The sequence below is a fragment of the Rhizophagus irregularis genome, chromosome 1, assembly GCF_026210795.1.
Source record: "Rhizophagus irregularis chromosome 1, complete sequence".
NCBI lineage: Eukaryota > Fungi > Glomeromycota > Glomeromycetes > Glomerales > Glomeraceae > Rhizophagus > Rhizophagus irregularis.
This window is the reverse complement of record NC_089429.1, coordinates 7,315,290-7,385,109: the sequence shown is the minus strand read 5'-3', so window position 1 is coordinate 7,385,109 and position 69,820 is coordinate 7,315,290. Positions and strand designations below refer to the sequence as shown.

Sequence of the window (69,820 nt, the reverse complement as noted above, 5' to 3'; positions counted from 1 at the left end):
ACATAGTATAGTATCATATAAAGGGTTTATTAGTATTGAAAAATCAGATAAAAAAGGAATAGTAATAATATTAATTTAGCCTTCTGTAAGTATTTTTATAAATAGTAATAATTAGTTTTTTTTTAAAAATATTTTATTGTTTAATTGATTAATTTTTTCACCTTATTTTAGAGATATTATAACAGGAGAAGTAATAGAACGTAAAAATGATAAATTTCATACATTAAATCTATTATCATATATCTTAGTTAATAGTTTAAATTTTTTATTAATAAATAAAAGACTTAGTTTTATGTATATTTTAAAATATGATGAAATAAAAAAATCTGATCCAAATCTTCAATACTGAAAAGTATATGTATCTTTTTTAAGAGAAGATGCAGATTCCCTTACAATATCTTATCTGGTTTACCAAATCACTAAAAGATTAAATAATATAACAACTAATTTATGTACTATAACTTATAATATTAATATATATATATATTATGATATTAAATAATACAGTTATGAATAAGAAGAATAATAAATTTTAAACTGAAATAAATTACCATCAGTTCAAGATTTTTATCAACTGGAGTCTTAGAATAATTAAATAAAATTTCTAATTCAACAAATAATACAGATATTAATTTGAAAAATTTTATATTATAAGAAATTTTTATAGAATATTCGCAGTATAATGAATTCTTTATACATGCCACCCAAATTATTTTGGGCTACCATAATTATAAGTAAAATTCCAAACTCAATTATAACATCCCAAATTATAATTATGATATCCCAAAATAATTTGGGCAGCATGTATAGAATTCTTATCTTTTAAATGATAATGATAATTATATGCAATCACAGAAATCTTTTAGACTAAAGTTCTTTCATTTTAATATATTTTATCTAAATAATACTATTGTTAAAATAAAGAATCAGAATAATAATAAATTAAAGTTTTTATTAAAATTTATACTAAAATTAAATAATCAAAGTAAACTTTTAATTTCTTTTCTTTTTTTACATTTTTATAAAAATTTCTGTAGTAAATGATTATTTTTCTAGTTTTTATTCTAAAGAAATTCAGATACAAGATCATTTTTCTGGAATTTTTTATAGAATATATATATACAGTATATTTGTTTAATATTTTCTTTTTAATAACTGTAGGTACTGAATATGGTTATTCTATAATTAAAATAACAAAGCTAGCTATTAATGAAATTATTGATCTTTCGATTAAAGAAATAATGATCAAATATACCATTTCAGTAAAATTATCTACTGTGAATATTTCAATATTTCAACTAAGTGATAATCTAAATAAACCAGATCTATTATGACAAATATTTTTAAGGAATCATAAAGAGTATACATATAAACTGTACTGTATAGTTAGCTAAACTGTACTGTACAAAGTAAGAACTCACCAATCAGATTTTATTGTATGATAAATAAAAAAAATTTGAAAAGTATACAATGAGTTATGATTAGCTAAAATATTTTTATACAGTACAGTTTATCTATTTACCTATCATAAACTATGTATTATTAGACATATATATGTGATAACTATACAGTGTATTTCTCAATTTTTAAAAGCATATTTAGCCAATTCAATTTCTCTTATTATGTGTTGGTTGATAATAAGTTTGTCATCTCTCAAGAAAAAGATAAACCTTTAATGAAAATTATTAAAAAAATATTTAGACATTTTTAATAAATAATATATATATATTTTTTAAAATTTTTTAATGATTGAATAGAAAAATTTATATTCTATTACTATATTTATTAAAACCATTTAATATACTAATACAACATTTAAATTCAGTTGCAAAATTACTTTGATTAAATAAAGAAAGAAGTTTAAAATTTTTTAAATAAAATTATTTAATATTTTTTAAAAATATGATTTAAAATAATTCTAGTAACTAAATAAAAAATATTGACAAGTAATATATAAACATATGATTCTACTTCTCTAAAAAAAATATTATTAATATTTAAAATAAATGAAGCTAAAGATAATCATATAATTGAACCAAACTTTTAAATGATATTTAAAATTTTAAGAATCTTAATCAAATAAAAAAGGTTTACTGCATTTTTATCTAATGAATATACATCTTTAATTGATAAAAGTATACCTTATATAATGACCTATAAGCAGTGTTATCACAAAATAATGTCTGAAATATGTTACACAAAAAAATGATAACCTCTCAAATTTTTTTATGATAACCTTATTTGATACTTAGCAAAAATGTTTAACATCCAATTATACATAAATATATATAATTTTTGTAAAGAATTTTAAGTTATATAAGAGTATGGACAGAGCACAGATATGTTCAGAATAACCAAAAAAAGTTGCAAACATTAAAAATGTACAACACTGCTGAGATCCCCCTATTCCCTCTGTCATCAATTTACAAAGTTGCCACATCAAACGGACATTCTCATGGTCGAACGAACGAATAATCGAATGAACGAACAAATAAACGAACAAGCAAATAATCAACAGCATAATTAACAACAACATAATCAACGAACAACATGCAATAACATATAACAACAATATACAACAACATTCTTGGTTCACAACATAAATAGCGTTAGTAATATAAAACATCAAGTGATATAAAATAAAATTTAACTTCTCTAAATTTTCATCAATTTTTATCCACTTTACCTTTAATTTCAAACTTCAATAGCTCTCGCTACGAATTATTACTTTTCAAAGTGTATATTTAATTCATCTTAAAATTTAATTAAAATTAATTAAGCAAATATTAATTAAAGTTTAGGGCGAACCTATTACCTTTAATTAATATTAAACTTTACTAACAAATAATTAAATGAAACTTATATTTTTATTGAGTTATTCCGAAACTAACTAACTGAACAACTGTGGAATTCGCTTTGAATTCCGCTCTCTATTTAAACAAATTTTATGATACTTTCTATTCTAATATGTGCTATCTATATACTATCTTTTATGTTCTTTTTACATATTATCTTTGAACTATCTTTCTAATATGCTATCTATATTTTAAATACGCTATCTTTTAATATGCTATCTTTTAATATACTATTTTAATACACTATCTTTAATATGTTATCTTTCAATATATTTCTATATTATCTTTCATGTTCCGTCTTTTTAATACACTATCTTTCAATATATTTCTATTTTTAATATATTATATTCCATCTTTTGTGGCTTATATCTTTTCGTATTATCTTTTATATTATCTTTTATATTATCTTTTATATTATCTTTTCATATTATCTTTCCATATTATCTTTTATATTATTGTTTTTATGTATTTTCATTATGTGTGTTCCTTTAATCCGCTATCCCTCCATTTTATATGATTTACCTTTTGTGGCTTATAATTATTCTTTCCAATTATTCTTATTGTTGAACTCAATAAACTGGTTGCTAAGCTGCAATTGATCGACTCCTTACTCAATCTATTGGTTCCTTGTTAATCATTCGATAAATATTACATCATGTAGATCATTACTCTTCCTAAATGTTTATCCTTTTCGGCTAATCATTTATCCATCTACGTCAATTCATAATTAATTTGTTCGTTCTTAATATTTGGCAATTATATTTGGTGATTGAATTTTATCATCTTTTCATGCTTGATATTCGACCGTTTACACTGCCCATAAGTGTTATACATATTGCCAAAATTTTTTTTAATTTCGGTCATATTTCAGCTTCAGAATATAGTTATTTGTAGATATATCAATAAATTTTTTTAAACCTCAAATAATTTGAGCCAGATTTGCAGAAACTTTAGCAAACTTCAGAAAATTTTAATATAATTTGCAATAATTTTAAATCAGACTTTAAAGTTTTAGCCATATATTAAATATAGGTTATTCGAAATTCTAGAGCTTTACTAAAATTATGTAAGTTGATCAAAATTCCTCAAAAGTTCTTTTGTAGATTCTTTAGATCCAGATTAACCTATTTAAAGTCTAATTTTAGCCAAATCTATAAAATCAGATGATTTTGCTTTAAAAAGTTTATCATATGAACAAAATAGCTGGAATATTTTGGCAATATATATAATAAGTGTATTTATTAAATATTTTTGATATTTGTCAAATAGTTCAGATTCTTCATCTAAAGTCTATATATAAATCAAAGAATATAAAAAATTAATGATTTGGCTTGTTAATTACTTTTTGATATTTAATGCAAATAGTAATTTACAACTAAAGATGTTAGCCGTAATTAATTAGCCGATGCCGTAATATTACAGCATACAGCATTACAGTTATGACACTTTTCGTAATACTGTAATTAGGCCGTAATGCTGTAATTGGGTCGTAATGCTGTAATTAGGTTGCAATGCTATAATTAGGCTGTAATGTCGTAATTTTTAATGGCATAAAAATTTAAAATAAAAGTAATGAATTATAAAAGTAAATTACAATAGTTTATATGTCGTGTAATTTTAATTTTTAGGGGGTACATAAGACGCGTCACATTTTTTTTTGTATTTTATATACGCGTTCGTGTAAAGAAAAAAATTATATAATGAACTAAAATCCCTAGGGGTGGGTGGTCGGAGGTGAAAGGTGGGAAATATTAAGTTTTTTTCAAAAAATTTATGATTTTATGCATAATTTACATATAAACTTTTTTACAAAAAAAAAAATTATTATTATTATTATTTTTGATATTATTTACCCCTTAAAATTGAAATTACACGGTCACATATTTCCTAAAATCCGAAATCCGAAATCCGAAATATAATTCCGGCCGAAATTAACGTAATTTCACTTAAACATGTAATTTCAGCCGAAAATCATAATTCAGCCAAAACGGGAATGCAGATCTTTCCTTTTTTGGCGATAGCCGTTCCACAAAAATTGATTTTAGTGGGAACGACACTGGAATTTTGTGTAACAACACTTTCCTTTTTAGGATATTTGTTAATTTCTGCTAAAATTAAGTGCATAATTCTGGCCGAAATTACATACGTAATTTCGGAATTACGGCATTACGGATTAGTTACGGCATTAAGACCTAATTACAGTATTACGACCTAATTATGGCATTACAACCTAATTACAGCATTACAACTTTTGCTTTTTAATGTAGATAGGTTGCAACCTATTACATACGACACTGTGTCTTAATATTACAGTTATAGCTAACATCTTTATTTACAACATACTATTATCATTTTTTTGGTTAAATTTTCAGTTGACTTTTTATTACATAAATGATCAATAATAAAAGAAACTAATTCATCTTCTTGTACATTAAGATATTCAACAATTTTTTTACTTACAAATAGCTGTAACTTTTTGTTAAGAATATTCTGTTATAAAATGAAAATTATGAATTACATATGAAACTTATCTCATTTAATTCCTTTCATTTAACATTCCAATTCAAACTGAAGTCTTTTTTTATTCATTGATATAATAATTGCTACTAATTCTTTAACTAATTTTCTTTTTCCTTTCTTTGACTCTGTTTTCATTGTTTTTATTATTACTATATTTTAAAGAAACTAAAATTCAATATTTACATTTTGACTTTAATATCTTCTTCATCATTTTTTAGTTAGGACTATTAATGCTATATAATATTTTAATATAAGATCAAGAGTTAATTTTAATTTAACACTATTTTTTGTAAAGTACCAACTGTGGCAAACGTTAAAATTTCTTTTCATTGTTTAATTCTGCTTTCATAGCTTTTTTTACACTACTTTCTTTTTTTTTAAGTATCTATAATTGATGTTACTTAAGCTCAATTTCTTGCTGTTCTTGACTTCTTGCAACCTATTTGCCTTATTTATAGCTAATTTATATGCTCTGAACTAGAGGTTGGAACCAACCAAAAAACCTTAATCGATTAATAATTGATTAATTAAGGGTCCTAATCGATTAATAATCGATTAATATTAAAATATTAAAAATTTTTTTTTTTTGACCGCAGATTGCATCAAATTGTTATTGATCATACATTTAGTTATAAGAAAGTCTTATTTATTATAATTATCATTAAAAAATTAATACAAATTCTTCTAAGTTCAGAGAATATATGACCAAAAATTCACAGCTCTGGGCTGCATTAGGACCTCACTTACTTATAAGATAGGTCACCTCCAGGTCTAAGATAAAAATCATATATAAAATTCTTTATAAATCCTATTATAAAAGGAAATTTTAGGTTACATTGTTATGATTTTTTTCCTTTTTAGCTAATTAACCAATAGAATTTAAAAAAAAAGTAAGGTAAAAACTATTAGTAAAAGGCCAATTTTTTATAGTGACCTTTATTATAAGTAAGCAGGGCCTGCTGCATTAGATAATTTGACCAGAATTATGAGTTGATAATTTTAATCAATTAACTGATTTTTGAGATACTTTAATCGATTAACCAATTTTTAAAATACTTTAATCAATTAACCATCTTAGTTGATTAATTAATTGATTAACCTTAATCAATTCCAAACTCTACTCTCAATAGAACCACTAATAAGATTTATATAAATTATAAAAAAAGTTAAAATTCATAATTTATTCTTAAAGTAATTATAATATATATCTATCTGTTTTTGTAATATTTTTTTTAATCACTATCAGCTTCAATGTTATTGCTCCATTTTACTAACTTTTTTACCATTATTTCTCAATCTCAAATTTGTTTTTCTTTAATATCTAAATCTCATTTACTTCACATTCATGATTTATTACTTGCTCTTATTTTTTCTCTATGTTACTATCTTTTTTCTCTCTAATATAAGATAATAATTATTCATATAAGCGCATTTTTGAAATTTGACACATCCTTCTATTTAGAACATTTGATTAGAATTAATAATTTAATATATTATTGATATACCTTTTACCTGAATCAATTAGTTAAATTTATTATAACTAAAACAATATATATTTCAAATTAGTATGATTAATTATATAAGAAAAGTATCATTTATATAATTTTAAAATATTATTAAAATAAACTGATAATTTAGATCATATATTAATTTTAAAATATATGTCAATTTAATCTATATCAGATTAATAAGGCTATTCTAAAAATATGCTTATATGTATTAAAATTAGTATATATAATCCAAAAATAAAATTTAATAATTTATATTTCTTTAAAAGTCATTTCTATTTCAGTTTTCTTTTAGCTTATCTGTATTGTTCTTCTTCTTTATTATCTAAAATATAAGATTTGCATCTTGATTCTCTTACAGGAACAAAATTTACTAGTTGATAATAATGTTCATATTGCTGATCTTGATTTTTATTAGTTTTTTTACTCTTTCACATTTTCTCTTTTTATTTTCTTTTTCATATGAATGTTCTTTTTTTTCAGCTTTAGCTTTACAATTTACTTATTTTTTCTTTTTTCTCTAACACTTGCTGCAGCATATTTTTAAAAGAATGCCATTTCTTAGTAAATAATAAAAATTCTTTTGATCTGAAGAAAAATCAGCTAGTAAATCTGTATTATTATTTTTTTCTCCATATTCTGTTTTTATTTCTATAACTGGTAATATTTGATGAACTAGTTTATTTTTACATTACAAATTTATTGATCTCTTCTATCCTATGATTTAGTTATATTTTCAATAATGCATTTTATTTAACTTTATATTATACTGAAAGACAAATCTATATTGAAATATTATATTAACATAATTCATGAATTAAAGACTTTTAATAATGTCAAATATTCATTAAATGAGAGAATTTCATAAAGAATAAAGCTTATGATAGTTTATGAATCACTTATTTAAAGGAAGTAATAAAGTTGAACAAAACTTTTCAATATTTTTTTAAACTTAATTCTTAGGTTTTTTTAATTATAAGAATTTTATATATCCAATATTGTTGGAAAAAATTATTTATTTTATACTGATAGTGATGATAAATTAATTTTATTTGTAAGAATTACTATTGTCATATATATTATTAATAATCTGTATTTGAGTGTGTGAAATTTGTGCAAATTTTGTATATGAAAACTTTGTATGTACAGTCAGACCTCCATAATTGCACACCTCTTGGGACCATATGCATAATTTTCAAAATAGTGCATTTAAAGAGGATGTGCATTTATAGAGGTAAAATAATTAGAGATCATATAAGCTTAGGACCGAACCAGAGGGTGCATTTAGAGAGGGTATACATAGTGGATGCAATTATGGAGAGTACAATTATAGAGGTCTGACTGTACTTCTACTTAGCATAGCAGATATCTCTATTTTATCACAATTTTGATGACTATTTATCAATCATTTGCTGATTATTTATTCAGTTATATCATCACATAATATAAATGTAATTAATGTGATTGTTAAAAAATTTTACATAATATTATATACTTAAATTTTACAAATAATATAAATTTAGTTTCAATTTATTGTATATTAAATTTTATCAAAGTTAAATTATTATTAAGTAACTTTTATTAATAGCAACTTTTTAATTTTTATTATTATTCTGAATTTTTATTAAACTAGATAAATATTTATATAAATTGATATAATCTTTTACATAAAATTAATTATTTATACTTTGTAGATTCTTTTAAAAAACTAATAAAACAATAAAATTTATTTAATTATATTTAAGGTTGCTGAAGAAACTAAGGGGTTTTGGCAAGTTGGCAAAATGCTGAAATAGCAAAACTTTGCCGAAACTATATGAAAGTCTTATTAAAGTTAGTGAAACTCTGGAGAAAAGCAAAACCTGATGAAACTTATTATAAATGCCAAAACTGCTAAAATTTTGCCGAAACTATAATAAAACTATAGTAAAATCTTGGAGAAACTAATCGTAGAATTTTGGAGAGGTTTAGGCAGGCAACCTTAATTATATTATGGTATTTACTTAATTTTGTGGTATTAATTTATTTGACATTTATTTATTCATCATTTTGTGAAATTATATATTAAATATCTTATTAGTAAAAAACTTGCATTATGGATCAGATCATTACATTATTTTTACTATATATTATATATAATATAAAGAATATTTATACAAAGTTTCAAGTTTCACAGATATATATTCATCTTTGCAAATCAATTTTTGACTGATAATTGAGAAAAATAAATAAATCATTATATTATTTATATACAAATAATGTAATAACAATATTAAAAATTTTACTAATAATAATATAATTAAATTTACTACTATATATAATAATTTAATACTTTTTCATTATTTTTTGCCACATTATTTTAAAAATATTTGTGATTTTTCAATAAGTTTTTAAAATCTGAAATTAAGTGATTGGTAAATGATCAGTAAAGTAATATAAGTATATTCGCTATACTCTTTTACTTATTATGTATATAGATATTTATTTGATAAAGTATTTAATTAGTGCAAAATATAATAATAATACTTTATTTACAATTTTCAAACTCTTTTTTTTAAAAAAAAAAAAGCTAAATTAACCAGAACTAATTAATTTTAGATATGATCTACCAACCTCGATGTTTTAAAGAACTGCTAAAAAAGAAACCATTGATGTTTAGAATCTGGTATTATATCAATAGTTTTATTTTAATTAATTTTTCTAAAAGATCAATAAGAATAGTCTAAAATTATTTGGTTTTGATTAATTTGTTTAATTAATTCAAAATTTCAAATATTGATTAAATTTTAATTTAAGAACTAATGTATCATAAAATTTACTCTAGAGCTTTGATATGATAGTAAAATTTATATTTCAAAAGAATAAATTTTCTGCTTCAAAAGGTAAATATAAAATGTTGAATAATTTACTTATAAACAAGAATGAGTTTATGCAAACATAACAAATGCTATTACCCTTATCAAATATACCAAAGAATACAAACTAATATGAAACAAATATTATTTAAATTTTACCTGCAAAAATCTTAATCCAAATATTCAATAATATAATTTTAATTAATTTAATGAAGTAATAGAATAAGAAATACTTATAATTCTCTATTGTAAGAATTTACTATTGATGATTTTCCAGTTAAACAAGTAATTTAAGAAGTTGGATCACAGTCTGTAGTATTACAAAACTATTTGGCAAACTTTAACAACAAAATATTGTAAATGGATCAGGTAATAAGCAACAGATATAATATCATCATTATAAGTAATGATACATTAACATAATTAAATTTAAAATGAAAATATAATATGTATTTTATTTAAATTTAATTCTCAATTATATATAGTATAATATAAAATCCTGAGAAGTTCTTAATTTTACCAAAAAGAATGATTTACAAATAAAAGAAATTGAAGTATAGGAAATGGAATCTTATACAAAATTTAATTCTTATTCCAGATTCTAAAACTTGATCTGATAATAATTTCAAAACAATAAAAATACTTTACAATATTATTTACCTTTAATTAAATTTTTTAGAAAAAGTTCAACCATATCAAAAACTCTTAGATTGACAACTTTATAAAGGCTTAATATATCCTTATATGAATTCTAATGGTATATCAACTAATAATATTTTACTTTCTAGAAATATTATAATAAACAAAATTGATTTGAATATATTTAATTTAAATATTGTTTCATTTATTTCAAGATAGATTGATAAAGTAAAAATTAGAAAATTTTTTAAACTACTATTGAAAGGAAGTTGAAATGGATTTACTTCTAAAGATGTTTTAAAACCTCAATTTTTAATAATTTAGTTAGAAATGTTTATTAACATTTTTATATATTATTTTTGTAGAGTTTCAGTCTTTTAGTTGATTAGGGCTATCTCTACTAGTTTAATAAAGAAATCTTAAATAACAATAACTAGAAGAGTCTACTACTTAGAGATCTCCATAGAAAAATGATCTTTAGAATTTCATCTTTTTTTTATTATATCCTTAATCTGTGAATTTATCTTTAGAATTCTATATAACAATATCATCACCAAAGTATGGACCATGTTGAGAATGATAATATAGTGAATAATCTATATTTACTTATTACTGTATCTTTAATATTGTTACTATTAAAGAAAAAATAAAACTATCTTTAGTTTTGACAAACTGAGAGCTAATTTTCATTTCAAAGGATTATATCCGTCTAGAATTTCTTCATTTCCTTCTACTTAAATAAATGTAACAGTATTAGATATATCATGATATTATTCATAAAATTTTTTGTTGCGAAACTTACTATTTCAGCGTTCTGAACTCCAGTATCTCGAACCAAAATCTATAAAAATAAGAACATTAATAAACGTTTCCATTTTTTTTAAAAAAATAAATAAATAAATAAATAAATAAAGACAAAAGTTTCCTCAATTTTTTAGTTACAAAACTTACCATTTCTGGTACCCATGCGTCAAATGCTCCGAAGTCTAATAAAAAGATTATTTTTCTTGATAAATCAAAGCAATAGGAATCTTAAGCCCTCACTCCTCAGATATATTGTTCATACTTGTCTAATTAGTATAATTAGCGAATTTATTCAATATGGTAATAATGGAAATGGGGTTTGCATTACATAGTTCTTGACTTCTCGAGAAAAATATATACAGGTAGCTAATTGAAAAAAAAAAATAATATCACAGATCATTACCAATTGGTCATGTGAATCGCCATACTTTGACCAATGGCAAAAATCGGAATACATCAAGTCGATTTTTGATAAACGTATTAACGATCTACTGACGATTGATTGAATAAGGTTAACGATCAGACGTAGATTTATCATGTGACCGAGTGGAAAAATTCAAAAAATTTATACTAACCTATATATCATATCAGATATTATTTATTATTATTTTTTTTTATGAAATATTTCTAACAATATAATAAGGGGGAAATGTATTTAATAAAAAGAACCCGTTTAAAAAAGTATTAACATGTAGGTTATTAGAAGCAGACGAACTAATTCAATGTACTGTACAGTAGATGCATTGATCAACGCGCGTCTACACTATCTCTGACGACGCCTTTGATGATATCTTTGATTAATAAATAAGGAGGAATATCTAATAATATTATTAAATAGCTTAATTATTTTAAATAGATTATTAAAAATCAAGTTTATAGTACTGCCCAATATTTACCAAATTGACGTAGCAAAACTTTTATGTAAAAAATTTATTCTGCATTGGGGTCTGCACCACAAATTTTTAGCCTGCCTATACTACATTTTTAGCAGTAACCCAGATTCATTGACGTATTTCATCCGAGCGGGGCGTAAAACACTAATCAAAGACTACATTTAAAAGAAATATCTTGTTTTAATATTATATAAAATATCTCTGCGTTACACGAACGATTTGGTAATTCATAATATAATAAATATGAGTGGTCCTTATTATTAATTAAATAACTTATACGAATAGGGAATGATATATACTGATAACTGAAATTTATTTATTGATTTTTATACAATATCTATTTGATATGCACAATAAATGGTTGGGGAGTTTATTTAGCACAATAAAGAAAATTGTCACGATATTGTTTTCTTTTACATGAACTACACGTATCCAAACAAGTATATTGATTGTTTTTATTTTTTTCAATCGTATGATAATTGTGAATGATTCTAAGGAGATAAGGAATATTTTTCCTTTATGGGGAAGTTATTATAACTATACATCTTAATTGTATCACTAGTTTTTTTATAATCATAAATTCATACACGTCCTAATCAATCACAATCAGTGCCACGACAACTAAGTTTCTGCAATTAGTAGAATAATTAGAATGAATCACTTTTTTTGTTTTATTTCAACAAACTTTATTCACAGAAAAAAAGAAATGTTTTGTGCTATTTTAGTTAGACATCAAATTTGTACCCAAATAATCAATACTATTTTGAAATTTACTCACCTGTTGCATTCATAAAAAAATAATAATAAATTTTTTTCTAGAATATTTTTATTTAATAAAGTATATAAAAAAATTATGAAAGTAGTAAACTGATGGGCGGATAAATAATTTTTATTTGACGATCGTAATGATACTTTCAATATATCGAGAAGAAAATTTTGAATTTCACAATACAGATTCTAAAATTCTTTTTTTCTTATAACAAACTCGTTTTTTTTGGGGAAAAAATTTAATAATTTACCTAAATTTGGTTGTTTGTATTGATCATTCATTTCATTCATTTACTATGATAGGAGGCTTCTACTTGATATAATAAATTTTTAAAAAAATAAAAAAATTCATTTAAACAACAAAGGATGGCAGGTAAATAAACGCCAATATGCATTCATTGGAATTTTCTAATGTAATATATTTTTAGAATCATTAGTAATAAATTATCATTAGGAATTAACTATAATTAATATAATTAATAATAATAAAAAATAAATAAAATTAAAGTTCTCAAGGGTTCTCATGGTGAAAATAATTTGTAATATTATGCAATATATTTTTTGTAATGTTTCACATATGTTTACACCATTGAAATTAATTTAATTCTGTGTTTGATTTAAAAAATTAAGAATACATCATAAACTTTTATAATAACGAACACAAAAATAGTCTTTTGATCCATGTTCTTTGTTCTTTTTGTGAAACTTTAATTATATAATTGATTGCATATAATATCATTTCGTTCATAGTATTGTTCTCCATTGCATAATTGCGTAACTGTTTATATACGCCAAGAACAAACTAAACGAAAGTCTTTACTTTAACCTCGTTTTAAACCGAATAGGACATCAGAAATTATGATTTTTGGCCTGCATTATGATGATCTTTGGCGATCTTGGGCGGAATTATAAATGCTTGTCGGTGGTACAAGATGTTACAAAAAATTCTCCGAATTTACAGCATGAAATAAGGTTTTATTGTAATCATAATATATATAATTTAGAATATCAGATATCTTTATTATTGAAATCACATGTTTATATAAGGAAATTCTATCCCGCTCTTTGAAACTTGAAATTTCAACTTCTTAAACGAAAAAAAAAAAATAAATAAAATAAAAATTACTGTGCCGCAACTCTAAATGATGATATTCAAAAATTACAATATATTTATTTATTTTACAAATTATTTACAACTTAATAAACTTTTAATTTAGCAGGTAAATCAACATCTATTGCATATGTGGCATTTATAGAACAAAATAAAATAACGAAACTATAATTTTATATTATGAACCTTAATAATTTAAAATTTAGTTGAAAATTAAGTTAATCAATTTAATCAAAAATCAATTTTATAGAAATATCAATGAAATGAAATGCATTTCGTAACAAAATATTAACAATCAAATAAAAAAAATCAATTTGACACGAAATTAATATAGAAAGATTTATAAATAGTGCAGTGATAATTACATAATAATCAATACTCTGCTGGCGTAAAAAATGACAATACATTGCCTTCTTTGTCAAGGTCGTTAAAGTTTATTTTTTTTTAATATTATCATATTTTTAAAACTTTCAACATATGCATATGGTTCATGACCTTTGTTCAATTCGTTAATTAAACCGAAAGGATGTTATACATCAATAAATAATTAGCCACTTAATTTTTTTGTTTTTTAAATAAATTGTATGTATATATTATATACTGTATATGTATTATACACATACAGTATATTATTTATTTAATTTTATAATTAATTTAATTAATTACTATTATTACTTTAAATCATGCAGTTTCAAATCGGATAAATCCGCGGATTGGCGGATTGGAGGATCGCAACACTAATTCCGAGCGCGCGTTTAAGGCTCATCCAGGATATCCAGGATTTAAGATCAGACTTAACAACAATATGGTAAAGATATTTTATTATATTCAAGATTACGCAAATTTTATAAAAAAAAGGTGTAAAATAAATAAGCCGATACAAAAGAAAAAGCAAATTAAATAACCAGAATTATTTAAAAGCTATATATACTGTATATGCGTATACGAGTTATATCGGATACCTTTCAGCGTCATGATTTCAAAATTTAAAAATTCTTTAACGTCTTTTCCAAATTCCGTATAATCAGATACCCACATTATGAATTTTTAGATAAGTAAGATATGTGTTCAAATATATATATAGAGAGAACGGATAACCTATTCCCTATAAAAAATTTTTGTCGGATACACTCCAATTTTTTCCCGAATTTATTGAAAATACTCCGATTATACTGATAACATTCCGATTATATTTCAAGTTAAAATTTAGAAGTTTTAATATGATAAAAAGTATTAGGAAATACTCCAAAAAATTTTGAAGGTATTCCGATTTTGTATTCAAATTGAAAATGTTCCAATTATATTCCGATTATTTAAAATATTTTTATTAACAATATATTTCAATAAAATGTAACCTTCTTTATCAATGATAAAATATCCTATATTCGACCTCAATTAGTAACGGTAATGATCAGCAATTAGGCTCAGTCCTTAATCAATTTTTTTTTTAACTTTTTTAAACTCTTTCATTTTTCTTTCCCTTCCCTTTGTCCTTTTGTCCTTTCCCCTTCCTTTGTCCTTTTCTTACCATTCCCTTTTCTTCATCTTTCTTTTCCCTTTCCCACCTCACACTTTCTGTTGAAAAAAATCTAGACAAAACTTTTTAGGCCATTTTTTCGGTCTCCTTGAACGCGAAACTTTGATAAGTTTTTCAAAATTTTTAAAATTTTTTCTATTTTATTTCAACAAACTTTACTAACAGTTTGTCTTTTTTCTTTTTAATTATTCATTTAACAAAATGTTTTATTAATGTTTCATCTTTTCTTTCTTTTTTAATGGGCTGGCCTTGAATACATGGAAATTTGGCGTGGAATCATTAATCTTTTAAATGGCATGAAGGGTCTTTGGGCACGTAAGAATCTGGTGAACTATTTTTCCATTCTTTTTATAATTCATTTATGTTAATGGTTCACTTCTTTTTCTTTTTTTTAGTGGCTCTTTCGGGTCTCTGGAGTTTGGGCATTAGTAAAGTATTTTAACAAAATGGCTACTAATGAACATTTCATTTTTTTCTTTTGTATTCTTTGGAGTATCTGGACATGTAGAAAATTCGGTGAGTAGATATTTTTCCTTTGAATTAATTCTATTAATGAAATGATTGCTAACATGTTTTTTAACTTTTAGACAACTTTTCAGCTCTTTGGACGCAGGATTTGGTTGGTTTTTAATGAACTGTTACTGAAAGTTCATTTTTCTTATTTATAGATAGCCAATTCTGATTTTAAAGTGCTAGAATCATAGTAAGTTTTTGGAATCTTTCAAAAACTAATTTAAAAGAATGTCAATGAGCGAAACCTAGTAAGTTTTCTAAGCTGAAACTATTTAAAAAAAATTAAGAAGCTTTTATCCAAGGCATTAACCCACCTCTTAAATACAAAAATATCACACCACCTAATAAAAAACTCGAGAAAGTGGTATCACTACCTACTCCAATTTCTTATGATAATATGGTACATCAATTTCTGAATCATTTCCACATACTGATATTGCTATTTCATCTAAATCTATTTCTGAATCATCGTTCTTACTAAATAGAAGCCAATGATGCCCAATTGCCTTTGCAAGAAAGGAAAAGAAGGTCAACTAGAATGAATAACGTGCAAATTCAGAAAAAATAACCAAAACAACAAAGGTTACACATAACACTTGTAAGAAAGTTAGAAATAATGACGGAGAAGCTTATTAATATAGAGGGTCCTATTAATGTATCAATTATTTAACGTATTATTGAAAACTACATAGTTCACATTCATAGACGCTTTCAGATAATATCCTGCAAATATAATTGAAGTGTATCTTGATCGCATTCAATAAAATTTACTGAATATTTTCGGATAATATCTGTGTAAATCATCTGATAATATTCCGTTTAAATTCATAAAATTTACTGAGTATAATTTGAGTGTTTCCGGGTAATAACATAAAGTATTATTCCGAAAAATGATCACTTTTCGGAGTGGAATCATAATAGTAAAATTCGGGACATTTTCGGAATGCAAAAACCAGATAAAATTCGGAATACTTTCATAAAAAATTTTTTATAGGGATTACGATGATATATATTTATATAATTTCAGAAATAAAATAAATAAAACGTAAATCAGTAATAGTTAAGACAAAAAAATAAAAATAGTGGCGCGGGTACATTAATTTGTACGACAGATCGAATGGTTAATTATAAATATTTGGTATTCACATTGGTCTTTCTTTACGAATAAAAATATTTGTATTTGTATGTTATTGTATGGGCGTGCTTAATAATGGTATGATGTGGCGCGAACAAATTTATTAACCTTATTATATAAAATCAGTAAAAATAATTATCTTTATTCTATCAGTTGAATTAAATTATTTAATCTAAATATCTATAAAAAATTATAACGTCTAAATCATCTAAAATAATGTACTATTAATCTATTAATTTTAGATTGTAATTCTAAAAATGAAATTTTAAAATAATTTATTATATTATATAAAATGTTTAATTATTATCGCGTCGGGGATGGATCGTGATAGATAAATGACATCGAATTAATGGAAAGATGAGCAAAGCAATCAAAGTACCAGTTGATATTAGAAGGGTCCCGTGCAAAATAGCAACAGGAGAAGCGCATCCTCCTCTTTCTAATCAAAACCAGTCTTTCAATAAATCTAAAAATAGGAATATTGGGCCGAAAAATACTACATATCATTATTGTAATATATTAATTTATTCAAATTAATTTATAAAAATAAATAATATATTACATACTTACAACTATTTACATTTTACGGAAGTAAAATTTGTAATAATCAAGAGCACAGTTCGTCGTAGTCCTAAGCAATTCCTATTTGAGATTAAGCCATGCCCTGAGTGAGATTATTATATTCTTTCTTCAAAAGGAATTGAAAAATGATGTTATAACTATACAAAATTCAGTTAGAATAATAATTATATATATACAGTATATGTATGTATGTATTTAAAGGGTATTTGATTTATTTTCGAAGAAAATGATAGGATAATGTATATAAAGGAATGTATATGAATTCAGTCGTTATAATACCAAAGTAGGAAAAAGAAGAAAAGAATAATAAAGGTTAATAAAGGTGTAATAAAGAGTAATAAAGGTGTAAAATCGTTTAACGGATAGCATATTTATATAAAAAAATTTGTCATCTTTTTTTTTTAGTTAACGATAAGGCTGATTATAACAACTTGCATATGATCTAGTTTATAATATGTGGCCAAATCAATAACTTTAGAGGCTTTGGCGGCTTATTGTTTTCTTTACGTAAAAAATCAGTCAACGGTAAGGCTGTTAAGATGCTGATGGGGCTTGGCGGCTTGGCGGCTTGCATATTCAATTTGGAAATGTTTTTCCATGTGGACGGACACGTTCAATGTTTGAAGCGCACGAAATGATCGAAAATTTTCAAGATATTACTGTTTGAGGATGATCTAATGTCGGTTTTTTCGATGGTTATCCTTAATCAAATGAAAATTTTATTATAAAGAACGCTCCTTATTTAAAAAAGTGATCGTCTATCGATATGTCATAATAGATTGACATATATGGTCTGGAATATTTCTTCCAGTTTAAGATTATACTTTCATAATATTTGTTACATCAATGAAAACTTAATCAGTAATCATTTATTGAAATTTTTCACACAAATAAGCCTTTTTCACGGATAAGGGAAATAATTGGTGTAATACTCGTTTGTACAGCCGATCCAAGTATTACAGTAATGACTTGGTAATTAAAAAAAAATTTGTTATTGTTTATATTTATAATACGAAAGTACACGTTCAAATATTTTTTAATTATTGAAAAGAAACGCTCAAATTGTTTGTAAAAATTATTTGAAGGAGCAATATACACTATTTATCGAAAGTTATAATGTAAATATTCTTGCAATTTGTTAGATTTTCTCATCTTGTTCTATATTTATGGCAAATAGATTAACAAATCAGGATACTGACCCTTTTACTCATGGGTACATATTAAAACGTAACATCCGGCCGATAAACAGTAGAAATAAAGATAGGGATAAAAAGTAACTCTTCCCTTTTTTTTTGGGTATCAAAATATTTGACAATTTCAAAAGTACAAACATACTGTATGTATCTATCGTATAATTTTAATATAAATTCTTATGTTATGAAATCTCTACAAAAGATGCGATAATTGTTTTTTATAATCGTTCCGATATCGGGAATTTCGCCACATTTAACAAGAAATAAAGCCACAGTTACAACTCGTAGATCAAGAAATTCGTGACCTTGTTGTACGACATTAATTTTTTTGCGCAATAAACCTGAAAATTCTCAGGTTTATTATTGTACATGAAAATGTCGATATGGGATAAGGCGTACTTTTCTAACAATTAACTTATTTAAAAATTTAAAAAGGAGTGCAAATTTTTTGACGGAATTAATTTAACTGAAACACAGTCAATTATGCAGTGACACGACGTACGTAACGTAACGCAAATATTCGACTAATCTATGCAGATATGCCAAAATATATATGTACGGATGGTCGGATGGAGGTTATATTTGGTTAATTTCTATCATAATATCTAAAGAAATTTAGAATACAATTTCGCAACGAGGACTAGCGGACTTATTGATACTGCACCTGTAGCAACAAATATAACACTACAGTCGGCTAGGATTTGGACGAGAAATACATGGAATTAAAATATTAAATTTTAAAACTATCAACTAACACACATTACGATGTTGCACCTCCAAAACTAGTCTTTCAGAATGTACCCAAACATTGAATGTACGATATTAATTATTTTCTTTAATAAATTACTTTTTCTGTCAGTTCAAACAAACCAATTTTGTTAGTAATTGATAAACAAAACTGAAACATAGTGTATTTAATAATTAAAAATTTTCTTTAATCCATTTAAAGAAATGAAATCCCTTCAAAATATGTAAGGTCCAGATTTTATTCAGATATTGTATGTTTGAAGGGGAAAATAAGTATTAAGCTGACAAAATAAGCAATTTCATAGTTTTTTCATTGTTTCCAGTTTTAGAATGCAAATCATATTCAATGAAGAATTTTTTGTACCATTAATAAATTATTATTTGTTATCATGTCATCTATGTTACTATGTATTAAAATTATTATACATGCTCACGTGACAAACATTGTTGACTGCGGGTTTATTTTTCGATTAAAATATAAGGTCAAAATATCTCACATCATCATGATACAGTAATCGATTTAAAAATATTAGTAAATCAAGCTCTACTCAAATTACAGAAGCACATAAATCGCTTTTATACCTTACCTTAGAAATGTGAGTCAAACAAATCAAGGGGCAAAATTGAGCCACGTTATCAAAATTTGTTAAAATATTCGCTCGGTAAAGTATTATTAATTGATTTTATTGATTTTTCCTTTTATGAAATTCTGATAAAATTAAAAAAGAAATTAATTGTCTGCTTGATTAATATTAGAATTTTTTATAATAATAATTGAAATTTTTTTATAAATTTTATGATTATGTAATTATTAGTATTAATATAAAAAAAGGAAAGAGAAATTCCATGTGGATAATACTAATCCAATATAAATTTCTATAAATTAATCAAGATACGTGTATCTATTATCTAATTATGGCATTTATTAATTTCTGACTTTTCCGATTTGAATATTTGAATACTCGGATGCCATATCTTGTACTAAATTCTATTCGGAGATTATGCACCGCTTTTGTATTAAAAAAGTGTAATAGGGAGACATGATTTAACTCTTTTCGATTTTTTTAATACGTGATATAATAATAATTTTAGAATTACTTTTATTTAACAAAAAGACAAAGGTCAGAACAATAACAACTAATGATAATTATAAGCGAGATTAGGAATGTGAATAAAAATCCAAACATTCTCGGGTTTGAACTTTCATACGATAACTTTTTTAGTAGGAATAATAAAAATATATTTAAATTTTTTTGAAACACTCGCGTGGTACATAAAATAAATATCGGAGTATATTATTTACATTCATAGCAGACAGGCTTAATAAAAGAAGTTGCGGTTAAAGAAAATTTAATCCCAAAAATGTATATGCAGATCTTTTCATTAAACTGAATATATACTTATAATCGTTATTGATGAGTATTACAAAACTTCATTGGGTGATCCGTGATCGTGATGATCTTCACAGATGGTTTTCATCATCGTAATGTTTTTATGATAAAGACTACGTTTATAATATCGTGTATTTATTTTATCGATAAAAAATAAAATGTTTTCAAGAATCTTTTGGATAAGCCGGGAAAGTTATTTTTATCATCTAATCAAAGACGCTTCAAAGCGCAATATCTCACCGCATTTGTATTAGTATCACGTCATTCAAAATTTTGTAATACCAAAAATTGTTTCAATTTTCCTAGTATAGAATTATATACAAAATTCTAATAGAATTTCTTATATAGGTTTTTATTAAGATTTTGTAATTCCAAGCACATATTTTACAACAAACTTTCAAATATTTAATATATTTTACATGTACCATTCAATTTTAATACTTAAACGAAAACAATTACTGTATTTATAATAATATAAATCTTATATTATATATGGTAATTTATTAATTGACTGATATAGATCCATATTTGTTTACATTCGAGTTTATTAAGAAAGGTATATTGTTCTTATATACTCAAATATATATTACCAAAATTATACAACACTCCTTTATCAATGACTTTTATTAAATTTAAATTTAACTTTATATTATTATTACTATAAACTTTATATAATCAATAAATTTCGTGTCTCAAATATTACTACAAATATGTATTTAAAAGGTTGACTATTGTATAGATGAAAATATATATAAATATGAGTGGGTTGTGAGTGGGTTTCTTCAATTTAAAAATGAAAAAAAAAAGGATCAAAATTGTAAAGTTTGATCCATATAAACATAGGAAGCAACCTAATTGCTTCATACTGTTCCGTCGTGATCTGGCGGAACATTTTCATATAAACGCAAAGGCCGCCTCAAGAATTTGGCGGCTATTATCGGAAGAGGAGCAAGAGCAGTATAAATGCTCTTATGGAAGAAATACCGATGGCCAAAAACCGGGCCAATCGGTTTTTTTTTTCGAGGTAAAAGCAAATCTGAATATTGATATTTTTTCGCATTTATTAAAAGATTTACAATATATAATCTTGTACATTTAATTTTTACGAATTAGTAACTCCTCGTTCATCGATTATTTATAATTTTAATTAATTTTTTTCGTTTCGTAATTAAGAGTGGCAAAATCGATTCGTATCGTTATATATATATTCGTATTTCTTCGTTAAAAATCGATTCGTAAATATATATTTTTCTTTCCCCCTCCCACATCTAAGCATATCAGATATGATATTTTTCTTTCCCCCTCCCACATCTCCACATCTAAGCATATGATATTTTCTTTCCCCCTCCCACATCTTTACATCTAAGCATATGATATTTTTCTTTATAATTATATGAATAAACTTTTTATTTTGTTATGATAACACTCATCCTGTTATACTACTCTCATGTTTTGCTACTGAATTAAATATTAATTTCATGTACTGATAATTTACCAAAATTTATGTCGGGTTCGGTCATGTGATACTGTATACTATCATCCATATCACGAAAAAAATATTTTCGCAAATCTTAATATCCGTGTTTACAAGATAAAAGATTGCCTAAAATTACATAATCGAACCCATTCTTTAAACTATTGTTAAATGCCTGCCTAAGGACTCAAAATTATGAGAAAAATCATTGGAAATTTATTTTAAAGCCAGATGATATTACGGTAGTACCAATCTTAACTGTATTGTCAATTAATGAACATATTATTCTTTATTATATCAACATCTCATATTTAAAGTACATCATATTTAAAGTCAGAATATCGTTTATAAATTATATTTTACATTAATCGATAAAATGAAGTGTATATAATATTACGAAAAAAAGGAAAAAACAAAAAATTATTGACTTTTTTCGACCAATATTCTTCTCTCGCCTCAGGGAATAATCTTCTGACCTTACAGTGCTAAAGTTTTAGAGGCATTACTATTAGGGCGAGAACCTTTTGCAACACGTCCGTCAAATCTAAAACGTCATTTCCAGACGAGTTGGATTATGTATGTCATCTTTGATTTTGCTTTGTTCACCAAATAACTCGAAACACTGAATAAAAATTACTAAATTATGTGATTACTTCAATTTCGTTAAACTGTTATCCTAACGTTTTTAAATTATCGTTTATGTTTAATGAATGCATCATCTATGTGCATTGGTCATTTCGGGAATATGACGGGATCACTAAAATCATCAAATTTAATCAATATCCGATATTCCATAGGATCATGTAAAGCAAAATTTTATAGTTATCCGATAGTATTTTATATGCAATATCAAATATGAAATTTATTTCATTATTATTTATACACGCAATAAAATTATATTTATATACATTATCAATTCTATAAGCTAATAATTAATGAAAGAAAGAAAACAGGTGATAAGATTATACTTTGCTAGACTATTAATAAACTATTTATACATGATCATTGAGGCCTCTCGGATATAAAATTTATCCGATAGAAAATGATTACATTATTTTTACTTATTACAGGAAAATGATTGGCTGAATAAGCCACTTCGTGGCTTATTTTCAGCCAATCATTTACCTTCCATAAGTAAAAATAATGTTATTCACTCTTTTTCCATCAGATAATAATATATTATAAAGCAAGCATTTATACACTTACATTATATAATATTTACCCTGCAATTTATTTCTTTCCTAATTTTCTCAGAGTCCTACTATTGTTCATAGTTATCGCTCTATTTAATGATATCATAATAATATTAAAATTAATATATAAAAAATAAAAATTAAGTACGTAATATAAATAATCACCTTTCAACACTTGAGAAACTCGGCCTTAAATTTTTTCAAGATTATTCCATTGTGTATCCAGTATTATATTCTCACGGCCATATATTCTCGTTCAATTCTTGGAGTGTCAACAATATCATCCAACAAGTCACAATCCGGTATAAGTTTCAAGAGACGACTTTTTTGATCTCCTGTAAACCAATTATAGTCCTCATTGCAAGCTCTTTTTACTTTTAGAAATAGGCTTTGTATGTTTTTTGTATAATGAAAGTCCAGGTTGAATTTCATATCAGAAAAAAAATTCTTGAACAGCTGCTTTATTTGAAAGTTGTTCATCTTTGAGTTCGTCATGTTTTAATGCAAGTTGACCTTAGTATTAGACATGCTAATTCTTTTTCTTTACATTTTTTAAGAATTTTTTTGCTGTAAGAAAAATTCAAAGTTCATTATTAATGAATGGAGTATTAAAATAAGTTAAATTGACACAATTGGAATAAATAATCATGAATGTCAAAATCATAATGTAAAATTATTACTCAATTAATTTCGTATAAAAAAAGGTTGTCCGCAATATGTTAACTTCTTTTCAACTTAATGATTTAATCTGATCAGAAGAACTGATTGATAAAGATATATGATTAGAAATAATGACTCGATTGACTCGTTATCAAAGTAACAAAGAAATGCATGATGTCGAATACATCGGGAATGGTACAAGCCATGTTTATCATAATTTTAGTTTGTTAATCGTAATCAAAATTACTTACATTTGAGTACAACTAAAAACACAGTACAGCTAAAAACACATGGCATTCCGAATAAATTTCTTTTATTAGAAAAATTGATTGTGATGCTTTTAATAAAGTTCTTCGCAAAAAAAAAAGAAAAAAAAATTCCAACCTCAATAACTCAAGAAGATATTGCCGATGCAATAGCGCGGAAGAATCAAACACTAAACGGTTATATTTTTGTCTCACATCATAGGATGTATTCGATCTTTTTAGTTTATGGTTGTATTGTTTTGGTTTAAGAAGATTACCTGCAAGGCTGCAATCGTTAATCATGTATAACGTGAAATGTCGTATGATCAATATTTAACAAAATTGGTATCTCTTTTGCATGACTGACCATTAGGGTAATCATTTATTTTCATGGACTGAAGTACCAATCAAACATATGTTCTATTCTTCCATGAGCGTTGAAGCAGCAATTATAAATATAAGTTACGCGTCCCCCAAAAATTCTTTTGAAGAAAAGACGTTAAAAAATTCTTTGAATTTCAATATTTTAATTAAAATTTATTTAAAAATTTATTTTAAAATGTCAGATAAATGAATCTGATGGGATGGGGGGAGGTATGTGTCTTATAATGTGATATTGTTCGACCGTTCTAAATATTTTTCAAGCAAAAATCTAAAACTTATTTTTTTCCTATTAAGGAGGCCACAACTATAAAGAATCGGAAACAAGAGTTGCTCTTCCGGTTTTTACGTCTATAGATCATACCAGAGAAGATCCTGAGTCGAAACTACTCATCTGGTGGATCAAGACTTCAAGCTTTATTTTCTTTTTTCTTTTTTCCTCATTTTTTGTGTTTATTTATAGATTTTCTTTCTTTTTTTTTTAATAGATTTGTTTTTGATATTTTATAGATTTCTTTCTTTCTTTTTTTTTAATAAATTTGTTTGATTTTGATATTTTATAGATTTCTTTCTTTTTCTTTTTAATAATCTTGAAATTCAATATGAATCTTACAATTTTTGGCATTAATTGCGCTGATAAGTCTCATATCTGATCCAACTGTACATTTTTGAGAGCAAATTTTTGCGCGAAATGATTTGTCAGTCTATTCAGAATATTATTAATCCGTTTTTTTTTTAAAAAAAAAATAAAAATAAATAAAATAGCAAATTTCAAATCTAATTAAAAACATAAATATTTTTTAATCATTATTTTTTTGGCAGGATTTGGCGCTATAACGAACGCGAAAAAATTATTTCTTTATATTTTATGATGAAACGTAATTTTTTTTGATTAAACAGTATATCTATATATACACACTTTGGTTAAATTCTTTAATCAATAAATACTTTCTCCATAAATGCTACTCGCTGATTTAACGTCCCACAATTTGCATTCTTTTTTTACAAAAGAAAATTTTAAAAAAGTAAAAGATCCGAATGCTTTGTCAAAAACATTCAATTACTGTAAAAAAAAAATACTTGGTTCTTTATTTTGATTTTATTTTCCTAACATTATGAATATCGATACTTGAAAAACTACCCTCTTCTCATCTCTAATGAGCATACGATTTCAATTTTATGGAGAAATTCTCTGCGCTATTATGAGCGATAGGAATGTAAATCATCATGGACTTACTGTACACTGTTCAATTTTACCTCCACTAAAATATTTATCGGACTGAATAAACGGATTCGTCTTAAGCACAATTGATCATTAATCGATAATATGGGATGCAGCATACGAGAACCTCGAAATATATAAAGAAGTAAAGTGACTTTCAAATTTTTATTAATAGCTGTATGCATGATTGCATGGGGTTTCTATACTAAGTTTAGTACGCAAAATTGCCTCCTTCAGAAAATTTTCTAAACATTGATCATCATGTGATTTGCCATCGATCAAACTGATGTAAAATTAAAATAACTTTTACAAATAATACATTCAATAAATATGTTTACATAAATATTATCACTTTTTTCAATTAATTCTTTCCGACCAAAGTAATAATCATTAAAAATATGCCTAATAATTTCAGAACACAGGTAATTTGAGAACCCATAAATCTTTATCCCTATAAAAAATTTTTCAGAAAAATGATCACTTATCAGAGTTTTTCCAGAATTTTTTTTATAGGGTATAAGTATTTTCAATTAATATATTGGTTGGCCCAAGATAATAGACAATATTAGAAGCAAGGTGCAAATTGCTAGATCAACATGTAGTTCTTTTATTCTAAATACTAGTTAATTATATTTTTTTAATTATTTATCTTATGAAATGTAAATATATCTGTTTTTTAAAAAAAACCCGTTAAAAAAACGCATTTTTGGCGACGCAATAATGCACCTCATAGTACGAATGGTTAGGTTAGTTTTTCACGTGATCCTTATATTCGACGTCACTAAAATACATGATATAAGAAAACAGGATCATTTTGTAATTCGGCAAAAAATCAACAAGATGATATAAAAGGAGTTATTGATGTATATTTAAAACGATAAATGATATGAACATTAAATAATATGAAAAAAAAGGATAACAATCAATATTTATATAAAAATTTTCGATTTTTTCAGTTGAAAGGATTATTATTTGATGTATTTTATTTTCTTTGTAGGCGAGGGAAATAAGGTATATGAGTTGAAGGGTAGTGTATTATAACTATAGTTGTCTGAATTGATTATCTAATGATGATACAGTATATTGACAAACTATTAAACTATTTCGATCATTTCACAGAGTTCTTAAAAAGTAAGTTTATTGAATATAAAGTTTAGATAATTTAAAAAAAATCAATATTAACTTCAAATCTTTCCATCTTTAGTCGTGATGAGAAAAAGAAAAAATGAATTTATCGAATTATTCATTACAACCCTGCTGTAACCCTGTACATAATAGTAAAAAGAAGAATTACTTAATCTGTTCCCTGAGTGTGCATTTATGACCTTGAAGCGAGAGGACTTCTTTATAACTACGTGTCCACTTAGAAGTCTTCTGTTTAGTCACAAAGTAATGGAATTATTATCTGTGGTGTGTTTTAACCTGGTTGGATCGAACCGGATAATTTCAAAGCCAAACAAATTTGATAACAATAATGAATTTCAATAAAAATTTAGATGTATCTCTAACAAAGTAGGTGTTTAAATTTTTCTTTAACTTAAATAAATGCTTTAATAGTACATACATTAATTTTAAAACTTAATCTTTAGATTCACGAATTTATTAAAAACGGAGCTTGCCAAATTTCTCAATAAAATCAGCAAAGAAATAAAGACAAATTGGCCCAAAAGAACTCGATACTGAAAAAAAAAGAAAGTGCTGAGGCTAATTTAAGGATAATCGTGAGAGTATTCTCCGTCGAAATCATCAACTCTTCTTTACTGTTACTGTAAGTTAGATGGAACAATTAGCGTGAAAAAATCCGAATGGCGAAAGTACTGGAAAAATTGAGAATTCGTCAAAAGTTTTGCATCCTACTAAAATTGATAAGGACTTAGGTTGTCTACCAAAATGCGTTCATTTTATGTAGGAGGGGAAATATCAATCTATAGGATGGGGACCAGAATATATAAAATTAGTTCTCATGCTCTTGCAATAAGGAAAGATGCGTATTCTTTTTAATATTGGCAATTTTTTTCAATCATAGTGACCGATTCATCTAGTAGAGAAAAGTCATTTTTTTTAGCACATCAAATATTGTTTATCAATTAGGAATAAAGAAATTGCGAATTAGTTTATCGTAGCGCAAAGCATAGGCATTGGCAATTAAAATTTTATTAACAAGATAAAAGATACCGTATAATAAACATAATTACATATCCTATTATCCTAGTATTCCATATCATAATAATTGTATCATATACATTAAGAAAAATCAACAAGAAAAAAGAATAAACGGATTACAATTCAAGGGGAATTACGCTTAAGATCAAAATTGGTCCATCTTTATATAATTCTAACGAATAAAATTTCGTTTGAATTCATATACATTATCTCTGAAGAAATTTCCCCTTCTTATAATTTTTAAATTCCCTATTTGAATTTTATATTCTTGCCAAACATTTCTTTTGCTTACATTTTCTTTTGTGTTATCGAAAATCCCAATTTTCCCCATAAATGGTCACAAATTATTGGGAACAGATTTTTTTAAAAAAATAAATCGTACGTAACTTTCCTGGTTGTACTTACTGGACGACTTTAGAATTGACTTTAGGGGTTTAATATCCCCTTGTAACCTTACTTTCTTTTTTAACGGTTTGCTAACAAAGCGCAGGCAAAGCACATCTTCGCTAGTAAAGCTCACGCGGAGGCCGCGCATTCTGTGCGGACCAATCAGCATAAATACAGTATATATAGTCCTTCGACAATAAACCGGCTAACATGTTTTGTGAACGATTAAAATTAAACGATTTGTTCGATTACATCCAGTAATTCCTGTTCTTTTTTTACGTAATATTCCTTGATGAGTTCTAATAGTTTCAGCCGTGATTTCATTTATTTCTTTAATTTCCTTTCGACTGATCAATTTCTCTTTTTTTACTTTCCAATAGGTATCTTTCTTTAATCTTTCTGGTTGTGCCATCTTTTTAATTTTAAAACTTATTTATGTAAAAAAGTAAACTTTGGTGGCGTGGAAACCCTTCGAGTACCTTAAATTCTTGTTCAAATGATTTTCTATAATGTCATTAATTGGAATTAAAGATTCCATCTTCCATCACAGATTTTGTTACATTGCGAGGTTTCTTTATCAACTTTTGTAACAATAGTATTCATAATGTATCCATTAGTTACTTCAATTTCATTAATCCTCTTATGTTTGCATTGTACTCTCGTCTTAACTTTCGTGCATCATCCCATCAACATATATTCTTTGATCAAAAGTTTCTATATTTAAAATAATTTGCGGGTATACTCTATAAAATGCCAAGAACTTTTTTGAGATTCATAAGATTGTTTATCAATTTTTCCATAAAATCTGTGAATTTACTAGCACGAAATACAGGTGGAAATTCTGATGGTGTTCCCGTTTTAGGAAATCTATGGCGTCAGAATGTAATTGTACAAGACGTTTACATTGCCTATGTAATGCACCAACTTTGAAAAAATCTGCTTTTGCTAATGAGCGTTCTCGATCATACCAAAGTTGTCGGAAAAGATATAATTTACGAAAAATGTTTTGATATCTTTCATCGTTACATTTTCAACCATTCTTGATTTTTGAGCCTCATAATTCATAGTACACTAAATTAAAAATTGTCAATAACTTAAACAACTTAAAACTTTTTAAAAAGTTTTAACAATATAAATAAAGATACATTCGTGAAATCATCATCTAAATAACAATAAATTTGATTCTCCTGTAAAATTTCGGTAACATCCAAGACGCCTAATAAGAATGCCCCTTTATCAACGCGAATTTTTGACTTTTCTTAATGTCTCCTAACATCAAATAATGAATCATTATTTCCGCTTTAACAAGATCAACAAGTGATTATCTTTTTTTTTTCTAAAAAAAAAATTGTCAATAACTTAAACAACTTAAATACTTAAAATTTTAAAAAATGAGAAATAAAGATACACACGTGAAATCATCACCATCTAATCGCCACCGCTAACAATAAATTTGATTCTCTTGTAAAATTTCGGCAACATCCAAGGCGCCTAATAAGAATGCCTCTTTATCAACGCGAATTTTTGCCTTTTTCTTAAATGTCTCCTCCTAACATCATGATACGAAATAATGAAATAAAATTCATAAATAACGATCATTATTTCTTAAAAATCCCGCTTTAACAAGATCAATAAGTGATTATCTTTTTTTCCAAAAAAAAAAAAATTGTTAATAACTTAAAAAACTTAAATACTTAAAGTAAAGATAACATACGTGAAATCATCACCATCTAAATCACCACTTCTAGCAATAAATTTGATTCTCCTGTAAAATTTCGGTAACATCCAAGACGCGTACTTTATCAACGCGAATTTTTGCCTTTTCTTAATGTCTCCTAACATCAAATAATGAAATAAAATTCATCAAATAAATCAAATAACGATGATTATTTCTTAAAAATCCTGCTTTAACAAGATCAGCAAGTGAGATTGAAATTCCATATTCATCAACATACCTTTGTAGAAAATCCAATGCCGTATGTTCACTTTCAAGCATTTTATCCAATTCCCTAACTCGTAAATCTTTTAATTCAATAAATACTTCATCAGGAGTTCCTAATGCGGACAATAATATAATCGCCTGACGATTGAGATATGCTGAGATGAATGTAGAACCTCTGATAACTTCCAACACAAGCTGGCTGACATAAAACACCCTTAATCCAATTAATAAGCAATCTTCTTTGCTAATGAAAAAGAGATATTCCCTACCCCATCAGAAAAAGTGAAACCATTTCTAACTATATCGGGCATTTCTTTAATGTCATCAACAGGTAGCTTTTGACGAGTACTTGAAAAACACTGATCCATTCGGGCAGCACATTTTGCTACACTTTTATTTGTTAAAAAATTTCCCATCCAATCTCTAACCTTATCGGCAGTTAAATCGCCAGTTGGTGAAAAAACCAACAACTATGATCTCTTAATTGACTAGCAGAGAAAGCCAAGAATTCGTAGTGCTTATCACCAATAATGATACCATCACGTAAAGTACAATAAACTCTGTCATAAAGCATGGTTAGAAGTATCATCATTAGATGAACCAACTTTACTCAAAGCCTCATCTACAAATTGGACACGTAAAAAATGATCTTTCTTATGACGAAAATAACGGATCACCCTATTAAGTTTCCATGGTTGGAGTTAAAATATAACTTGTAGTAGGAGTTACAACAACTTTACGCACCATACCACAATAATATGGTAGATATTTAGGTTTATTATCCATTTATATTTTGAATTCTCCAATATCAAATATCATCAACGTTTATCGAAAGTAATAGGAATGTCGTTATTTGAAAGGTCCATGTTTTCAATTTCAATATTACTCATTAAAATCATCTCTTTTTCAAAAAAAACAAATAAATGAGTTTTTCAACTCAACTGCCATGGCCGCAATTCTGAAAGTAAATATGTTAAAGGCTTATAGATCCATTTCTTCCTTGAATAAAAAATACCTTTCAAAATATCAAGAGAGACTCCAGTATGTTGTTGATATAATAGAGAAAAGAATTCTTCACAAAGGTTATACTCATTAAGGTAATTAAAAGAAATATTACATTCGACCATTTCAAAGTTTTAACAATCGAACGGTTCACAAAATGTTTACGTAAATCCAGTTCCCCTATGGAAAATTACTAATGCTTGAAGTTCTAGGAGCCAAATTAACTGTTTGGAGAAGGATTTTCTCGCGTTTTTATCCATTATTTTAAAGTGGGAAAAGTTTTTTTTTTTTTTTTTTTTTGTGTATTATCACAAATATAGTAATATACCTGCCGCCATATAAATGGGATTGGGAGAATCCCATATCCCATCCCACCCATATCCCCATTTATCCCATATCCCATTTATCCCATCCCATAATCCCATAATCCCATTCCAATCCCATATCCCATATCCCATAAAAAAAAGTAATTTTTTCTTTTCACAGAAATGGGAGATTTAATTTTTACGCCGATCATATAATTCCGGCCAGAGTTACAGCTCTAGTATTACAGGGGTTTAAATTTCCTATCCTATATACTCCTAATTTTAAGAATCTACTGTATTAAATTTTGATAAAATTTATATCATTGGATTCATCTCAATGAAAAGAATGCAATGGTAGTAATATCAGCCCTAGACATTTTTAAAATAACTTATACTTGTATATATTATTGCGCTTCCTGAGATTATCAACTGTAGGTAATAAATTGTTTGACATTTTTACAAAATTAATTAAAGTGTTATTAGTATTAAAATTATCACAGCGACCTTTATTAATACTATTGAGGTGACACCAGTATAAGAACCATTATTCCCATTCATCAAATTTGTTTTGCTGATGATCAAACATATTCCTTCAGTATTCTCATCTAATGATTCCAAAACTATTCTACAAAAATGTTATTTTTTTTTTTTTGTCAAAAATAATATATACAGTCAAACCTTGATATAGCAAACCCTTGATATAGTGGATTTTTCAGACAATTATAATAAATTTCCCTTGCTATAACGAATTAACCAATCAAATCTCTTAAAATCTTTACTATAGTTTTATAGCACAGTTGAGGTCTGGACCCTAGGGTTCGTTATAACAAGGGTTGACTGTATATTTATTTGTAACTATTGATTAATTTTGAACTTATTTTAAATAGGAACTTTTTTACTTTTTTTTAAAATAATTATATTTAAAAATTAGGCCAATTTTAAAAGAAATAAAAAGTACTAAATGTATAAAATAAAGAGTAAATTTATTCATCGCACGTGCGATGCATTGCCACTTTCCTTTTTTGTAAATTATTTATGTTGATCAACCTGCTTATACATCGCCACCCCTTAAAATGGCAATGATAAACATAAAAATTTGCATCGCACGTGCGATAAATAAATTATTTCTAAAATAAATTATATTTTATATAATCTATAATTATAAATATTACTAAACTTATTATAAGGTAAAAATATATATGATTTAAAAATGTAACTGAAAAGGTTGTAAAATTACTTAATTGAAGGAATCTTAAAAATTTTACGGTGACCTCTATTAGAAGTAAGCAGAGTCCTAAAATAGGTCAGAATAGAACCTGAACATTATTAAAAAACCCAAATCTGAATTTGTATAAACCTTATAATTAATTTCTATTTTAAATGTATATAAAAATTATATGTAGATTTTAGCTTCAAATTTTGCTTAGGATCCAGTGATTGGATTTTAATGATCTTTAAGCTTGTTAGATTTATTTTAATGAGACAATATTTGATATATAACTCATGATTTTAGGTATAATATTGATTGAGATATAGTATTTTAAAATTTTTGTTATACAGAATCTCAGTTATTTTAGTTATATTTAGGGTTCTATCAGAACTTCATTTACTTATAAGATAGGTCACCCTAGGTTTAAGGTAAAAATCATATATAAAATTCTTTGCAGATCTTATTATAAAAGGAAATATTGTTATAATTTTTTTTTAAACTAATTAACCAATAGAATTTAAAAAAAAAGTAAGATAGTAAAAATTATTAGTAAAAGGCCAATTTTCTATAATAACCTTTATTATAAATAAGCGAGAACTTCCATTTCATTTATTTGGATGGCAAATATAATCATAAATGTTAGACAAAAATGTAAAATTAATTAAGATCCTAAATTACCTAATGGTTAAGTAGGTCATTACTTGACTTAAGTAACAATATTACACCAATTTACCTAATAATAAAATAACGATATATCAACATAGCATATTTTTTTATATTATTTTTACGCTATTTTATTTTATTTAGTTATATATGATAGAAAGTATTATTTAGTATTTTTACTCAAGATCCTCCTGAATTCCTCGTTGTTATAAATAATAGCAAAATGATATATTTATTTGTTCTAAATCAAAATTCAGTTGATTTAAACATTTAAACAGTATTTAAATATGAAATTCTTGTTATTTAAATTACAAAAAATAAAAATTTAAAAATTTTTTTTTTTATTTATAAATTGTTTTCATAAATAAAGTAAAATTATAAAGAAAAAAAAATTTTGATATAATTCAAAAAAAAATAAAATAGCAAATTTGTAATTATTCTTTTATATATAAATTGATTCATTACAATATGATTCATTACAAAACTTTTTTCAATATAATAACTGAAATTTTATAGTGTAATTTGACACTTTAGTTGGTTTTGAACTTGAAATTTAATCTTTAATAAAATTTTAACAAAGTTAATAATAATTGAAAAACAAATTCAAAATTTTAAGAAATCTTTTTTTTTTTAAAACATGAAATTGTCAATCTAAGATTTCTTTTTTTCTTTTTTTTTTCTATACACCATTAAAAAATAAAGCTTAAAACTTGGAATGTAAATATAATGTAACTTTATAATAAAAAATTTGTTAAAAAATTTTTAATGAAGATAACTCATTATAAATAAAAAAAAAAAATTTAATTTTTGAAAATTTATTTAAATTATATGTTTTTATATTATTTATTATAATGATTATTTTATTTTATTGAAATATTATTTACATTGAATGCCTAACAGTTTTTCTTATCTTTTGTGGAACTGTAATACTGGAATTTTCATTTGCTGAATTACATAATATCTTTTCAGTTTGTAATATCATAACAAATTTCCTTTTTTTTGAATATAAATGTACTATTGCATGATATATTTTTGTAATTATATTATTCGCTAAAATAATCGAACTTGTTGATAGAGTAAGAAAAGGAATTATATCATAATTAACAACTAACTTTATGTAGAAAACCTAAAATTCAATGGGATTTTAGTTTTAATTTAATAATGGTTTTAATATAATAATGTTAAAATTTTTACAAACCTGAATAATAAATCGAGGGATATCACCAATAAATAATCCGATAAAACTTCCCCAAAAAATATCAAATTGAGTTTCTTCTGATATAGGAGCATTGAATAAAATTATACCAGCAACTTGAGAAGAAAGTATATTTAACATTTCAATATTAGTACCAGATAATATGGTAAATAATGATGCCATATCAACATTGTTTTTAAACCATCCATAGAAATCTCTGTTTTTTTTAATTTCTTGAAGCATTATAATTGCACCCATAATAAAATTAATTATTATTGGTATCACGCAGAAAATTACGCTATAATTAAAATTTTTTACAAAAAATTAAAAATTTAATTGGCATAAAAAAAAATTTTGAAAATGAAGATGGATCATACCTTGGAATAAATAATTGTGGAACATTTTTTCCATTATTCAAAATAAACATAATACCCATGATAAAATTCAAAATAATTAAGGGAAATTTAAATATTACGATATTTTTACCCTATAAATAAGTAATATATTATTAGTTACGGATAATAATAATAAAAAAAGATATATAAAGTACTTTACCATGGGATATTTCTTCTTGGCGTAAATATAAAGGAATCCTAAAATTACTATTCCAATAACAATACCAATTAAATGGAACTTAAAATCATCCAATAAATTTTCTAAATAATAAAAAAAGAATTAAAATTCAAATAATGAAAATTCTTTATAATAATAATTATAATTACTATATCTCTGAAATCCAAAGCTAGCTTCTAAATGATTTGTTGTACCAAACCATGAAATTGGAGTTACTTCTTTGTTTTTAATCAAAATATCTAAATCTTTTATAATATGATCAACATTTCTTTCATATGGATTTGTCGTCGATTTAATAGGTAATGATAAAAGAATTCTTGGAGGTTGTTTGCTATTATCATATTCACAACATTTTATATAATCTAATCTATTAATGTCGACAGGTATTGATTTTGCTAAATCAATTCTTAATTGTGATAAAAATCCTCTCTGACTATCCAATGAAAGTTTCTCAAAAGATTTTGTTCCTTCATCCGTTAAAGAAAATCTTCCAATTGATTCCTCTAAATATGATGAAACATTAAAATTATTAAAATTGAATAAAATCAATTTAATTAATTATAATATTTTTTATAAAAAAACATTTTTTTACCTGCAAAATTATCTTGGATATTTACTAAATAAAAGGAATTGTAATTGATATTAATAAAGAACTAGTATAATTTATCCGGATATTAAAATATGCTTACTTACTTGTATTAAATTTCCAACGATTTCTTTCAACACCTATTAGTGGATTATTTGACGTCCAATCCCTGACCACGTTATCATTAACAACAATATAATAATTTGAGTTTGGTTGATTAAATGTACTTTGCAAAACTTTTATGTTTATTGTCTTTTTATCAGAACTACTATACGAGAAATATAGTGAATCTCCTGAAACAGATTGACGCAGTATAGGAAGATCGTCATTATTATTATATTGATAAATTGAAACGTTGTTGGTTGATATCGTTACAGACAAATGATACGTAATATTTATGTTTGTGATTGATAAGGGTATACTTGAGCTAATTAATGGATAAGTCGATTTAATATTCGGATTTTCGTATCCATAATCTAAAGAAATAAAGTAAGATTAATTTGACTAAAAATAATTAATATATAACAACTTATTTATGCTTACCATCCGAGAAGAATTTAGGTAAAGGTGTAGATATAACTTTCCAAGTCATTTCATTTTCGAAAGTAACTAAGAACAGTGTCCCGTTTCGAAAGGCTGCCGTTCCAAAAGAATTAGATACATTTAAATCTGGTGGATAACTCCAAGTGCCATTATATTTTCCATTATCATCAAGTATTATTCCTTCAATAGTTTTATTTTGATCATCATGTGTAGTTATTAAATATCCTCCTTGAAATAAACTATTAACACCTATTATTTCTTTATCAACAAAAAGCTTTCTCATATCAAATACAGAACTAAGAATAAAAAAAAACAATCATTAGACATATAATTAAGGTTTTAAGAAATATTATAAACATATAACGAACCCCGAAGTTTGAAATAACACAGTCATATATTCGGTCGTATTTTTATCTTCTGCTCTGTTGAATGTCAAAATACACATATTACCAATCCCTGTAAAAGCCGTATCACAAAAGAAATCCACTTCAAAATGAGGTATTGTTGATTGGTAAATTAAGTAAGGGCCATCTACACTATTCATAACAGGTTTAATAAAAGACACATAAACCTTAGACGTAAATTTAGATGGATTGATGAATTTATTAGGTTCTGGTTTTATATTAATATCTGTTGAATTTGCAATTATAATACCAAAATTTCCATCAAGTGCGGGAAATATGAAATAATAATTAAATGGATTTTGCAGATAATGTTTTCCTTCATTTATTAGACTAATATTTCCTTTATCGTCCCTAATAAACCAAAAAGAATGAATTAATTTTCATATTTACTTTAATATTATTGAAATAAACAATAATAATGATGGTACATACGGTTTATTGTAGTACTTCCACATTACAGCAGTTTCAGTTTCATAATTTGCAAAAATAAAACCATATTCTTCGCTTGTATGCGACATGAGATAGCCATCGGCATATATACTTCCATTTATTATAGAGATAGGTGCCACGGGTGTATTGCTTGCCAATATAAAAAATTTTGATAAGTTAAAATTCATATGCAGTATAAAACATCATAGCGTAACAAACCTAATAACATATCCTGTCCGAGTAATAACTAATACATAATAACTTGCTGAAACGATATCTGCATAAAGCACAAGTAGAAATTTTGGAAGGGAACGGGTAATATCAAACCAATAAAATCCATTGGGTCCAAGACAAAAATTATATTCTGGGATCGGATAATCAACTTTAGCACTATCAATAGTACCATTTGGATGTAAAATGCGAAGATCAATTCGTGGTTCAACACAAGATTCATTTATTGGTTTAATTAAAAGGATAACCGCTGTTTCATCTCTATAAGAAAATACTTTATAGACTTCAAGTCCAGGTTCAGTTTCATTATATGGTATCACATTATAAGAATAAACAGTCAACGGACTTATGAATAAAAGGATAGAGTAGAATAAATTTATCCCCAACAAATTCATTTTTTAGGGAAGTAAAGCTAAAATAATCAAATTTAAATATAATTTGTGGTAACACAAGTGTAATTCTTACTTATTAGTATACTTATAGTAATACTTACTGTGTAACTTATAAATCGTATTCTAGTAAACAATAGTCAAAAAAATTTTAAAAATAATAATAAGGGTAAAATTTTAAATATTCTTTATAAAACTTTATAAAAATAAATTGTTTAAAAATTAACATATTATAATGCTTTTTTATTATTAGTGATCGGCAAAATGCTTAACAAATACGTAATTCAAAACCCTTCTTGCTAAATTACTTTATCAAGGATATTAATATTTGCAAAGAAAGAGATTTTTTTTTAACTTATTTCTAAGCTAATTCTTATCCTAACTTTAATCCGCGTCTTTTCTTATCTTTTAAAAATAAGTCTATGACGCAACAATCATATGAACGGACGGTTAGACATTATCCTTCCGAGTTTCGAGTTCCGAACATAATTACAGTATATTATTAACAAGGTGATGCATTGTGCATTGTTATAATTTACATATTGTAATAATAAACTTCTGAATAAATCTTTACCTTTTTTTAGAACTTTTTTTTCTATTCAAGTTAATTTTTTTCTCCTTTTTTGTATAAACGGCTACTGTATAAAATATAAATCCATGTTAAATAAAATAATAAAATAAATATATAAATGATGTTTTAGTTAAATCAAGTTGTTGAGATTTCTTTTTGCGTTTTCTGCGATTTTATTTCTATTTTTATTTTTATTTTTTTCATACTACTGTATACTATTTTCATTTTAGATGCAGTAGAACTGCGTAATTTTTAAAATTAAAATTTCAAGTTGCTGTAATTTCGTTTTTTTTTTATATTCTTATATTTTTTGCATCCTTTTCTCTTTTTACATTCTTCTTTTTAATAAAAAACTAACAATAAATTTCGGCATATTTGTATTTGTTTAGATTTTATTGTTTATAATATAAATTGAAACTTACTAAACAAGTTTTATCTTCTTTTCTTTCATAGGAACAATTTTATCAATTATTAAATCAAAGTTTTGATTTATTTTTATTTTTTGTAATTCAAATAACAAGAATTTCATATTTAAATACTGTTTAAATCAACTGAATTTTGATTTAGAACAAATAAATATATCTTTTTGCTATTATTTATAATAACGAGGAATTCGGGAGGATCTTGAGTAAAAATACATATATATATACGAAATAATACTTTCTATCATATTATAACTAAATAAAATAAAATAGCGTGAAAATAATATAAAAAAATATGCTATGTTGATATATCGTTATTTTATCATTAGGTAAATTGGTGTAATATTGTTACTTAAGTCAAGTAATGACCTACTTAACCGTTAGGTAATTTAGGATCTTAAATCCGTTTGGATCGTATTCTCACAATCTTTTTGAGGACGAGGCAAATGAACAAGTTAAACAGATGATAAAAAAGCACGCGGCAAGACTGAATTATCCTCATGTCATATAATTTGATCATGAGCATGAACATAAATTAAAAACTTTTTGAATCAGAGATTAGAGAGACTTGAATCACTTTTGGATAATTTTTAAATGAATTGAAAGCAAAGTATTGTAGAAGAGCAAGAAATATAATGCATTACAATTAATGATATTGCTAAGAAATAATCAATCAATTTATTTCATTAATATTTCACCAACCGGGACTAATTCCCGTAAGATTTAGGTGCCGTTAGATTTATTCGGAATACTCAACTCCACCTTGGGTTCGGTGCTTAATCGTACAATCATAAAAATATATATTATAATTAATATAAAATAACTTACTCAAAGACTATATTTGTTTCTATTTGAGGAAACAAGCCTTGTTTTGCTCTTCTATGAGAAGAAGTTAAAGTTTCACGTGTTTCTTTTTCTTCTCTTATCTTTTTTTGTTAGCATTAAAATAGTTGAAAATACTTCAACTGATGTAGAATTTACTTTTTCCATTTCTTTAAAAAATAAAGATATAAAAAAAAGAAGAAAAAATTTTTTCAATATACAAATAAAAAGGAGAATACAAATGATTGTAATAATTTGACAACAAATTAATTTATTTTAGATTATTCACCTTTAGAAAAATATTCAATATATTCAATTTAAGGTTGTGAAATATGAATTGTCGTATTGTAATAAATTTACATAATTCAGTTTATTTTCAAATTGCAAGAATTTTAACTTCCATTGGTTTAAATTTTTTTCAGTAAGTTGCATATTTCTTTATGAGAAAATATGAAGGTTTTTGTATTTTTAGTATAAGTTAAATCCTCGATGAGATGACAAATTTTATTGATATTTGTAAAGAAATAATCCAATGAAAGTTGCATTTAAAAGAAATACCTTGTTTAAATTCATGAATAATCGGGACATAGCACGCAACATATAGTGTGCCGTGTCATATTTAAAAATAATATCCCCACGATGAGGGAAAAGACGCGTTATAAGTAAAGTCACGGGTGATTTAATATATACTCTATATTGTATATTAATTTTCACATCTACTCTCTACTGTGTTATAAGTAAACGGCCCAATAGAACTTGAATCTATAAAATTGGGGATAAATGGATAACCTTAAATTTTTTTGGTCCATTACTTCAATTTAAATATTTAATATGTAAATTGTAAAACATAATCGAGTGATACCCTAAATTTACTTTCTTATACATTAATCAGATAATTCAATGAAGAAAATGATCATTTATCAGAGTTTTTTCCAGAATTTTTTTTATAGGGACTTAATAGTTAAGCGCACCCTTTTTATTAATACTGTGCCGCCGTAAATTTTTGAACCATCTATATTAAAGTATATTCCCAATAAATAATAAAGATTACTGAAATACGGATTACAAAATTATAAAGAACACTGATTGGATAAAAGTAGTGATAAAAGTATGTTATATTTTTATAAATTTATATACAGTAATATAGAGATATAAAGACAGCTATCGTCGACTAAACTGGCAATTAACTGAACAGAATTTAAGCAATGCTTTAGAAGAAGGGCTTGAAAAGTAAGATAGATAGATCATTTCGAATATAAAGAGCTTTATAAAGCAGGAATCATTAATACTCGATTTTAAAGAATTTTAAAGATTCAGAAATGTTATATATTTAATTCTTTGTTAATGACACCTCTTTTATCACTATAACAATTATCTTTAATAATAACGAGACAAAATACCAATGTCTGCTATCTCTTTATCCGATAACAATTATATCTGTGAGAATACAGTGATGCTTGTGTATTCAAATTTTATATTTAATATAGATCATTTTTGTTATCTTACAATTTTATTTAATAGTTACATACTGAAAGCACTGATTTGACCAACAAACAAGGAAACGTGTTGGATCCAAAATGAAGTCAACTGAATTCCTGTCAAATGTTGAATATGATAAAATCATCGCAAGATTAGAATAGCGGATGGTAGAACTCAATTACACGCGTATTATATGCGTATTACGTGTATACTAAGACTTTTTTTTTGTGGTAAACGTATAACTTTATTAGCAATAAGTAAGAGTACTAATTACTTTACAAGAACATATACATTGAAATTGGCCAAATCAAGTTTGACCAATCTCTCCATACCATCACCTCGACGCGGGAGTGCAATAACGCGAGGCCCTCACGCGGCAGTGCAATAACGTGATGCGGTCCACTATACTAATAAAACTATACTATCCCACCAACGAAAAACACGTAAATAAAGATACTCAGAAAATCACAAACTATCTACACACTACTGTTTTTGATTACCTCTACCTCTTGTTCCTCTACCTCTTACACCTCTAACTCTACCTTTACCTCTTCCATGATACGTCGTCCATTCTCCTTCACTATCCTCTTCATCCTCTACTTTGCTTCTATCACCTTACTTACCGATAATCCGCTTCTTACCCTCTTTTATGCAATCTTTATCAGATTTTTTTTTTGGTTAGGCAATAACCTCGTCGAGCATGAAGCGTTTACGGTATTATATTCGTGTATCTCTACTGGAGTAACTTGTTTCATAGTTTTGGCCTTCCCTTCCTTTTCTTCTTTTTCTCCCTTTTCTTTCGTCGCATCCTCCCTTTCCTTCATTTCTTTTAATGCACTTCCTCATATTTCTTCTTGTATTTTGTTGCCAACTCCACAATCTCCTTCTGCATCTCAGGATCGTCCGTGTATACTAAGACTTATATTTAGTTTTATAAAATAGATTCTAAGTTTTACCTGGATTGGAAAGTCATTATAAAAAATTCTTTGAATCATTATTTTCACGTTTCACTCCCATGTTCTTAAAGGAATATATTTTACATTTGTAAGTAGGGATGGAATCGGTTCAAAATGAGTCGACTCGAGTCGATTCTGGAACCGAACTTAAATTTGGATCTCTTGGGCTTAAAACCGAACCGATTTAAGGCCAATCAGATTGATTATCATCACATGCTCTACTTGAACCAACATCCCTATTTGTAAGTGGTAGATTCATTTAACATTATCAGGGCGGGTGTTCTTGGGAAAGTTCGTGGTTCTGACTCGTGTTCACCTATTCCATAAAGAACAGAAATCGTCACGCTTCGGGGTGGCTTGCCATGTAGTGATAGTATTATATATAGACTTTTATGTTCTCTGTATAATTGAATCTACGGGTTCGCTTTTCTGTTTTCTAAAAATAAAAATAAAAAATTCATTTAACATTATCAGTTATTATCATAGATCAAGATGACGTTGATATGTACACTCCTGGCAAGTTAGAAGTAACCTATACATATGTATTTATTTAAAGAAATTCTTTAGTTTCTGTTAGATTTGAATTTATTGACATTTAAATTGTAAGAGATAGTAGAGTTTATAAAGTATTTGGGAGCATCTTGGATCAAGTTTCGGCTGCTAACATTATCTATTATCTATTGATTACAATATATTTTAATTCGTGTTTTTAATTACAATTAAAGGTTTTTCAACCTTCTTAACGTTAAGTATTATCATTATTTCAAAGTTTTTCTGTTTTTTTTTTCTATTAAAATTTTTAAAATTTGCATTTTATAATCAAAAATGCTAATAATCAAAAACAGTCTGGTTCAATTAACGCTTCACCTTTCAATACTTTAAAATAAAAGAATTTATACATTTTAAGAAAAAAATATTTTTTTTTCTTCTTCAAACGATAAAATGTATATTCTATTTTTTTAAAAAAAAAACTTTTACAAAAAAATAAATACGATTGTATAGTCTTTCTATACTACTCAAATTTTGTCTTTAACACATCAAAAACAATTTGTAACGCAATTAAAGTATCCTCCAAGTTCCAATTGCTCCACAGAAGAGTTGTGAAAATTAATACACTATTGTATTTTTCTATAATATTGTATTTCTCCGCAATTATGGGACATTTATCGTCCCGTCAACTATAATCATTCGTTCATCAACAAAATTTTTAATTTTCTTTTTTTCTTATTGATCTTAAAATTTAATCCGTTTAAAGATACATAGCCTCTTTATCCCATACTTCTTCAGGGTAAACAACACCATAGCGTAAAGTAGAAAAAAGTTTTTTAATCTTTAAATTATTTATGATCCGCTCGATTCATTTTATAATGTACAGCAATAATTTAATAGAATTATGATTTTATTTATAAATATAATAAATTAATATAAACATGGTTTTTTTTCCGGTTAGCCACCAACTCATCATGTTCATTTGTCCATGCACTATCCGGCCCGTAATAACCCTTAAATTTAATTGGAAATCTTTTTTGGTATTTCTAACTTTCAAAAAACGATTTTAACCCTTCTGTTGTGAAATTCCAATTGTATCCAAACGAAAATTTCATATAGTTCTAGGACCTACAATCGTCTCCATCGAGTATCATCACATACTTTTTAAAGAAAGAATCTCTATTTTTATTTATTTTAAAGGGATTTTGATTATTAGTTCTATAGATTTATTTACATTTTTTATTAGAGATTCTATTTTTTTATTTGTTTTCTCTGTTATTCTCATATTTTGAGTCCCTTTGAGATTACGTAAATAATTTATAGTTAACTTTCTTAAGTGTGGCATTTATTCGATGTTGCCCTAATCAGTTGATTATTTTTGGCTTCAGACTCACTAAGTGAAAAGCGTATATTAATTTTTAAAATATTCCCTGTCTCTCGTTTTTGTCTCAACCAAATCACCATTACATTTCTTATTTCTTATCATAGTCCTAGGTTTGTTGAATTAGCAGATGCCGATGTTTTTAATCCCAATTGTTTTCTTGTTTGTTTTAGCATTTTACGATAGGAAGTAAAACAAAGGTTTGCCAAGTAAGCACATTCCTGCATTTTAAGATATGACTTTTATACTGATCACCACCGAATTATATTAGAAGTAGTATTCGTTCGTCCTTTTCCCATACCTTTTTCATCACCATCATCGTCTATACTTTATTTTTTTGATCGGGAGGATTTAATAGCACGATTATTACGATTATTAGAAGGCTATGTAATACTATTTTTGTTCCCGTTTCATTTTCTTGGAGGCAAAGTGACTTTGATTCTTTTTCTCAATTTCAACTATCATCATCAATCTTTGTTTTAGAGCTTTTCGGTTATTGCTTTTGATGTTACTTCTGTAGTTTTTCTCGAATGCCCAGGAGTAATAGAACTTGTTGTTTGTATTCTTTCCTTAGTTGTTAATATTGCTCATTTTCAAATTTGGTGTTTTTTTTTCGATTAAGCCGTAATGATTGAGAGCGATATAGAGTAGATTTTGTCTTGTGAAGTAGAAGCTTTGGAGGTATTGTAATCAAAAAATCCACAGGTCTTCATTGGCCTTCCTTCATCTGAATCCCGGCTGGATTAGAATTAATTATTATAAATAAGAATTCTTTATTGTAATATATAATTAATAAATATTCAAAAACTTGTTTATAAACTTACGTATATATTATTAAATCATCGGACATTAAAAGATATGATTTTACGTTCTGAAAACATTTTTCATATGATCCTATTTTCTTATCATGAAAGACATTGAAGTATGAAAAGCCTCATAATAATGTTTTCGCATACATTCACTTTAAGTGCCAGCTACAAAGTTACGATATGAAACCTATATATTAAAAAAAAATAGTTATATATAATTTTATTCATTAGACTTAACTTTTATAATTTTAAAAATGTAAACGTACTGTACTCTATTTTCCGATTCAGTTATCGAAAACGCAACGAGTGTGGGAGAAAAAAAAAATAAGTTCTCACTCAAATGACACAATGCGAATCTAGCTGCTACCAATCATACTCATTCAAAGCAAAGCCATATAAACTACCCTAGCGTTAAAAAAAGCACTGGTCGCCCAGCATTATGCGGAATTATTCACTGTCACGTGAACAGTGCGGTGACAAATAATGTGTGACTAATAAGTTTTTACAATGAAAACACTGAGGGGCAAAAATTACCTTCTTGACCCTTCTCGCATTACTTTCTTGACCCAGTCAAAATATGCATGATTATGTATGACAAAAATGTTCCTTTCTTGACCTGAAACGCGATTGTGATAAACAAAAAAGAAATATTTTATTTTTTATTTATATTTAACAAAAATAGCGTGCAATCTGTCTTTTGCGAGTTGCGAGCATGGTCAATACTTTTTTATTTCTACAATATTGATAAAATTAAAATAATTTTATTTTATTTACAAAAGATAGCTGATAAAAAGATTACATTTAAGAGAAATACATTAATTAGGTAATAAATACTAGCATAAAACTAAATATTAAAATATTAAAATAAAAAAAAAAATAAATTATTTTGTCATTAATCATTAATGATAAAAAAATTTAATCTTTGTGTATATCTCTTGAAAAATTATGAAAATAAGAAAAATAACAACGCGTTAATGTTTTTTGCAGGTCAAGAAAAGAACATTTTTGTCATACATAATCATGCATATTTTGATCAAGTCAAGAAAGTAATATGAGGAGGGTCAAGAAAGTAATTTTTGCCACTGAGAGGTATTACGGATGCACAGATGTGATGATTTTACATGGTCACATAACCAGTGCTTTTTTAGGCTAGCCATACGTGAATGTAAAATCTACTCTTACCAAACTGTTTATTGTAAAAATACTAAAAAACTTATATATAAGTCTAAATTTATTTCAGAAAAGAAAAAAAATATCCAAAAAATGTTCCTTTTTCAAAATAAAAATCCAAATTTGATAAATTTGATAAAAATGTCAGAAATTAAAACTTCAATCAAATACTTAATGATATCTTTATTTAATAAAATTGATAAAAGAAATATTTTAAATAGTAATTCAGAATTATATGTTTCTCATCTAATTATAGTTTATGAAAGTTTTAAAAAATGTATTTAATAAATGTAACTAAAATTAAATAAAATATAATTAAATAGAGAAAGTAATAAAAAATCCATAATGATCAGATTTAAAGTTAGTTGTATTTTCATTTCTATGAATTTGAATAATTTAAATTTTGAGTAGCTTTAAGCAACAAATATGAAAAAAATATATTTTTTTTTATTTAATAATTATATTTTGATGATAAATTATTAAACTTTTAATTTGATTTAACCAGCAAACTAGAAGGTAAAATAAAAATATACCAAAACATTCTAATGATTCAGCTAATAATTTTATTACTTTGCTAATATAATAATTATAAAGAAGATTTAAGATTTAAAGCTAATATTAATTTTTTAACAAAAACATATCTGCCGATCTGCAGAATTAATAAAATTCATTTAAATTAAGGAATTTGACAATAATTTAATAAAAATTAGGTAAATTAAGTTTTGCAAAAATGATCACACTTGTGCTACATGATCATATGACAGATATTAAGAAATTACTTCAACAAAAAGTAGTGTTAAAAAATTTTTTTCTTTCGTAAACTTCCTATTAAACTCCCCATCAATTCCCCCATCAACTTTTCAACCAGTTTTTACATCGAGTAAGTTGAGAATTTTTGCAAATATATTAGTAATTATTTTATATTGCTAAAATAGAAATATGGTGCAGTAATTTTATGTAGATCAATTTTGTAGATCATTTCATAGATCCCTTAATTTTTTCAATTTTCTTAATTTTCTTGATTTTTTCGATTTATTTGATAAATTTGATAAATTTGATTTATTTATTTTATTAATTTTATTAATTTTATTATTTGTTATATTTTATTTATTTGATATATTTATTTTATTTTATGAATAAATGTATTTGTAACAGCCTGTTACATATCTTATTTATAACATCCTTTTTTTATTTTTTTTAATAATAAATTTAGTATGTATTTTACAAATAAAATTTTTATATTCAAAATTTAATTTGGAAAACTTTTACTTAATGTACTTAAGACAGTTTCATAGACAAAATTTTAAGTTATAAGCAGTTTCTTGAAATTTTTTAAAAAATTCTTTTGTCTTAGTTACACGATTGATCTTTTGTTTTTGTTTACATTACGCCTGATCTTAAATTTTAATTGGATAAAATTGGGGGTTGTTACAAATAAGACGCGTAATATTATAAATAGTGATAGGATTTTACTAAATTGAAGAAGAGTTCATCAGTTTTACAATTAGTTTTTTACGAATAGTTGAGAATCATATTGTAATTTTTGAGTTATACGAAAAGAGTATTATTCCCAGTAGTATAATTCAAGATAGTTAATTTCGCAACCAAGAAATTATCTATATTCTTCATCACATCTAAAATCTTACATTATTTTAATAAAAACCTATTTTCTTTAACTGAACATCCAATATTATTTCACATGATTATTTGTAATCAACTTAATTGCCGATCCGCCTAAAATCGGCACTGCGTTACTAATAAAATTCGGGGTTAAATTTGCCGATTTTGTGCTAGAACACAAACTTCAAAAAAGGATATCTCATAGATGACATATTGACTATAAAAAAAAATCATATGATATACTGAAAAAATACTTGAATAAAACGAATTTGCAAAAAAAAGTTATATATTCGTATGCAAAATAATGAGTTTACTATGCGCGCGCGTCAGATTTACACCTTAAAATATACGAAATTTCAATATTTCATTTTACTATATTGCATTATTTACAATAAAAACCTATAATTTTTAGCTTCTAAAGTTGGTTTTAAAAGCTTTTTTAAAATATTTTTATTATTAAAAACAAGTGAAAGTTGAAGAAAACCAGTTACAGAAATATAATTATAAAATTTTTTGGCAAATATGACTTGTCATAAAATGAAAGAAAATATTGTTTTTATGATATTTCTGTTTGTAAAATGGGTGAAACTTATTTCGCGCGCGAGATGCAAAAAATGCTTTTTTTTATTATCGCTATTATCCCCGAATTTTATTAGTAACGCAGTGCCATTTTTAGGCGGATCGGCAATTAAGACTCTTCTATTAAGTTAAATTCCAGTTAATCTATTAAAGCGTTAAAGTTTTTCAGTCCGCTTTTAATGTCGATTAATAACAATATTGATACAACTTCAAGCCTGTTTTTTATTTTTTTATACCCTTTATGAAAAAATTTATTTAAAAAGCAAAATTATTCAAAAAAATCTTTCAATCAATAAATAACTCTAAATATTAATAATGATGTTTTAGCGAATTTAGATTATATATTGATTAATTATTTAATTAAAATCTATTTGATATTTATTATTAATTATTTTTCAGTTAATTTTTTTTTGTTAAATCATTAAATATTCTGGATTTTATAAAGTTTTTCTTTATTTTTTTTAATAAACTAACTTTATAATATTTTTTTCCTTTTTTTCTAGAAATTCCTTCTATTAGTTTCGGGTTAAAGAGGTAAATATTTTGGGAGAGGTCTTAAAAGTTTTTTTATATATTTTTTGACATTTTTTCTTATGTAGAAACGGGTTTTGATCGATTTTAATCAATACTGCGTCACATAACTGATGATCGGCAAATTTTGCAAATTGGCGGATATGATTTTAAAAATTTATTATAATTAATATTTATTAATATATTTATTATTTAAGTTAAAATTTTTGTGATTAGTATTTTTTATTTTTTTTTATTTTTTTTTGTATTTTTACTTGAAGTTAGAAATTAAAGAAGATCTAGATATTAATCTTAACTAGAAAACTGAATACTATTTTAATTATATAGGATTTAATATACAGTAGTTTAAAAAGAACTTATCTTAGTTTATACTATCACAAATTTAAGAAATATCTTTTTTTTGAATAATTACACTAAACTTTTATATTTTGAAATTCCAGTTAGCCAGTATTATGTCCAATTAGTTTTTTTAATTGGATAATTTTGGACTGTTCAAAATTAATTTTGGATACTAATAAAGATATACTTACTGACTCAAATATTAATGAATTTGAGGTAAATTTATAAATAATAGTAATTTAAATAGAAATTTCAGTAGTTTTAATAATTAATTTTACTTTCAATAGAAATCAATTATTACATAAATAAAACTTATGTCAAGATTTTTATGATTTAATCTAAATCTACCTAAGTTATATAGTTAGCATTTTTATTAATTTATCAGTTTGGAATTGTTAATAGATTTACTAATGAAATATACAAACTTCTGTATAAAATTAATATTAAGCTATCAGAAAATTTTTAGAATCTTCAGATTTGCAAATTAATTTTTCTACACAAATCTTAAGATATACTATCAAACTTTGAAGAAAAAAATTTATGATTTTTGTGCAGAATTTCAGTTTATTAAAATTATATACAGAATAGAGTTTGGAACCGGTTCTATTTTCGAAAACCAAATTTAAAATGGGCGCAACCGGTTCAATCCATTTCAAACTAATTTTGCAAAATCTGATTGAAACTGAATAACCGATTCGTATATATTTGATAATTCTGGCCAGAATTAAATGTGATCGGCATAAATCCTGCCAAGTTATAATTCTGGCCGGAATTACATCCCTTGTGTAACACAGTTTGAAATTTTGTATAATATGCATGGAGAAGCGGCAAGTGCACCACTTGCAGAACTTGACATAATGCGTGAAAATTTTTGCCAAATTCTAAAAAATTATGATTCCAATGATATTTTTAACTGTGATGAGACAGGTTTTTTTTGGAAATGCGACCCAATCACACCATATCTAATGGTCCTGTGACTGGAACGAAACAATCTAAGGATCGTATAACGGTCTTATTTACTTGTAACGCAACTGGAACTAAAAAGTTACGCTCCTTATTCATACACAAATATGAAAATCCCTGGGCTCTAAAAAATATTAACAAAACTACTCTTCCAATAAATTATTATTGGAATTCAAAAAGTTGGATGCAAGTATTGATCTGGAATGCATATCTTAAAAGGCTTGATGCTCAAATGAGAGCACAGAACTGAAATATCATTCTTCTTGTTGATAATGCACCAACTCATTCTCTCAATGAAAATATAAAATTAACTAATATTAAAATTGTATTTTTTCCTCCAAATACCACTTTACACTTCCAGCCATGTGATCAAGGGATCATTAACAGTTTCAAGGTAGTTGAATTCATACTTTAACTTTAAATCTACACCTTATATTTTAGTAATTTCAAATCCTTTTATTAACTATAAAAAATTTAATTTTATTTCAGGCACAATACCGAAAATTATTATTGTGAAATCATGTTAAAGCCTTTGATAATTATAATGAATTTGACATTAACCCTGTTGAAATTAATATCAAAAAGTGCATCAAATATGTCACATGCACTTACTCAATCTACTATTGAAAATTGCTGGTTAAAAGCAGATATTTTACCTAAAGATAATGAAAGTGAAATTGATATGGATTTCTGTGCTGAAACACAAGTTCTTCTAACACATACAAATGAGTTGAAAGAAGTTCAAGATTTAATTGATAAACTTAATCTTGAAAATCCTTTAACTGCTGATGAATTTATTCAATGTGATAAATCTGAACTTACAGCAGAAATGATATCCAATGAAGAAATTTTGAAAGTAGTTCTTCCCAATAATCATGAACAAGAGGTAGAAGAACTAAATTCTGATCCTTTACCATCCATTACTCATAGCGAGGCCATTGAACATTATGATAAGGTGATTTTGTATTTAGAGCAACAAGAGGATAAATTTGATATGAAAAAAGAAGAAATAAGATGCATTAAAAAACTTAGGAAGGAAGCGTTAAAACAACGTTTTATTTCTGTGAGACAAACGAATCTTAATGATTTTATTAATATCTCTTAATTTCATTAATGTTTACAATATATAATATAATAATTGTATTACATTTAATAATAAATAATATAAATATATTATAATTTACATTTATTTACATAAATTTACTTTAAAATATTTAACGAATTTTTAATAAAAATTCGTTATACAATATTCCGAATTTTGCTATATGGATGTCAAAAAATCCGTTATAGTGTTACCGAATTTTTCCATAACGAAGGTCAGATCAGCATGGACACCAAATTCGTTATAACGCGAGCCAACTGTATATTATTTACTATTGTAATTATTTTATTGAAATATTATTTACATTGAATATCTAACATTTTTTCTTATCTTTCGTGGAACTGTAATACTGGAATTTTCATTACATAATATTTTTTCAGTTTGTAATATCATAACAGATTTCCTTTTTTTTGAATATAAATGTACTATAGCATGATATATTTTTGAAATTATATTATTCGCTAAAATAATCGAACTTGTTGATAGAGTAAGAAAAGGAATTATATCATAATTAACAACCAACTTTATGTAGAAAACCTAAATGTATTTTAAATTCAATGGAATTTAGTTTTAATATAATAATGTATAATAATGTTAAAAATTTTACAAACCTGAATAATAAATTGAGGGATATCACCAATAAATAATCCAATAAAATTTCCCCAAAAAATATAAAATTGAGTTTCTTCTGATATAGGAGCATTGAATAACATTATACCAGCAACTTGAGAAGAAAGTATATTTAACATTTCAAGGTTAGTACCAGATAATATGGTAAATAACGATGCCATATCAACATTGTTTTTAAACCATCCATAGAAATCTCTGTTTTTTTTAATTTCTTGAAGCATTATAATTGCAGCCATAATAAAATTAATTATTATTGGTATCACGAAGAAAATTATGCTATAATTAAAAATTTTTTACAAAAATTAAAAATTTAATTGATATAAAAAAAATTTTGAAAATGAAGATGGATCATACCTTGGAATAAATAATTGTGGAACATTTTTTCCATTATTCAAAATAAACATAATACCCATGATAAAATTCAAAATAATTAAGGGAAATTTAAATATTACGATATTTTCACCCTATATATAAGTAATATATTATTAGTTACGGATAATAATAATAAAAAGATATATGAAGTACTTTACCATAGGATATTTCTTCTTGGCGTAAATATAAAGGAATCCTAAAATTACTATTCCAAGGACAATACCAATTAAATGGAACTTAAAATCATCCAATAAATTTTCTAAATAATAAAAAAAGAATTAAAATTTAAATAATGAAAATTCTTGTAATAATAATTATAATTACTATATCTCTGAAATCCAAAGCTAGCTTCTAAATGATTTGTTGTACCAAACCATGAAATTGGAGTTACTTCTTTGTGTTTAATCAAAATATCTAAATCTTTTATAATATGATCAACATTTCTTTCATATGGATTTGTTGTCGATTTAATAGGTAATGATAAAAGAATTCTTGGAGGTTGTTGGCTATTATCATATTCACAACATTTTACATAATCTAATCTATTAATGTCGACAGGTATTGATTCTGATAAATCAATTCTTAATTGTGATAAAAATTCTCTCTGTCCATCCAATGAAAGTTTCTCAAAAGATTTTGTCCCTTCTTCCGTTAAAGAAAATCTTCCAATTGATTCCTCTAAATATGATGAAACATTAAAATTATTAAAATTGAATAAAATCAATTTAATTAATTATAAATTTTTTTTAAAAAAACATTTTTTACCTGCAAAATTATCTCGGATATTTACTGAAGGAATTGTAATTGATATTATTAAAGAACTAGTATAATTTATCCGGATATTAAAATATGCTTACTTGTATTAAATTTCCAACGATTTCTTTCAACACCTAATAGTGGATTATTTGACGTCCAATCCCTGACCACATTACCATCAACAACAATATAATAATTTGAGTTTGGTTGATTAAATGTGCTTCCCAAAACTTTCATGCTTATTGTCATTTTATCAGAACTATACGAAAAATATGGTGAATTTCCCGGGACAGATTGACGCAGTATAGGAAGACCGTCATTATTATTATATTGATAAATTGAAACGTTGTTGGTTGATATCGTTACAGACAAATGATACGTAATATTTATGTTTGTGATTGATAAGGGTATACTTGAGCTAATTGATGGATAAGTTGATTTAATGTGCGGATTCTCATATCCATAATCTAAGGAAATAAAAAACAATTAATTTAACTAAAAAATATTATTTGCATATAACAACTTATATTATGCTTACCATCCGAGAAAAATTTAGGTAAAGTTGTAAAAGAAATTTTCAAAGTCATTTCATTCTCGAAAGTAACTAAACGCAGTGTCCCATTTAGAAAGATTGTCACTCCAAAAGAACCAGATGATTTCAAACCTGGTGGAAATCCCCAAGTGCCATTATATTTTCCATCATTATCAAGTATTATTCCTTCAATAGTCTTACGTTGATTATCACGTAAAGTTATTAAATATCCTCCGTGAAATAAACCATTAAAAGTTACTATATCTACATCAACAAATTTATCACCAAGTTTTCTCATATCAAATACAGAACTAAGAATAAAAAAAACAAATCATTAGACATGTAATTAAAGTTATAAGAAATATTATAAACATATAACATATAACGAACCCTGAAGCTTGAAATGACAGTTTTATAACTTCTAACGTATTTTCATCTTCTACTCTGTTAAATATTAAAAGGCAAGTATTACCGATCCCCGCAAAAGCGGTATCACAAAAACTTCGAACTTCCAAATGAGGTATCGCTGATTGGTAAATTAAGAAAGGGCCATCCACACTCTTCATAACAGGTTTAATAAAAGTGACATAAGCCTTAGACGTAAATTTAGACGGATTGATGAATTCATTAGGGTTTATATTGATATCTGTTGAATTTACAATTACAATACCAAAATTTCCATCAATTGAGGGAAATACGAAATAATTAGCTAATGAATTTTGCAGATAATGTTTTCCTTCATTTATTAGGCTAAAATTTCCTTTATCGTCCCTAATAAATCAAAAAGAATGAATTAATTTTCATATTTACTTTAATACTATTAAAATAAACATCAATAATAATGGTGCATACGGTTTACTGAAATACTTCCACATTACAATAGTCTCAGTTTCATAATTTACAAACATAAAACCACACTCTTCGCTTGTATGAGTTACGAGATAGCCGTCGGCGTATATAGTTCCATTTATTATTGAGATAGGTGCCACGTATGTATTGCTTGCAAATATAAAAATTTCAATAAATAAGTTAATATACATATGTAGTATATACTTAAAACATAATGGATGTGTAACAAACCTAATAACATATCCCGTTCGAGTAGCAAATAATACATAATAACTTGCTGAAGCGATGTCTATATAAAGTATATTTATAGAACTTGGAAAGGAACGGATCATGTCGAACCAATAAAATCCGTTGGGACCACGACAAAAATTATATTCCGGGATCGGATAATCAACTTTAGCACTATCAACAGTACCATTTGGATGTAAAATGCGAAGATCAATTCGTGGTTCAATACAAGATTCATTTATTGGTTTAACTAAATGGACAACCGCTATCCCATCTCTATAAGTATGTACTTTATAGATTTTAAGTCCAGGTTCAGTTTCATTATGTAATATCACATCATAAGAATAAACAATCAACGGATTTATGAATAATAAGATAAAGTAGAATAAATTTGTCAACACAGTCATTTTTTAGATTTTTAGGAGTAAAGCTAAAATAATCAAATTTAAATATAATTTGTGGTAACACCATTGTATCACTTAGTATGCTTTGCTTTATCTGTGTCGTATCGGGAATAAGGAGTAAGTAAACAATATATAAAAAAATAACAATAAAGGTAAAAATTTTAAATATTCTTGAAATAAACAATGTTTAAGCGACAATAATATTTACACTAAATTTATGAAACACTTTATTAATAAATGAATCAATATTATTAATATAAACTGAGTTTACAAATATCTATATTATGATTTGATGTTGTTGATAATTGTATTAGAATAAATATTTCTAATTTGCTCTCGGTTGAATATACACCTCATTATAACTGATAATATTGAAGCGCTTTTCATTAATGAAATGAGGATAATTTCTTTGCAGTAAAGACTAAATAGTAATTTGCTTTTCTGATTTTTGCTATAGACCTATTTTTAAAAAGAAGGCGATCACTTTTTAACTACTAACTATATTATTATATAGTATATTGTCGTACCGATAAGTATAGTATGATGCCTAACTATACTTGGTAAACTTGGTATGTTACGGACTTTTTAAATTTTTTTTTTATTTTTCCATAATTTTTACTCATGATAAATAAAAAATATTATTCATTTATTCTAGTGATGTAATTAGATTTGTGATTTGTTAGTATTTTAAAGCAAAATTTACACAGCAAAACTCCTTTTTACCTTTCAAAAAAGTAATAAAATCAAAAAAAGTACCACCAAATGCAACAATTTATTAATGAGAATTCTGATGGAACTTTTTTTGTAGTTGCCTTCTGGAATTTGGAATTATAGATTTAGTTTCTTCTTTTTGTATATTTAGAGGAAATCCTATATTTGTAAGTTTGGAAAAGAATTTTTTTAATATAAATTGAAACTTACTAAACAGGTTTTATCTACTTTTCTTTATAGGAATAATTCTATTAGTTGTTAATTTCAAAATCTTGATCTATTTTTATTTTTATGTATGAGAATTTTCATTATCAGTTTTTATTTAATTTAATAGTAAGAATTTCATGTTTAAATTGTATAAACTGCTTTGCTATTATTTATAATGTTTAATACAAGAAATTCAAGAGGATTTTGAGTAAAAGTACAAATTAATATTGAAAATAACTTTTAGTTTTTAATAATAACATTAAAAAATAATCAGTTATTATTTAAAAGTTTATTTTGTAAATTAAACCCAAATTGAATTGGTAGTTCATAATCAATTAAAAATTAATTAATTTGTAATCTAAATATCAATCAGTAAAAATTTGTAAATAATAAGAATTCACTAACATCATAAAGATATACTATAAAATATTGGGTAATATTTTCATTTTGTTGTACTGGATAAAATAATACCTTATCCACAAAATGCCAATTAAATAAATTTCATTAATGATTTACAAATTTTAGTTTTTATTGATTTATAGCCAGGTTTTGAATTAATTATATTTAATCAACCATATAAGAATTTTTTTTTTAATTAATCAAAATCAGAATTTTGATTAATTAATCTAATTAGTAATATTCAGAATTTTTAGGTAGATCTAGCCATAAATTGTATTGTATAATAAGTTAAAAATATTAGTTTTAATTATTTTTTAAAAAATTTTGAATTACAGCTATAAGATTTTTATAATCTTAATTAATTACAGCATATAAAAATTTTATGTTACAACACTTTTTTAATTATGGTTAACATTTTATGGTAAGTTTTAACAAAAAGTTCATACAGTATAGTATTATATAATACTATATTAAACATTATACTGTATTATACAAAATTTTATTCAAATTTACTGTACAGTACAGTTATTTAAGTCACATAATTTGTAATTTTATATGACTTATATTAGTTTCTTATAATTAATCACACGCATTTTTTATGTACTTGTATTTATAGTAAAAATGAAATTAATTGTATATATTTATTATATTTATTTCTTAATAAACTTATTTACAATTTATTATTTATTATTTGGTTATTTATTTATTATAATAAGATATAAATCAAATTTTCAAAATCTAAGTTTATTACTGTAATTTTACACTAAAATTTTTAATTTTTTAAAAAAAAAGCGCAAAAAAGTAATAAAAAAAATTACTAAAAGATTTCTTCCACTTAATCATTTCATTTTTATGATCTCCCTAATAATAGTAAATTTACTAAAAATAAATTCAACTTTTCATCTTTCTTATATATTTAGTTATATGATTATCAGATTATTATGTTTCTTTTTTTTCTATTGTAGTAATACTGTAGTAATAATAAATTAAAATATTATTGATATATTTTATTATTAATTGGCAAAAAAATAATATAAAAAATATAATATATAAATTTCACAAATCTAGCAGTTAATTTTGCTTTTCAATTAATGTAATTTCTATTATTTCTTTATTTTTGAATATTTATTAACAAGTTATATTTTAAATATTTACTTTTTAATAACATTACTTAATATACTGGTTTTTATTTAAATCATTTAAATCAATAATTTCAGTCATATTTTCTTATTATAGCAATTATTTTTTTGCTTTTTTGCTATATTTGAAAATTATCTGTTACCTTTATTATCATTTACAGTGGCTGTCAAAAAAAACGCAACACTATAATTGTAAACTGTAAATTATGTGCAAATCCATTAAATTAAATCCAATTGAAATAAAACAAATATATACATTTTATTTACCATATGATGTAATATATAAATATATTAATTTTAAATAATTTTAATTGGATAAATTTTTAAATTACATAGTGTTACAATCTGGATGAATCTGTCATCCGTTCAATCCAGTCTGAAAATAAATGGATGATCTGGATGAAAATCTGGATCTAATTCAGATGAGAAAGTTATATGCACAATCTGGATGATTCAGATCCAATCCATTAAACATAGAGGTAATGGATAACAGATTGATCCAGATGAGCAAAAAACGGATTCATAGATGATCCAGATGAGTTTCAAATTGGATAAATTTGTGGATTGATGAATTGACGGATTAACAGATCACAACACTAAAATTACATAATGATATGTAAAAAAAATGCTGTTGCGTTTTTTTTAATGAAAATAAATTTTATATATTTTTTTTTATCTAGCAAAAATATGTAATAAAATTTATTATAATTACTTTTAAAAATAAATCTACTATCTTGTATACCCTTTCTTAGCTTTTAAAACATCATTAATTCTCTCTGGCATCGTATTTATTAACTTTGTATATGTTTCTAATAATGTTTTATTCTATATCTTTGAAACATATTTTTATAACGTATTTTTACCTCTAATTTTCTACATCTAATTGTCTAAGATGGCAGTCTACATCATTCTAAAAGTATTCAATTAGATTTAAATCTGGAGATTAAGGTAGCCAGCTAAGTAATTGAATATTATTATCCTCAAACCACTTTAAAGTATGTTTTGCAGTATACTTAGGATCATTGTCCTATTAAAATATAATATTTTCACAGTCTAAATTATAATATTCTAACATATCTAAGAAATCCTTATTAAGGATTTTTCGATACAATTCAGTATCAAGGTCCCATTGATTTTGCATAAGTATTCCACTTCAAAATAAGTAAAACACTCTCATACGAAAATACTCCCATCACTAAACTTAACTGTAGGCTTTACATGTTAATTATTAAGAAGCTCGTTCTTTTTTTCTAACATATACTTAGGATTATTGTCCTGTTAAAATATAATATTTTCACAGTCTAAATTATAGTATTTTAACATATCTAAGAAATTCCTATTAAGGATCTTTCAATACAATTCAGTATCAAAGCTCCATCAATTTTGCATAAGTATTCCACTTTAAAACAAGTAAAACACTCTCATACGAAAATACTCCATCACCAAACTTAACTGTAGGCTTTACATGTTAATTATTAAGAAGCTCATTCTTTTTTTCTAACAATAAGCATGGCTATCTGATTCAAAAATCTGGAATTTAGACTTTTCTGATCATACAACTTTACTCCAATTACTTACAATCCATTTCTGATATTTTTGTGCAAATTTTAATCATTTTTTCCAATGTGTTTTTGATAAAAAAGGTTTCTTACATTTTGCACTAGCAAACAACCCATTTTTATTTAATGCTCTCTGCACTATTCTTTTACTTACTTCAATTTTATCATTAATTTTTAGAGATTTTTAAACACTTACTCCTGTGAAATACTTATTTGTTATTATTATATGCTTAATCATAATTCTTTCATCACAGTCAGTTAACTTATGTGATCTTTCAGTTTTTTCCTTATCATTTACATTATTAAATACTTGAATAGTAAATATTTTCACCAATTCTTGCAGCCATTTCCTTTAAATAAACTAAGACCTAATTTTAATAATTGAATTGCTTGAACTCATTGTTCTATTGTTAGTCAGTTTGGCATATTTAAAATAAAAAAAATAAAGAAAAGTATTAATGAAAGAAAATAAATAAATACTTTACATTTTAAAAACTGTGTATAATTTTTAAAAATGTGTAATTATTTTATTTTAATATAAACCATTATAAACTGTTAAAAGAAACGCAACACTAAAAAGAGATAAAGTGGTACATTTCTGGAATAATCTACAAATTTAATTAAATCTAATTTGATATATATAAATGATCACTGGGTATGTATCCTAATTTAGTTAAATTTATATTTATCAATTAAGTGAAAAAAAATATATATGTAAATTATGATTAACAATTATGATGTTATATTTCTTTTGATGGTTACTGTATGCTTTTCTCTTTGCTAATTAACTTGAATTAGTAAAAATTAAAAACTAAAATCCACCAATTCCATTAGTTTCATCCTCTAATTAAATTGATTTACATAAATCTAAAAAAGTTAAGTAATATTAAACTTTCAATCCAAATGATTAATATTCCAGTATTTTCAGTTCTGTCAAAAGAAAACTAAAAGTAAAAATACTAAAATATTTATTTATATTTAATCTTTATTTATAGGTAGAATATATAATTCATTTATATACAAGTAGAAAAATAATCTTCTACTTTTATATATATTTAGTTAATTATATTAATTATATTTATTATAGAAGATTACATAATAAATTATATAATAATAAGTAATACAAGTTACACAGTGATATATAATGCAGTAATTTAAATAGTACAAGTAGTATAATAATATAATAATAAGTAATACAGTTGCACCTCTATAAATGCATGCACCTGAGGCCTGGCTATACACATACATGCAGTTAGGAAAGGTGTGTACTTAAAGAACAGCCAATAGAAAAATCAATATTAGTAATTGGAAAGAATATTTATTTAAATTCACTTTTATTTTATATTTTCATTTTAATGAAAGAATTGCACATACAAAAATGATCTGTAGTGTAAAATAATATAATAAAATTGAAAAAATTGAAAAATATTTTTTATTCAAAAAAAAGTAAATTGTCAAATTTATCTATTTTAAAGAACTAGCACAGGTCAAAATCAATGCTATTGGGTACATATTGGGTACCCATATATATACATGAAACTGAAATTAGTTAATTTTGACCTCCGAAATGGTTGAAATAGTCAAAATGATTTTGACTTGAGCCCCTTCAAAAGTCAAAATAGTCGAAATTACGTCATAATTATATGATTTTATAGTAAACAATAATATTAAAATTCAAAGTTAACGAACTCCGCATCCAGCAATTCGATTTTTATGATCTTTACGCGGTTGGATTCAGCTCATCGAAAGGATTCCAATGATATGTATTTCATATTTGTAGCATCAATATTGACGGAGTTATTCATGTTTAAAATTTGGTATTAAATAGTCTTATAATTTTTATAGTAAACAATAATTTTAAAATTCAAAGTTAACGATCTCCGCATCCAGTAATTCGATTTTTATGATCTTTACGCGGTTGGATTCAGCTCATCAAGAGGATTCTAATGATATATATTTCATATCTGTAGCATCAATATTGACGGAGTTATTCACATTTAAAATTTTATATTAAATTATAATTATAAAAATCACATGACTATGATTTAATTTCAACCATTTCGACTTTAATTTCGACTTTTGACCTTCCCAAGTCAAAATATTTCTACTTTTGGGCTCTAATTTTGACTTCATGTATAATTTGAAGTATAATGTAACATTTTTCCAAATTTTCATAAAATTTGAATGTTATTCCAAAAATTTATAGCATTTTTCACAATTTCCCATCATTTTCTAGAAAAATATAAAATTTGAATTTTTTGAAATTTGGATAATAGTATTCTTTTAACCTATAATTATTTATTATAATGATAATATATATTTTTGCTTATTCTTCTTTTTCTCTTTGCCCTTTTCTCTTTTAAATAAAATTGTTTAAGCAGATATAAAGATATGTAATTTTTATTAATTTTTATTAAACTATTTAAATATATATTTGATAGTTAAAGTTTTTTGAAATTAAAAACTGTGTTGCACCTGTTTTTTAACTTTATTATATAGTTACAATAACTTATTAATCAAAGTGAATGCATTTTTAAAGGCTATTTTACAAGTATAAAAAATTATTTAAATATTAATTTTCATCAAGTTATTTTGAATATTCATGAAGAAGTTATCTTTAATTTTTGTTATATTTCATGCAAATATCATTTTGTCATATAATTTAAATATTTTAGTCAAATAAAACTAACTTTTGATAATAAATAAAGTTATTTAATGGATATGAAAATATTTAAAAGTTAATTTTCATTGTCTTGAATTAGTATTAATAAAAGTGGACAATTGTAGCTGACAACACTGTATGTAAATGTAATCAAATAATCAAAAATTTTTTATTATAAGAAAAATATATTCAATTAAGTCAAGAAGACACACAACAACTGCTCTCATGGAATAACAACTTCTTTGTTAATACAACTGTTGTTGATTTGAATATGCCTATTCCATATGTTCACTTAATGATAAAAAGTTTTTTTCCAAAAGGAAAATACAAGGAACTCAAGACCATTGTTAAGTCAAAGAGAATAGCATTAACTATTGTAGCTCTTTTCTTGAAAGTATTTGTTAGTGAATTTTACAATATCATCTGGCAATCACGTTGTAAGGCAGTAGCAAAATGTGAACATACTAAAGGCATAAAAAAACAAGATTTAAGGAAAAGGCCATTAGCACATCAACGCATTGCATACAAATGGATTCTAACTATACAAACAGAAGAGGGCACATTTGACTTGAAAAAAAAGAAAATATTGAAACATAATGAACAATGGTCAATAGCATTAGAAAAAACAAAACAATACATTAACTAATTTATTAGAGAAGGAAACAGGATACTTTGGAAGGTATATAATAATACAAAAATATACAAATATAATATAACCTTTCTTTTTTTTTTTATCTAGAGGGTAGTGAAAGCATTTACTTAAGCCTTATGAAATAGTAATCCTATATAATTTAATAGCTACTATTGAAAGATATAGGTGAATTTCATAAGGTAATGGTAGGGCACAGGAGCAATCTTATGGATGGGGAACTGATTTGGAGTTTTAATAAATTAGTTATATAACAGATGTTTTTTTATATTCTTACATATAATTAATAAACTCACAAATTGCACTACCTTGGTTAAAAAAAAAAATTACAGTATACTCTCAATATACCAAAGCCACAATATACCAAAGATCACCATATACTGAAGATTTTTGTATAACCATTTTCATTAATAATTAAAATCTTTTGATATACCGATTTTACTATAAAATTTTATATAACATTATACTGAAGTTTTCATTTTTACCGTTTATAATAGTATATAATAAAAAAAAGTTCGTTATACTGAAGATCAAAATCATATGATCAAATGATGTTTAATTTGCGTAACTTTCGCAATTTTATTCTCTCATTTTTATTTTTCAGTATTAACGTTACTTTGAAGTTAAATATTTAGTAGCTGCTTTAAAAGATATGAACGTTAGATAATTGGATTAGCAACAAGTAATTTGTAAAATTTGTTAAATATAAAATATGTAACGATTTTTATAATATAATAAAGTCACATGATTTTAATCTTAATATAACGAAGTTTTCTAAAAAAAATTATATAAACTTCGGTATATAAAAAAATTTGATATACCGAAGATCACTATATACCAAAGTTTTAGTCTTGAATGGCGACTTCGGTATATCGAGAGTTGACTGTAGTATTAATAAAGTTAATTAATATTTTTTATAATAAAATTCACTATATATATATGAGTCTTATGTTTATTTATTAAAATTTAATAAAGTACAAATAAAATTATTATAAACTGAAATATACATGTTAAATGTTAAAAATTTTTGAAAGTTTTTTTCTTTTTAATTTTATGTGTTCTTACTTTATTTTCATATTTTCAAAGATAAAGTTACACAAAATCTGTGGCTCAGTCCCCATGATTGATATGTAATATAAACGTGACAGTGCATAATTCCGCATAATGCCGGCCATAGTTTGCAACACGATAATCTGATTGGATGTATATACGATCAGGCTAACGTAACAATTAGAAGTTCTAAATATTTTTTTTCTGAAAATTTTCACCTACGAACGTTGGACCCGCTATACATATATCTAGGTGCTATTTCTCTAGCGACATAAGTTTCGTTTGCCTCCAGCGTTTCTTCCTCAGATGGTTTATTTTCCTGAGAAGCTTGAAAGCTGTAATTCACACTATTTGTTATTGACATTTTTTCCTGCTACCATTACTGTAGTTTTATATTTGAACTTGATGTAATCGCTCTACTTGTTCCTAGACTCTTAATAATAATGTTGTGACTGTAACTGAGGTAAATTCTTGATTCTCTCTAAAGGTCTCTTCCAATAAATTCAATTAAAAGATTTATTTTTTTCCTTAGCCAAGTTTTAAAAAAACTTGTTGGCACTTGATCATCAACGTTGAGGTGGAGAAGAAAGGGAAGGAAAAGAAAGAGAGGGAAGGAAAGATATGACTTGAAAAGTATAAATGTAATGGAAGGTCAACCTTTATGTTCGAATACTGAGTCATACCTTACAAGAAATTTTTCAGCAAGCAAATTTTCTTCAATTTGCTATCAACATCCATTGACTCATCAATTCATCATTGGAAGGATGAAACGATCGTCGCCGTCCATCAAGAATCTAAGATACAGCTTTATCATCTGATGGATCATGCTTTGGTTCCATTCTTTTGATCCTTTTGTTTAGATTACTGTGCTTTGCAAGCAGTGATTCTTCCTCCTTTATCGTCTTTACTTTTAACTTTCTCTAAATAGTTTATTTTCTTTTAGGTGGTTTATTTCTTACTTTCATCTTTTGATTTTTCATATTCCTTCTAAAAGTTTTCAAATTTTACTTTGTCGGATATTCAAACATCCGTAATTATCCTATAACATTCTATTTTAGGTTAATATTTATATGATGTAAAATCTTTTTTGTGTTAATCATTTAATTTTATCGGTAATTTATTAAATTATTATTTGCCCTATAGGAGCATCATGTACATTGTTTGTACCAATATTTAGCAAAAATTAATTAACTGGCACCGGGTTTTGGTTGGTGGTACAAGGGGCTAGTATTTTTTTTTTATTTTTTATTCCTCATGTGTTCTCATAAACTGTTAGCGAAAGGAATTCAAGATAATAAAATTCGATAAAAAAAAAAAAATTTATTATAGTAAATACACATACAATTTTATTATTTTCTAGAGGCCATATTCCTGCATAAATATAATATTAATATTATGTGTAGGTTGGTGGTTGCAATCTCTAGTACTATTGGATAATGTTAGGGTCAACTATAAACACTGGCCCATCGAGGTGAGATATACTAACATTATCCCACGTGGGAGGGAAGTTATAGATAAGTGTGTTGATTTGTTGGGCAGTTTCCATAAATCCAATGATGTACAGTAGGTGGTAGTACTAAGGTGTGGTTTGGAATGTGAACTCTGAATGTTATTGTTCTTATTTGTGATGAGATTGAGATATTGTTTATCCGTACCTCTTTTAAAAGTTGGTAGAATGTCATGTTATGCATGTTGAGATTTTGGGAAGGGAGTGACCGCACGGAAGAAAGGTTGACTGGTGGTGGGGAAGTTGAGCGAGATACCACCAAAGGTGATAGGGTCGTTTTGAATTCTTGCAGATATGTTAGATATAAAATCAATATTTCAAGTTTATGAAGTAATACGGACAGTCTTGTTAGCTATACGCTTGGTAGAATTGTGAATTACAAGTTTTGCGGGCATTTTTTTTTTTTTATTTTTAAAAAAAATAAAATATTTTAGTAATTATGAAAAGATTACATAATTTGCGTTATGTTATACGAATAAAAATCAACTCTAAAGATTTTTCATCGTAAGAAATCTGAATAGATCTTCTAATATGATACGCAAAATATGTTCAAAGAATAGAAAATAATTTTATAATTGTATAAATAAGACAAGTTGGCCGCTACTCTTACCAAATCGAATACTAGTACTAAGATTAAAATCGAATTAAATTGATTAATTTTTTGATTAATTTGATTAATATAATTTTACAATCATTTTTTTTCCAAATTCGTCTAGTAAATCTAACCAAAAAGAGTTATACCTACCAGTGTTTTGATGATCCACTTCATAGGTTATGCCTTTTTATTAAAAATTATTTTATGTTACAACGTACAAACCATACATAATAGGGAGCGACAAAATGTTACATCATACCATTATTATTAAACAATATAACATATACTGTAATTATAAAAATTACAAATTTTAAAGAAAAAATTAATGCAAGCAAAAGGTGAATTTGTTAAAGAATACAGTAACTATTTTTTATTTCAATTATTTCTTTTATTAAAAGAATACTAACTTTTAATTCAGAATTATGCAATTTTGAGACTTGTAAATGTCACGAATGTCGCATGTAACGCATGTATGGCAGGCATTCTTTCATAATAATAAATCAAAGTCAATCTAAAGGAAAAATTATACATATGACAAATTGACAATAGGACAAACAATTCACTAATTAGAGAAGTTTGTAGATAAATTAGTGAGAAAATATGGAATACGATTCGATGAAATTAAATTAAAAATTCGTTAATAAAATCATCAATTACAGAAATTAAAAAAAAAAAACATTGGAACAATGAGTTATAAAATATTTTTTATTATTTGTAAGGTTCTATACTATAAGATTAAGCGCCTTTTATATACGAAACGTGCAAATTTAATAATGATCGCCATACAATGATATGTTGTCGTTTTTATATATTCTCTCAAACGGGGGAAACGGGGGAAGATTTTTTTACATTTATAACCCCTTTCGTTTTGCAAACGCTTTCCCTTTTCACAATTGTGAAAAAAAAATACAATCTTGTGGAACAATATAAAAAAAATATATTTTTTCGCGCAAAACTAGTATTAATTTTTTATAGTATTCTAAGGTAACTTTATGTTATATACTTTTAATTTTAAAAATTTAAATTCAAAAAAATGTAAAACGTGTAACAGAAAATAAGGCTTATTATATGCCAAGCCAACTCCTATTTTTACGTATTCCTTATATTTAAATCTTTATTTAATTCAGAAACCAATCATATAGCTCTAAATTTATTCTTTGTTAGTAATTATACGTATCATTTTTTTTTTTGTTTATATTGATTTATATAGAATTTTCGATGTTGTTTCATTAATTTTTTATAAGATTTCTGTTTTTATAGAAATTTATTTAATCATTAAAACTTATTTCATTTGTACAATTAAAAAACGATAAATAAATTGACGCGAAATCATTAGAAATTGTTAATACACTGTCTTCTATAACAGGAAATTTATTGTAAACGATTAATCATCCGAAAAGTAATGACACTGTCCTCTATAACAGGAAATTTATTTATTATACGATTGATTCATTAGAAAAGAGTTTGTTTTTTAACTCGGTATTTTACAAAAATGGTTTACTGATATGTTATGTTTTTCTGTTTTTAAAAAAAATGAATGCTCAAAAGACAAAGATACCTAGGACTTTACCCCTTAATTGTATTCGCACCAATGATTCATATTTAGAACCGTAAATTATTTTATATTTCTCTCTTTTATATTTAATCGCTTTAGTGTTTACAACAATGGAGATTAAAATACTATGGATGTAATTTGGGAGATAAACAAACATCGAAAGTTAGTTTTAATCATATTTCCTTTTATGAAAGACTAGTTCAGAAATATAAGTAACAAGAAATTGTTATCTGTTATAATAATCGCATCTTAATATGCCAAAATATGCAAATAATATCCAATCATTTTCAAGTACAATGTTCATCATTTATACTAGTTAGGCCTGTCTGCTAAATTTGGAAAACAACCTGTGAAACTAAATTATTTGTTCCAAACTTTTTGTCTTTGTTGATGTCACAAAGAATGAATGTCACACTAATAATAAAGTAATCACAGCCTTCTTAGTCGAGAATGGGAATAGATGGGATACTTATATAAATACTCTCTGAAAATCGCTAAAAAAAATTTTTTCTCCAACTCATTCCTTTAATTTTTCGACACCAATCTACCAAACAAATAATTCATAGTGTGACATACTCTCCGGAAGAGTTCACCTTTATATTATACTAAACGATATTAATCAGCCAAGTATGTCCACTTGTACACTCTTTAATTTACCCTCATCATATAATTACAAAACCATGAAGCCCATTTTTGCAATTCTCCTTTTTCTCGCTATCATCATCACCGTCCAATCCGCACCCTTACAACTTGATAATGTAGCCCTTCAGAAACGAGAAGCTGACCCATACCGTGGAGGTGGCGGTCAAAAACGTGAAGCTGACCCATACCGTGGAGGTGGTGGTCAAAAACGTGAAGCTGACCCATACCGTGGAGGTGGCGGCCAAAAACGTGAAGCTGAAGCATACCGTGGAGGTGGCGGCCAAAAACGTGAAGCTGATCCATACCGTGGAGGAGGCGGCCAAAAACGTGAAGCTGAAGCATACCGTGGAGGAGGCGGCCAAAAACGTGAAGCTGAAGCATACCGTGGAGGAGGCGGCCAAAAACGTGAAGCTGAAGCATACCGTGGAGGTGGCGGTCAAAAACGTGAAGCTGAAGCATACCGTGGAGGAGGCGGCCAAAAACGTGAAGCTGAAGCATACCGTGGAGGTGGCGGCCAAAAACGTGAAGCTGAACCATACCGTGGAGGTGGCGGCCAAAAACGTGATGCTGAAGCAGAACCACACCGAGGAGCAGGCAAACGTGATGCTGAACCATACCGTGGAGGTGGCGGTCAAAAACGTGAAGCTGAACCGTATCGTGGAGGTGGCGGCCAAAAACGTGAAGCTGAAGCATACCGTGGAGGTGGCGGTCAATAATGTCGAGTTGAATTTCTTAGATTTTGCGGATTATAAATCATTTAATTCATTTCATTTATATATACTTAGAAACATGTATAATCATTCATTTTTTGCATATATAGCATATACATACTTTGCATCTTAATATCAACCTATATAGATTGGTGTCATTTGTAATTTTTTTGCACTTTTCATTCATTGTTTGTAATTTTCATTTCATATTATCATATTCATTTTTTCATTTGTATTCATTTGTATTCATGTCTATATTTTGATATTTTGTAATTTTTTTCTGTTCATATTCTTTCCTTTGTAACTGAAAGCCATATGGATAAAGTAGTTCCTGTACCTTATCCAAAAATGTTACGACAATTCAATTGTAGGCACAATATAGTATCATAAAAAAAAGAAAAAAAAAGAAAAGAAAAAGAAAAAAAAATATATAATTTTTTCATATAAAGTTAATTTATAAAGTAAATTTGTAATTGATCGGATTATTACAAATTAATAAATATTATAGTAAGAAAAGCTCTATGTTTCTTTCAAAATTTTAACAGTTATCTTTATTTTATTTTATTTTATTTTTAATCCTAAAAGTGAATTAAGCTACAGTACAAATTACATGGAAACTACATGCTAGAATCGAAAAACAATTCAAAAAAAAAAAAAACTGAGATCTAGGGTGGCCCAGTTATCTTTATTTTTAGTAAACCCTTTTTAAATTTGGACAGAACCGGAGTAATCGTCACGTGATTAATACAGTTGCGGTCTAGGATAAGAACCTGAACCCCCGGTCTATTTTTAAGGACATTCTTTTAATTTTATATACGCCTCACATGACATCGTTTAATCTGTTATTTTTTTTAGATGGTTGAGACAATAGGATAACTGGATGATAGTTTAAACCTAAACTATTAAATCAAATCAGGAATCTTCGAGATGGCAAATATGGCATTTCTGACATAATGTATGTGAATTGTGAAATTTTCTTTATTTTCAAAATTATTAAATTTTCTCATTAAACTTACTAAGCTTTTAGTTTCTTTGCGAGAGAAATTATTTGATAGCAATAACTATATACTATTTTATAATATATCTTCTGATTTAAAAAAGAATGTATGGAATAATAGTAATTATAGATATTATTGTATGATCTGATCATAATACTTCAAGATTATGGAAAAATTAATGTTGA

The 69,820-nt window shown here is 25.5% G+C and overlaps 11 protein-coding genes across 12 annotated transcripts; 5 read left to right on the top strand and 6 right to left on the bottom strand.

Annotated features, from left to right (window-relative positions):
* Window positions 1-15,747: 15,747 nt before the first annotated feature.
* OCT59_001474 (uncharacterized protein) lies at window positions 15,748-16,545 on the top strand (the record flags this gene model as incomplete). Its single annotated transcript, XM_066139602.1, has 6 exons — window positions 15,748-15,805; window positions 15,886-15,923; window positions 15,999-16,006; window positions 16,078-16,109; window positions 16,291-16,403; window positions 16,489-16,545. The coding sequence occupies 6 exons, from the start codon at window positions 15,748-15,750 to the stop codon at window positions 16,543-16,545; spliced, it is 306 nt and encodes a 101-aa protein (XP_065988994.1).
* Window positions 16,546-21,844: 5,299 nt separating this feature from the next.
* OCT59_001473 (uncharacterized protein) lies at window positions 21,845-22,167 on the top strand (the record flags this gene model as incomplete). Its single annotated transcript, XM_066139601.1, has 2 exons — window positions 21,845-22,075; window positions 22,165-22,167. 2 exons carry the CDS (start codon window positions 21,845-21,847, stop codon window positions 22,165-22,167), a joined length of 234 nt encoding a protein of 77 aa, XP_065988993.1.
* Window positions 22,168-28,981: 6,814 nt separating this feature from the next.
* Window positions 28,982-29,188, bottom strand: OCT59_001472 (uncharacterized protein; the record flags this gene model as incomplete). Its single annotated transcript, XM_025321156.2, has 1 exon — window positions 28,982-29,188. One exon carries the CDS (start codon window positions 29,186-29,188, stop codon window positions 28,982-28,984), a length of 207 nt encoding a protein of 68 aa, XP_025169663.1.
* Window positions 29,189-30,415: 1,227 nt separating this feature from the next.
* OCT59_001471 (uncharacterized protein) lies at window positions 30,416-31,504 on the bottom strand (the record flags this gene model as incomplete). Of its 2 annotated transcripts, XM_066139599.1 has the most annotated exons (6): window positions 30,416-30,419; window positions 30,491-30,541; window positions 30,732-30,913; window positions 30,988-31,188; window positions 31,324-31,371; window positions 31,463-31,504. In XM_066139599.1, the coding sequence occupies 6 exons, from the start codon at window positions 31,502-31,504 to the stop codon at window positions 30,416-30,418; spliced, it is 528 nt and encodes a 175-aa protein (XP_065988991.1). The 2 variants fall into 2 exon arrangements, with proteins under 2 accessions (XP_065988991.1, XP_065988992.1); XM_066139600.1 differs by lacking the exons at window positions 31,324-31,371; window positions 31,463-31,504 and having other exon boundaries at window positions 30,988-31,086.
* A 3,240-nt stretch (window positions 31,505-34,744) lies between these two features.
* On the bottom strand, window positions 34,745-38,254 carry OCT59_001470 (uncharacterized protein; the record flags this gene model as incomplete). Its single annotated transcript, XM_066139597.1, has 11 exons — window positions 34,745-35,024; window positions 35,097-35,391; window positions 35,471-35,580; window positions 35,649-35,749; window positions 35,816-36,169; window positions 36,259-36,282; window positions 36,360-36,728; window positions 36,796-37,091; window positions 37,164-37,550; window positions 37,632-37,778; window positions 37,848-38,254. The coding sequence occupies 11 exons, from the start codon at window positions 38,252-38,254 to the stop codon at window positions 34,779-34,781; spliced, it is 2,736 nt and encodes a 911-aa protein (XP_065988990.1). The 3' UTR covers window positions 34,745-34,778.
* Window positions 38,255-42,025: 3,771 nt separating this feature from the next.
* OCT59_001469 (uncharacterized protein) lies at window positions 42,026-42,366 on the bottom strand (the record flags this gene model as incomplete). Its single annotated transcript, XM_066139596.1, has 2 exons — window positions 42,026-42,149; window positions 42,233-42,366. The coding sequence occupies 2 exons, from the start codon at window positions 42,364-42,366 to the stop codon at window positions 42,026-42,028; spliced, it is 258 nt and encodes an 85-aa protein (XP_065988989.1).
* A 2,619-nt stretch (window positions 42,367-44,985) lies between these two features.
* On the bottom strand, window positions 44,986-45,760 carry OCT59_001468 (uncharacterized protein; the record flags this gene model as incomplete). Its single annotated transcript, XM_066139595.1, has 5 exons — window positions 44,986-45,106; window positions 45,193-45,269; window positions 45,355-45,364; window positions 45,444-45,449; window positions 45,735-45,760. 5 exons carry the CDS (start codon window positions 45,758-45,760, stop codon window positions 44,986-44,988), a joined length of 240 nt encoding a protein of 79 aa, XP_065988988.1.
* Window positions 45,761-50,974: 5,214 nt separating this feature from the next.
* On the top strand, window positions 50,975-51,484 carry OCT59_001467 (uncharacterized protein; the record flags this gene model as incomplete). The annotated part of the gene is made up of 1 exon (XM_066139594.1): window positions 50,975-51,484. The coding sequence occupies one exon, from the start codon at window positions 50,975-50,977 to the stop codon at window positions 51,482-51,484; it is 510 nt and encodes a 169-aa protein (XP_065988987.1).
* Window positions 51,485-51,781: 297 nt separating this feature from the next.
* On the bottom strand, window positions 51,782-55,255 carry OCT59_001466 (uncharacterized protein; the record flags this gene model as incomplete). The annotated part of the gene is made up of 12 exons (XM_066139593.1): window positions 51,782-52,018; window positions 52,093-52,387; window positions 52,466-52,575; window positions 52,642-52,742; window positions 52,808-53,161; window positions 53,249-53,272; window positions 53,341-53,706; window positions 53,778-53,843; window positions 53,904-54,082; window positions 54,162-54,542; window positions 54,624-54,770; window positions 54,852-55,255. The coding sequence occupies 12 exons, from the start codon at window positions 55,253-55,255 to the stop codon at window positions 51,782-51,784; spliced, it is 2,664 nt and encodes an 887-aa protein (XP_065988986.1).
* Window positions 55,256-62,200: 6,945 nt separating this feature from the next.
* OCT59_001465 (uncharacterized protein) lies at window positions 62,201-62,575 on the top strand (the record flags this gene model as incomplete). Its single annotated transcript, XM_066139592.1, has 1 exon — window positions 62,201-62,575. One exon carries the CDS (start codon window positions 62,201-62,203, stop codon window positions 62,573-62,575), a length of 375 nt encoding a protein of 124 aa, XP_065988985.1.
* Window positions 62,576-67,965: 5,390 nt separating this feature from the next.
* Window positions 67,966-68,643, top strand: OCT59_001464 (uncharacterized protein; the record flags this gene model as incomplete). The annotated part of the gene is made up of 1 exon (XM_025321162.2): window positions 67,966-68,643. The coding sequence occupies one exon, from the start codon at window positions 67,966-67,968 to the stop codon at window positions 68,641-68,643; it is 678 nt and encodes a 225-aa protein (XP_025169670.2).
* Window positions 68,644-69,820: the final 1,177 nt, after the last annotated feature.